We start from the raw sequence: 72089 nt of genomic DNA on the forward strand, positions 1-72089 counted from the left end.
CAGGAACACACCTCCTGCCGTCCGGGAGCTGAAACATAAAACACAAAACGTTACACAGCTCACCTCCCCGGGCGGGACCCTGGACCGACCGGGCCGTTAACAACACAAAACCACGCCCCAGTCGGTCACAGGGCCCTCACGCCCTAACCGGCATTCAGCCGGTAAGCCCCACGGGTGTGAGGACGAGGGTCTACGGCTCCTCTCTCGTCCCTCAAGTGTGTGTGGGTGTGCAGGCTACCTCTCCAAGGCGTAGCTACTTCACCTCCTGAACCTACCTCCTCCCAGAGCTGACCCCTGCCTTCTGCTAGGGGTCACCCCAGCCTCCTGGGGAGCCAACTCCTCCCGGGGCCTCTCATCTCAAGGTGGACTCCTCCACCCAACCCAGGAGCGCCAGAGACCGAGGCCCAGAGCACCCCCGACGCGGGCTAGGGAGCAGCCCCAAGGGCCTCCTGGTCACCCCGGGCAGGAGGGAGGATCTCCATCCCCAGCAGGAGCTTTTCAGACCGGAGCCCCATGGTCCCCAAACATCCGGGGGCCCCAGCCCTCTAGGGAGGGGCTCTTCACGACCGGGCTCCGGTCACCCCACAACACAAGGGGGCTCCTGCCAGGTGGAGACCCCCACAAGGTCCAGGAACACTGCCAAGGAGAAGCACCTGCACAAAGAACACAACCTCACACTCACACACACACACACACACACACACACATATATACAAACACACAACACAAACGCGCCTTACCCTATTCAGGGCCTCCCTCGGGAGAGACGCCCTCCGTGCCACACCCCATGGCACGGGACCACAGCCGGTCCCCCCCCCCAAACACACATTTAAGGGGAGGAGCATGTGTGGAATTACATTTAACAGTTGACATCACGCTAGGACAAAAACACACACGCTAATACTAGACAAGCAAACAAAACGGCGTACACACAAACAGACGGGACCCACAAACGCGCTCTCTACATAAACAGCCACAGTGACGCGCCGCTCACCCTCGCAGTCGCTCCCCACATGAAACACAAAACACGGGAAGCGAGGCGACGGTGAGGAGCGGCACCAGCGTCACACACAGAACATGTAACATATAACACAATGAGCGCGCATACCGATCGACACGTTCGTTCACGCATACACACATTTACAACACGAAGAGTTGTCTCCAGGAAGACAATCCTGGTCTTCGCCGTGCCACGGACATAACATGAAAGCACGGCGGAACTTTTCACACAAACTGACAACAGACACGAAGAGCTTTCCCAGGGCAGACTGCCCTGGTCCTCGCCGTGCTACACACACACAAAACACAAAAGCACGGCGGAGCTCTTCAAACAAAACACCACGCAGACAAACACTTACCACGAGACATGACCACGAACGAAGGAGAAAGTAAAAGAGACTGGCGGCTTCCGAAGGGTGGCTGGTCATTCTGTGACGGGCGGGGGTGAGCAATGAAAAGGAAGCGATCACGCCAAGTCTCAGGGAAAAAGGATGGTTTAATAGAAAGTGTGCAAACCTAAAACCCGTGCAATATCTCCAAATTAAGGATATAATGACCAGCGGTCAACTGGTACAAAGACAAGACATATATAGGCAAACAAACGACCCTCAGGTGAGACGGATCACGGGCTCCGCCCACCTGAGGGACGCACATGACGTCACCAAACAACAACAACAACAGCCGCTGTGGACGGAGGTGGCCGGTAGGGGGCCGCCTCACCGTGACAGTATCCAGTAATTTTATCAACACTTTGCAGACTGACCTAGAGTCCTGTGCTCTGGTGGAAATGCTTCTACCCAACCTGAGAATTTATCCTCAGCCACTAACAAATACTTTAATCCCCGTATTGGTATTTCCATACCCATGTAGTCAATCTGAACTTCATCTCCTATTTTCATTGTATTTTGTACAGAACCTTACATATGTGTATTTCCTTACACAATTCTCTGCTGCTGTAACAATGCAAATTTCCCCACTGAGTGATTAACAAAGAATTATCATATCCTATCTTAGCTCCTTTGGTCCAGGGAGCCTGCTTAGATCTTTCCTTAAAGCATGACAGCTGTTATGCATATTTCAAATGTCACATTACTCTGTCCAGTCTGCTATTACATCAGTATAGGTGCCATCAGTAACCAAAATTTTTCTTCATTTCTTTCTACACACGTGCTACCCTGTGTGCCTCAGTTAACATTGATTTGATCAGTAGATTCTGTAAAATTAGTTTCTCATTTGGTCCTTTCCAGACTTCCTTATCTCTTACCATATTTACTCAGCAATGCTATTTTATTTTAATAATAAAAATTTTATTTAAGTACTCTCTTTAATTTTTTCTCTGGGGTCAATTTTCCTGTACTTTAAGTAGCTCTAGGTCCATCTAATGTGCTCCTATTTGCCTCTGTCTCTCAGCTTACCCCCTTTTGTTATCATGTCACTCTGTACGTACAACCTCTGCTTCATGCTGTGTGCATGGTGCTGTCTAACAGGAAATTACAGGAAGTTGAGTTTTATCAGCAACATTCTCTCCCCCTTTACTGAAACACCAATCAGGAATGTGTTTCAGAAACTTCTAAAAGAATAATAAGTTGTAGTCAGTAACTGCTAAGTCCACTGCCTGTGCCAATGTCTGTTTTAGTTTAATAAATTAAATTAAACTTTCATAAATTAAATTTAAAATAAGTCTTTCTTTGTGATGAAAAATACTAGTCAAATGCAGTTATTTTAATACACTAGTTATTACAAGATTTTAATTAGCTCACACTGAGAATGTTAGATATTACCCAATGCCTTGTTGTACTGGCTTTCCTTGTCATGCTTACCTACTCCTGACCCATGTGACCAGGGTGTGAAGATAATTAGATTTGTGGAGTGGCTGAATCTCCCATTATTTACCAGCACTGCTGCGCATGTCTCAGCTTTGCAGGGTTGCCGCCCCTCAGGCCCCAGTAACCTAGTTTACCTGATCAGGGTACCCGCGGGTCCTTAAAAAGTCTTAAAATGTCTTAAATTTAGTTTTACATATTCAAGGTCTAAAAATGTCTTAAAATGTCTGGAATTTTAGGAGGGGAGGCATTAAAAAGTGTGTTGCTCAGTTTTTCTGTTTTATTTTACCGATGTATATCCCACAATAATTATCATTTCCGCAATGGCCGTATACTCCGCCTAATGGCAGTAGTACGTCACCTAACAGGTGGAAACAGCAGACGATGCTTTAGCTGCCTAACAAGCTGCTTTTATTTGAGGGCTGCGGCGGGAACAACAATACAAGGCTCCGATACAGACATGGGTAAATGTCCATTCAGTGAAGTGGCTGGAGGATGAAAAATATTGTGGCTGGCTGAAACCTTCCAGTGATTCGTATGAGGCGCGATGTGAACTTGCCGAAAAACATTCAAACTTGGTACAATGGGCTATAAAGCGCTGGATTCTCATATGAAATCTGAAAAACACAAGCGATATGATGGCACTCGTAATAGTAATATGCATATCGAGTCATTCGCTGCTAACTGCAGTTTAACTGTAAGTGCCAAAAATGATTTGTCTACTGTGTAGTGCGACCAAACGTCTGTATTTCCCGGGACGTATTTCACGTCCTGTGAGGAAATGTCCTGATTAAATTACCTTCATTGGACCATTCAATGTAAATGTACAGGCACTAGGGCACTGCGCACGGCGCTGCATGTGCCGTAACCCCTCAAGCTTTGTTTATACATGATGCGCCGCGACCGTCGCGACAATGACAATCGCGGTGGCTCCGCCCCTGCGCGAGGTCCCCGCGTGCTGTTGCTTCGCGAGGATGTGCACCCCCCGTCAGCAACTTACGGTCGCCACCCCCCCCCCACAACACAAGGGGGCTCCTGCCAGGTGGAGACCCCCACAAGGTCCAGGAACACTGCCAAGGAGAAGCACCTGCACAAAGAACACAACCTCACACTCACACACACACACACACACACACACATATATACAAACACACAACACAAACGCGCCTTACCCTATTCAGGGCCTCCCTCGGGAGAGACGCCCTCCGTGCCACACCCCATGGCACGGGACCACAGCCGGTCCCCCCCCCCAAACACACATTTAAGGGGAGGAGCATGTGTGGAATTACATTTAACAGTTGACATCACGCTAGGACAAAAACACACACGCTAATACTAGACAAGCAAACAAAACGGCGTACACACAAACAGACGGGACCCACAAACGCGCTCTCTACATAAACAGCCACAGTGACGCGCCGCTCACCCTCGCAGTCGCTCCCCACATGAAACACAAAACACGGGGAGCGAGGCGACGGTGAGGAGCGGCACCAGCGTCACACACAGAACATGTAACATATAACACAATGAGCGCGCATACCGATCGACACGTTCGTTCACGCATACACACATTTACAACACGAAGAGTTGTCTCCAGGAAGACAATCCTGGTCTTCGCCGTGCCATGGACATAACATGAAAGCACGGCGGAACTTTTCACACAAACTGACAACAGACACGAAGAGCTTTCCCAGGGCAGACTGCCCTGGTCCTCGCCGTGCTACACACACACAAAACACAAAAGCACGGCGGAGCTCTTCAAACAAAACACCACGCAGACAAACACTTACCACGAGACATGACCACGAACGAAGGAGAAAGTAAAAGAGACTGGCGGCTTCCGAAGGGTGGCTGGTCATTCTGTGACGGGCGGGGGTGAGCAATGAAAAGGAAGCGATCACGCCAAGTCTCAGGGAAAAAGGATGGTTTAATAGAAAGTGTGCAAACCTAAAACCCGTGCAATATCTCCAAATTAAGGATATAATGACCAGCGGTCAACTGGTACAAAGACAAGACATATATAGGCAAACAAACGACCCTCAGGTGAGACGGATCACGGGCTCCGCCCACCTGAGGGATGCACATGACGTCACCAAACAACAACAACAGCCGCTGTGGACGGAGGTGGCCGGTAGGGGGCCGCCTCACCGTGACAGTATCCAGTAATTTTATCAACACTTTGCAGACTGACCTAGAGTCCTGTGCTCTGGTGGAAATGCTTCTACCCAACCTGAGAATTTATCCTCAGCCACTAACAAATACTTTAATCCCCGTATTGGTATTTCCATACCCATGTAGTCAATCTGAACTTCATCTCCTATTTTCATTGTATTTTGTACAGAACCTTACATATGTGTATTTCCTTACACAATTCTCTGCTGCTGTAACAATGCAAATTTCCCCACTGAGTGATTAACAAAGAATTATCATATCCTATCTTAGCTCCTTTGGTCCAGGGAGCCTGCTTAGATCTTTCCTTAAAGCATGACAGCTGTTATGCATATTTCAAATGTCACATTACTCTGTCCAGTCTGCTATTACATCAGTATAGGTGCCATCAGTAACCAAAATTTTTCTTCATTTCTTTCTACACACGTGCTACCCTGTGTGCCTCAGTTAACATTGATTTGATCAGTAGATTCTGTAAAATTAGTTTCTCATTTGGTCCTTTCCAGACTTCCTTATCTCTTACCATATTTACTCAGCAATGCTATTTTATTTTAATAATAAAAATTTTATTTAAGTACTCTCTTTAATTTTTTCTCTGGGGTCAATTTTCCTGTACTTTAAGTAGCTCTAGGTCCATCTAATGTGCTCCTATTTGCCTCTGTCTCTCAGCTTACCCCCTTTTGTTATCATGTCACTCTGTACGTACAACCTCTGCTTCATGCTGTGTGCATGGTGCTGTCTAACAGGAAATTACAGGAAGTTGAGTTTTATCAGCAACATTCTCTCCCCCTTTACTGAAACACCAATCAGGAATGTGTTTCAGAAACTTCTAAAAAAATAATAAGTTGTAGTCAGTAACTGCTAAGTCCACTGCCTGTGCCAATGTCTGTTTTAGTTTAATAAATTAAATTAAACTTTCATAAATTAAATTTAAAATAAGTCTTTCTTTGTGATGAAAAATACTAGTCAAATGCAGTTATTTTAATACACTAGTTATTACAAGATTTTAATTAGCTCACACTGAGAATGTTAGATATTACCCAATGCCTTGTTGTACTGGCTTTCCTTGTCATGCTTACCTACTCCTGACCCATGTGACCAGGGTGTGAAGATAATTAGATTTGTGGAGTGGCTGAATCTCCCATTATTTACCAGCACTGCTGCGCATGTCTCAGCTTTGCAGGGTTGCCGCCCCTCAGGCCCCAGTAACCTAGTTTACCTGATCAGGGTACCCGCGGGTCCTTAAAAAGTCTTAAAATGTCTTAAATTTAGTTTTACATATTCAAGGTCTAAAAATGTCTTAAAATGTCTGGAATTTTAGGAGGGGAGGCATTAAAAAGTGTGTTGCTCAGTTTTTCTGTTTTATTTTACCGATGTATATCCCACAATAATTATCATTTCCGCAATGGCCGTATACTCCGCCTAATGGCAGTAGTACGTCACCTAACAGGTGGAAACAGCAGACGATGCTTTAGCTGCCTAACAAGCTGCTTTTATTTGAGGGCTGCGGCGGGAACAACAATACAAGGCTCCGATACAGACATGGGTAAATATCCATTCAGTGAAGTGGCTGGAGGATGAAAAATATTGTGGCTGGCTGAAACCTTCCAGTGATTCGTATGAGGCGCGATGTGAACTTGCCGAAAAACATTCAAACTTGGTACAATGGGCTATAAAGCGCTGGATTCTCATATGAAATCTGAAAAACACAAGCGATATGATGGCACTCGTAATAGTAATATGCATATCGAGTCATTCGCTGCTAACTGCAGTTTAACTGTAAGTGCCAAAAATGATTTGTCTACTGTGTAGTGCGACCAAACGTCTGTATTTCCCGGGACGTATTTCACGTCCTGTGAGGAAATGTCCTGATTAAATTACCTTCATTGGACCATTCAATGTAAATGTACAGGCACTAGGGCACTGCGCACGGCGCTGCATGTGCCGTAACCCCTCAAGCTTTGTTTATACATGATGCGCCGCGACCGTCGCGACAATGACAATCGCGGTGGCTCCGCCCCTGCGCGAGGTCCCCGCGTGCTGTTGCTTCGCGAGGATGTGCACCCCCCGTCAGCAACTTACGGTCGCCACCCCCCCCCCCCCCCCCCCCCCGTCAACAATTTACACTCGCCACCTTCTCCAGGTTCAAATCTCACTCCAAGAGATCTTGAAAAGTTGGCAACCCTGGTATTATTTTTTCTTGTGAGAGGTATTAAAAAGGTCTTAAAAGTCATTGAATTTGAGATTTAAAAATGTGCAGATACCCTGCTGATCCAGACCCCAGTACATAACCTAGTTTACCTGATCCAGGCCCCAGTACATAACCTAGTTTACCTGATCCAGGCCCCAGTACATAACCTAGTTTACCTGATCCAGGCCCCAGTACATAACCTAGTTTACCTGATCCAGGCCCCAGTAACCTAGTTTACCTGATCCTGTAGCTGTTCCTCAAATTCCTCCCATGAATTGGATCCCCTCCTATGTCATAAGACAAAATAACATGAAGTGGGTCGGGTGGCGGGACAAAGGTTCAATCAAAGTGATCTGGCTCCCAGGAAATGAACTGGGAGTGGACGCCCCTCGCGGCTCATGAGTGAGGCTTCAGGAAACCCCTGTAGATAGTAACCGTGGAGGCCAGTCTGTGGACATCAGGTGCATCAGGTGTCTGCTGTCTGTGAACAGTGCATTTGTAATGTCTCTTCCACAGGTTAACAGGTGCAGTCTTTGATCTCAGGAACCTGTGTTTAGTGGTCTGCTGGCCACATTGTACAATCATTAGAACAGTTCTGTGCAGACTTTGATATTCTCCAGCCAGAAATGATAGTCTTTGAGTACCGCCAGTGAGGGACAACATATGGTTTGCCGTAGCTTTGCTGTCCAAGTTCTCATCAGGGCCCCGCCATTGCCCTGGTACTGCAGAAGGGTTTGGTGCTGGACCTCTGACCTCTGGCCCTCCTCCATCCTACGGTTTTGTGGGGACACTTTTTCGCCCAATGACTCTCCTGAACACAAAGAGAACATCCACCCCACCTGCCACAACGAAGTTGCCAGGATCACTGTGACTTTTCTTGCCCCTTCCCAAAACCCCTTCTTCTAAAATTTAGGTTAAACCTATACTGTTGATACTACTGTATAAAATAATACACTTAGGGGACATATTGAGGTCTCTGGGTGGACCCCCGTGCTCTGAGGTCTTTTGGAGCGCAACAGCTGCTCAGAGACATTTTATCTCTGCCCAGCTTCAAGAAGAGTTTCAACACCTTCCTGTTTAGATCTGCTTTTTTAAATTTAAGAAACTCCAACTCTGTTCTAATTACCATCTTACTTTCTTTATTGCAATATTATCTTATAATTTGTCACTCTATTATTATGTTTGATTTCTTTTTATCTTTAATTTCTTTTGTCATTTTACTTTTTGTCTATTTTATAAAACACTTTGAGTTGCATGTATGTTTGAAAGGTGCTATACCAATACAAAATATTATTATTCTTATTATTAAACATTTCCTAGTCACTTTAACTGGCATCAGGTTTCTTATATTAAACTGACAACATACAGACCTATTCCAAAATTAGAAAAACATAGAAACATTGATTATTATTCAAAAAGCTACTTTCCTGGATTATATTTTCAAGGCCCACAGTGTAAACGATTTCAAGTATTTATTTTTATTATTATTATTATAATTACCACCACTCCTCTAAGTATCCCAGAGCCAAGCTCTCTAGCTGCTGTCAGCTTGTCCAGTTTTAGCTATCCAAATACTTCACCGATTCACTGACATGTCTACCTCACTCAGTCACTTCGCTGTGTTTGTGTGCTATTTATAACTACTCCATCCAAGTCTCTTTTAAAATGCAGTTCACACTTCACTCCACGGCATGAGTTCCCTTTTTTAACCTTAAGTATTGCTATCCAGTGTCAAGGGTAACTCACGCGTTTTAAACTCCACGTCGTCGATTTTATCTATTTGTACGATTCCTGTTTTTACATGAATTCCTGGATAACTTAGTTAGTGGGCATTACCGAGTTTAACTCATACGGTGGTGGTGTATCTTCCTGAATATCTGCTGTGTAGACCCCGCTCATTCTAGTTGGTTATGAACAACCCCCAGCAAACAGTATTTGTACATGTGTCACAGAGCTAAATCTTCTCAGTGTTTGATAATTTTGCGAGTTAAACGTGTGCACTTTAGCCAGTTGGTCTATTTTGCGGCGATGTAACAATTCTCGGTTAAGAGGCGGAGGCAAATACACGAATGAAATTTAACTTTTTGCTTGCTCGTCTGCTTGTCTAGGCACACTGTCCTCACGCGACAGGTGCACGTGCTGAGGCATTTCTCAAGACGTCCAACCAAGATTGATTACTTAGTTACTAAATACAGAGGAGGGACAAAACCCATACTGTGTACAAACAATCCTGATTTCAATACTAAATGACATAACCTAGCGTTAAGATAAAAGAAATTGTGAGGAAATTAAATACACCCACTTACAATCAAAACTAGAACACCTCAGACAAAGCACATACTACGCTATTTGTTAAACAGCGAAGGAAGAAATTTAACCGATGACTTATAGCCAATATATATATGGGATACAGAGAAACAACTGTCATTAACAGGACAAACCCAGCAACCATTTAAAGTATAAAAAGACCATCAGCATAGCGAACCCAACTTATTCAACACAATAAACGACACACGAACTTATACAACCGGACTTGTTTTATGATCCCTAAAGTGTAGTTTTAGACTATGGGTTGGCCTGAAACATATTCAACACTCAAACAATGACAATATATGAACCTACAAAGTATAGTCTGAGACTAGGGGAGGGTGCGAAATTGAGAAATTTAACTCGGAAATAAAACACAAGTAATCTCGGGACGAGAAAATATCCACGCACGATCACTAAGCTTTACCGACCAGACACAAGGAGAACTTATATACAATATGCAAACAATGCATGGAACAGAAACAGATGCAATAGACTTAATTATACAAAATGACCCACAGCAAGCCTTGCAAATGAACACTCAACGTAATCGCCAAAGACACAAGCTACAGCTGATACTAAATATATGCGGGACCAAACCAAAGGGGAAACCTGAATAAATTAAATACGAATGAGGGAGGAGTCACATATTACATACGAGACTCTAATGTTTTATAATTAATTACATCTGAGGACACACGATTCTGTGTTGGTCACCCATACTGTCACATAACAGCCAGCCCTTCAAATATCACACTGCTTATGATATTCTTCAATAGTATAAATCACTTTACTAGTCACATTCATCTGTTCCACTAAGGTATTCCATACCCTTAAAACTAACATTATATTCTACTTAAAACCATTTATAAAACTTGCATTTTCCTCACCAGTTACATACGTTGATAAAAACAGATACTCACCCGGAAGTTCTAAATATAGAACGAGAGTTCCGTTCTGACACCGTGAGGTTTTACCATCCTCAATCAATTCAGGTGCATTATCCGGCTTTATTATCGAAATAATATTAATTTATGGACTCCTCAAGATCCAAAGGTTAATATCAATACCTAGCTAGCGAGACTCGAACTTGCGTAGGTCTCGTTCCTCTCGTCAAAAGAACGGATCGGCCGCCACACCACGGAATAAACCTTAAATAAAAACTTGTTAGTTTTCATTATTACACAAAAAGCTTTTATTTTGCCGGTAGGGACTTGAACCCTAAAATCACCTTTATGGGACTCAAACCCATTTCCATAGTTACATATACTTTTACCTCTTTAGACAAGACTGGATTTAATTTAGAATCATCCAAGTACTGTCAGTTCACCACAATTTAGTTACAATTCAAATTTTGCAGATTTGTTTTAACAAGTTCTGCTTTACCACTATTGTTGTGCCGGCACGGTCAAACTGTCAGTCATTAGATGAAAAGAAAAAAAAAAGTTCCAAATTTTTTGCAATCACGTCGGGGCTCACCAAAAATGTTGCGCTTTAACCTTTTCTTACCTTAGCGCAGCGTGTTCGTTGATTGCAAAAGAAAACATTACCAGTCTTGTCTTTAGCCTTTTATTAAAAAATACACATAGGCCTATTAATTAATTTAATACAGAGATCTCTGGAGAGCTCACAAACAGTAAGTGGTACAGTAAATTGTATTTGATAACTTGATACTGGCAAGAGTACACAAACCAGTCACAGCACGTGGAATTTGTCACAGACAAAGTCGCTCATTACAACAAATCCCATGAAAGTAATTTTTGATTCTGAATTGTATAGTGAAAACATTTCTCACGTGTGGATTTAATAGATGGTAGAAAATGCCTTGGTTATGAAACCTGGAGGTCAGCATGTCCTTGAAGTATACAAGTCAGAGAAATCACTGAATCATCGGACCCGGAGGCAGCTTGTCAACATATTGGCTAGCCATATGACTGAAATGCATGGGTAAGTTCGTCTTAAACTGTTTTAACCGTTAAACTGTTTTTTGTAAACTGAATGAATGGCATTGAATTAGTGCCCTGTAGTAGGACATGTTTATTTATTTTTTTTAATTGCTTTTTCTTTAAAGGAGGATTCCATCCTGTAAACAGAAGGAGAAGTATGCCCTGGGGATCATTACACTTTTTCCTTCACTGAAGGATCCTTTTTCTCCAAAGGGCTATGTACGTTTAAAGTACTTATTTTCAGAAATTATACCAGTTTTACATAGAGACAGAACTCTTAAGTGTCATTAGGGGAAAACATTGTGCTCAGTTTGAATAGAAGTGAATAGGGAAATTGACTTGTAATGTAACAATAGCTCATTGAGACACCAGGCAGGCTAAGCTAGTTAACATAGCAAGCTCTGTAAAGTTTATCAGATTTTAATCTGTGATAAAAGATCAATGAATGATGGAACTATGTCATTTTTTTTTATTAACAGGAGCATTTCTATGATTGCGAAAAGAGCACAGGATATTTAGCATGGCGCCTGAAGACGATGTCCAGGAATAAATCTCAACAAAAACCACAGTGTCACAAGCACAAGGAACAAATCACAGAAGATCAGTAGCATCAGTGCCTGAGCACCTTGATGGAGATGCCTGCCAGGAAGCTCTATCATTTCTTGTTCATTGTCATGATGAACCAAAAGTGTTGAAGATGAAGATGTCCTTTGAACATCACCAGAACCTAGTGCATGACTCACAGAGAACAACAGATGTCCTAAAAACATTCCCACGTTTTTTAGATGTCAAAGGACTAGTGAGTTGTGCATTGGTTTTTAAAATCCAGGCTTTCATTTGGTTTGGCTGTTTACAGTGCATTGACCACTGATACATTTGTATGTGTATTTGATCAACAGCTGAATCAAGATTTTGTGCTGCTGTTTGGTGAGGAAACGTCCTCCAGGTTGCTTGAGAAGTGGGACACAACCTTCAAGCCGAAGGTTATCGAAGAGTCCAAACACCTGACTAAGTCAACCGAGCTGCACCGACTTCTAAATGCTGCTGAGAAACATGACACCAGTAAGTAAGATAGTCTTGGTATCTAGTCAGTTGGCTAGTGTTATGTATTTTTTATGTCTAACTGATGGCGAGTTATTGTTTGTGTCTCCCGCCTCATGCAGGCTTTAGAAGAGCTGGACTATCTAACGGCTCTGGATAATGATGGGAACCTGTCTGAGATTGCAGTGATTATGTCTGAGTTGCCTCTGGAACCGCAGATGGCTAAGAGTCTGCTGGCCTCCTGCGAGTTTGACTGTGCGAGTGAGGTGCTAACCATTGCTGCCATGTTAACAGGTAATGTCATTCATTCTAACAGGCAAGAATAATGTGTAAGCCATGTATTTTCACCCCACTGTCTATCCATCCATACATGAACCATTTTGACAAACCACCTTATTATTGTTTTGTTTTTCTATACATCTGCATAGTGACTACATCTTTCATTATAGTGAAACTAATTCATCTGTTTAGTTAGGAGAAAAGATCCTGGTACTGTTTAGTTTTCGTGTTTGGTTGTCAGCATCTTTATAAACTAGACTCACACCTCAACAGGTAACACAGGTAGGGCAAGCTAGGACAACACCTAGCAATGTCAGGGGTTTGATTCCTAGAGATATACAGCGTATGTTTGTACTGATATATGTAATTCATGTCAGTTGCTCTGAAAAAAGCATCTGCCAAATACGGAAAACTTAAATCACATTTTGCTATAACATACATTCTATTCTGTGGAGCGGTAGTAGGGCTGCCAGATATGAACATTGAGGTTACCTTCATTAGGACCGGCATTTTGACACCTTATTGAACACGTTGGTTCATGATAAAAAGACACATTTTTCATCCTTCTGTATAAACTGTTTCATTCAGATACTTCTCACTCTATGTAGCTCATGTCAGTGTTGCAGACATGATAAATTAAACTGACTGAATTGACTGAATCCATGGTTTATGAAGTGTCCTATCCTCTTGCAACTCCATCTTGCTTCCTGGCCCCTCCTGTGGAGACTGCCAGCTCTCTTGCAAGAAGTCACAAAGTGAGAAGTCAGAAGTCACAAACATAATATTTGAATTATAGTGACATATAAGTGGCATATCGATTATTCAAAATTGCACTGATTTTTTTAACTTATTTTCAGTATTTAGTATTTTGAAAAACTGCCAATAGGTAAAGATATTTTTACATACATTTATACAAAAAACCCTCAGCTACTTGAAATAGAATAATAATCTTGAGCAATTTTAACTTATCAAGATTGTACTTTTTAGTGTGTCTCTTCCAAAAACACAACAATCTTACCAGAAGAGATTTCAGAGTCACTACTCTTTTTTTTGCCCCCCCCCCCATCTTTGGAGGACAACTTTATTTTTATGTAAGAATCAAAAGAAAACAATTCTGTAAAATACAGTACAATAGTAAAAAAAATAATTGGGGTTAGGTGGGCCATACAGAGAAAAGAGAAGGAGAGAAAAGAGGGTCAGTGTTCAGTGTTCATGGTCAGCCACTTGTCAGTGTTCATCCACAACGTCCCCTCAAAAGCCCTCAATGTCTAAAATACAGTAAAGAGTACAGGAAGAGGTGCCTTACACAATCACCGACTATAACAGCCTAAAATGTGGTGTCCCACCACCCCCACTGCAGAGAGTAGCCTGTTCAGCCAACACCCCCCCCCCAAAAAAAGTCAACATTGCCAGAAATTTTGATTCAAGTTAGATTTATTGATATTTGCACAGTAACGAAACGTGTTACTCTGCACACACCTGGCACTGCCACATCATCTCTTTTCTGCACTTGCCACATGTAAACTAAATACAAGAAATACAACGCTTAGTGGCATGATTATTCTTGCAGCCACACTTGACTCGGCACAATGCCCTTTTTCCTGTGTCAGGTGTGGGTGGTTGCTGCTGAACCTTTTCCTTGGCCACCTCCTTGGCTGCCATATGAGCCTGTCCAAGCTCTCCTGCAAGCTTCACCAAGAAGTCTGCCCGTCTCTCTTTTACACCTGTGCATGTTGTTGCTCATCTATTGTGATATGCCTTCCTGGGTTGTAAGCATTGATGCAGTTGGCAACGAAAGTCCCCCAAACATTAGAGACTGCAGCAAACGGGTCATTTGCTGCTCGTTCACTGCGTGTGTCCATGCTGTACACACATGCTTGTGTCCTGGAACCGGTATCGCTGCATAATCTTCATGATGGAGGGCTGCTGCATTGCTGGATGAGGATAGCAATGAAAGCCATTAGTTCAGGGAGGGCCATGAACCAGTTTTCATGCTGTGTCGTCTGGTGTGCATGCTGAACAGTCCACTCCTGTATGGTCCGAAGCATTTCCAGAAAGATGAAACAGAGGAAACTCTGTAAGCGACTAGACACTTCACTTCTGGCAAAAGCAGTTGGCTCTCCATTCGTGGGATGGCATTCAATTGGGCTGTGATGCCTTCCATGATGTCTACCAATCTGTTCCTCACGCCACATTGTGCCGTCTTTTGCCGTCTCTGTCAGCTGCTCGTGTGACTCCATGTGACCTCTCTTTTCTGGAGGTGATGAAGTCTCGTGATCCACAGGATCCACAGGTAAAGATATAAAAAACCCTTAGCTTCTTGAAATAGAATAATAATCTTGAGCAATTTTAACTTATCGAGATGGTACTTTTTACAGTGTGTCTCTTCCAAAAACACAACAGCCATAATCAGTAAACAAAAAAGGACATTTAGTAAATCTTACCAGAAGAGATCAGCTGCTCGTGTGTCTCCATGTGACCTCTCTTTTCATACATATTCACCCAAACACATATACAGCCTCACACACATACACCCACAAACATTATTTTCAGTAGTTTTTAGCACTTTGAGTTGCATGTATGTATGAAAGGTGCTATACAAATAAAGATTATTATTTATTATAAAAAGGGAAGGGCAGAAAAAAAACACAGCTCAAATGACCACTGCAATGGGGGAGGCCAGGGTTTTTTTCTTCTCTATCTGAGTCAGTGAACACATCCAGCAGAACAATGAACTGACACCCCACCCTAAGTGGTTGCATGTACATAACAAAGGGTGGCCTAATGGAATGCAAATGTCCCCAGAACTGCCCCCTGGTGGAGACCAGGTACAAAATTTTGGAATGAAAATGCTGGGAGTCCTAGTGTTAAGCAGAAGGCTTTAGCATGTCATCACAGCTTCCACCATGCTGACGGAGACCACTTCACCCTTATCAATGTGTACAACGCCTACAAACACAGCCAGCACAGCTCACGTGAGTCACGTTAGAATTAAAACACACCAGACTCATTAACATATCAAACCTAGAATGTGAACTAAATGTGTATTGTTACTAAACATATTCACTTCCATTTACTAAGACCTATTTTATATTTGACTCTTTCAGTGTGTTTATTGAACGTTCTAAGCACCCCAAACATTTATTATATCAATTGTAGTGGTGGGACTTTAACGCGTTAATTTCGATTAATTACTTACAGGAAAACTAACAAACAAAAAAAAATTATGCATTTTAACACATTTAACGCATGAGACAGTTTTGCACCATGGAATGTTTCTCAGTGCACGAGTTCCAGACATACAGATTATATGGACGCACTATAAGATGAGCATGATGGAGATGACTGAAGAGGCTACGCTGGTGGATGGGAAATTTAAGAAGCGCTCCTGTTCTCCACTCATTACCTGTAATAACTGCACCTGTTTTAACTCGTTACCTGTATAAAAGACACCTGTCCACACACTCAATCAGTCAGACTCCAGCATCTCCACAATGCCCAAGACCAGAGAGCTGTGTAAGGACATCAGGGATAAAATTGTAGACCTGCACAAGGCTGGGATGGGCTACAGGACAATAGGCAAGCAGCTTGGTGAGAAGGCAACAACTGTTGGAGCAATTATTAGAAAATGGAAGAAATGCAAAATAACGGAAAATCTCCCTCGGTCTGGGGCGCCATGCAAGATCTCACCTCGTGGAGCATCAATGATCTTGAGGAAGGTGAGGAATGAGCCCAGAACTACACGGCAGGACCTGGTCAATGACCTGAATAGACCTGGGACCACAGTCTCAAAGAAAACAATCAGTAACACTCTATGCCATCAAGGATTAAAATCCTGCAGTGCACGCAAGGTGCCCTTCCTCAAGCCAACGCATGTCAAAGCCCGTCTGAAGTTTGCACATGACCATCTGAATGATCCAAAGGAGGAATGGGAGAAGGTCATGTGGTCTGATGAGACAAAAATAATAACTTTTTGGTTTAAACTCCACTCGTCATGTTTGGAGGAAGAAGAATGATGAGTACAACCCCAAGAACACCATCCCAACCGTGAAGCATGGCGGTGGGAACATCATTCTTTGGGGATGCTTTTCTGCAAAGGGGACAGGACGACTGCACCGTATTGTGGGAAGGATGGATGGGGCCATGTATCGTGAGATTTTGGCCAACAACCTCCTTCCCTCAGTAAGAGCACTGAAGATGGGTCGTGGCTGGGTCTTCCAGCATGATAATGACCCAAAACACACAGCCAGGGCAACTAAAGAGTGGAAACGTAGGAAACATCTTAAGGTCCTGGAGTGGCCTAGCCAGTCTCCAGACCTGAATCCAACAGAAAATCTTAAAAGTCCGTGTGGCCCAGCGACAGCCACGAAACCTGAAGGATCTGGAGGAGATCTGTATGGAGGAGTGGGCCAAAATCCCTGCTGCAGTGTGTGCAAACCTTGTCAAGAACTACAGGAAACGTCTCATCTCTGTAATTGCAAACAAAGGTTTCTGTACCAAATATTAAGTTTCTTTTTCTGGTGTATCAAATACTTATTTCACACAATAAAATGGAAATTAATTATTTAATTTGTCTGCCAAATGCCATAAAATGTAAATGTAAATTATTTAAAAATCATACAATGTATTTTTCTGGATTTTTGTTTTAGATTCCATCACTCACAGTTGAAGAGTACCTGTGATAAAAATTACAGTCTTCTACATGCTTTGCAAGTGGGAAAACCTGAAAAATCAGCAGTGTATCAAATACTTGTTCTCCCCACTGTACATTCATCTCTCTCATACACACTCCACACAGACACACACAAACACACACCTCTCTCATACACACTCCATACATACATCTCTCACACACGCCACACAGACACATACATACCTAAGGAGGTGTTGTCTTACACATGTTATGACCCTGTCTTGTTATGTGTTCGCGTGAAGCATTTTGTTACAGGTTTGTCCAGTCCATGTTCCACTCCAGGAATCCCTGATGTCCCTGGGAACATGGAGTCTCCGCCCTCGGCTTCCTGATATATAAGGAGGAATGAGAGGATCCCCGTTGCGATTCAGCCTTGCCGACCTTGTAGAGATTGTGAACTTTGAGAGATTGATATACTGTGTATGACCTTGTGATTTGGATTTGGATTTGCGTGCTCCTTTAATATAACTGTATAGAGTTGTGTATATAGATATATGTATATTGGTGGTTTGTGTGTGCACACGGTGAGTAGGAAGTGGCTGCCATTTTGTTTGGGTTGTGGGTTTGTATCTGTTTTGGACATAGGGAGTCAGAGTAGTGTTGTCTTTTGTTTCACCCTGTTAGTGTAGTTATGTCTGTTTCTTTCTAGTATGGTTTTTGTTAGTTGTTTTGGCCTGGGTCATTTCTGACGTTTGTACCTGTGTGCACTTTGTCCTGTAAACATATTCTGTTTGTGAATATTTGTAAATACACCAATACTTTACATTTTCTTGAATCACTGTCATCCATATTCCACCCCTTCACACCCCTGTTACGGCCTAGAGCCTAGATAGGTCGTAACACACACAACACACCATATACACTATACACAATACACACATTACACTATAGGGCACACCTTTTCAAGCCCTATAGTAATTCCTTCAGGAAATGCAAGTCTAGTTGTATATGTCACACATAAACAGTGTGGGGGCAGTCATGGCCTGGTAGTTAGGTAGAGTGACCAAATGTTCGTATTTCACATCCTGGACTATCATTTGTTATTGGAGCTTTTGTTGTTGACTTTACTGAAAAGCATTTTTAAATACACCAACTGTAAATATCATGAGATTGTGGGATTAGGTGGGCCTACGTTAAGTGAGTGTATGCCACAGTATAAGTGCCCCCCCCCCTCCCAGATTCCCAGGCCTGAGGCCATGACTAACATGCCATTGAGTAAGGCACTCAACCCCAACTGCTCCCTGGGTTCCGGATTAGGGCTGCCTACTCTGTTAAAAACGTCCTCTGTTCATCTTCCTATTTTTGTTTTACTGTGCATTTTTTCCCTGCTATTGTGAGAGCAAACTTGACACAAATTGTTTATTGAAATGATCTTGTCCTGACTGAGAAGCGGTGTTTTCATCTCATGCACAAGCGTGCACAAGCGTCCACTTCTGGAAGTTCTTCGCCAGTTCTCGATAACGCGGAAAGTTTTCTGGAGTTAATAGTTGAAGGAGCGGCAGCTCTGTGGAGAGTGTGTAGGAGACGCAGGCGGGGGACTCGAGCCGGCGCGGACGTGAAGCTCCGTCAGCGGGGATTCAGAACCGCTCTTCCGGCCATTCATCTAGCGAATCTTCGCTCTCAGGCCAACAAAATGAACGAACTGCTTCTCCTTAACAAGAACTACAAAAGTTTCACCCGCTCAGCTGCTCTCTGCTTCACTGAGACTTGGCTCAGTGAGTCCATCCCGGACAGCGCGCTACATCTGCCCGGCTTTCATCTTCACCGCGCGGACTGCGTAAAGGAGCTGACGGGGAAAGCAAGAGGCGGCGGAATATGTTTCTATATCAACGATAGTTGGTGTTCAGATGTCTTGGTGCTGAACATACACTGCAGCTCCAACTTAGAGACTCTGTGTATTAACTGTAAACCTTTTTATTCACCACGGGAGTTTTCTTCATTCATTCTCGTCTGCGTTTACATTCCTCCCCAAGCAAGCGTGAGTGACGCACTGCAAAACCTGGCAGGACAAACAACTGGATTGGAACAAAATCACCCAGACTCATTGTTCATCATACTTGGAGACTTTAACAGAGCAAAACTCAACCACGAACTCCCAAAATAAAAAACATCATGTTAATTGTCCCACCAGGGATAATAACATACTGGATCACTGCTACACTGTCCTGAAAAATGCCTATCGTTCCGTGCCCCACGCTGCTCTGGGAAACTCGGATCACTGTCTGGATCACCTTATTCCTACCTACAGACAGAAACTAAAATCTGTAAAGGCTAAGCAAGACCTGCAGGATTGTTTTGACTGCACTGACTGGAGTGTTTTTGAAGCTGCTACGGACAATCTGGATGAAATGACTGACACTGTCACATCCTATATTAGTTTTTGTAAAGAACTGTGTGTCCCAACAAAAACCTACTGCACATACCTACTGAACAACAAGCCATGGTTTACAACCAAGCTCAGCCAGCTTCGTCAGGCTAAGGCAGAGGCTTACAGAAGTGGGGATAGAGCTCTGTACAAGAAGACCAGAAACACATTGACCAGGGAGATCAGAGTGGCCAAAAAATGCTATTCTGGAAAGTTGAGAAGACAGCTTTCAGTCAACGACCCAGGATCAGTGTGGAGAGGCCTTCAACACATTACCAACTACAGAAGACCACCCCCCCCCCCCCCCCCGCAAACAAAGGCCTGGCTGACGACCATAACAGCTTCTATTGTAGGTTTGAGCAGGACAAAGTCACACCTCTTCACACCTCTACAGCACCATCTACATTCACCTCACCACCTACAATACCCACTCCATTTCTCCTCTCCACCACCACTCAAGCTGTACTCACAATATGTGAAGCTGACGTGAGATGTTTCAGAAACAAAAGACCAGGAAGGCACTTGGCCTAGACGGTGTCTCACCTTCCTGTTTTAAGATCTGTGCTGAACAATTGGCACCAATCTTCACAAAGATATTCAACAGATCGTTGAAGCTGTGTGAAGTTCCCTCCTGCTTCAAATGCTCCACCATCATCCCAATCCCCAAGAAAACCTCCATCACAGGGCTGAATGACTACAGGCCCGTGGCTCTAACATCTGTGGTCATGAAGTCCTTTGAACGACTGGTGCTGGCCCACCTGAAAGATGTCACAGGACACCTGCTAGACCCCCTGCAGTTTGCCTACCGAGCAAACAGGTCAGTGGATGATGCAATTAACATGGGTCTGCATTTCACCCTGCAACATCTGGACTGCTCAGGGGCGTACGCAAGAATTCTGTCCACCAAACTCTCCCAGCTCAATGTCTATCCTGCCATGTGTCAGTGGATCACCAGTTTCCTAACAAACAGGAAACAGCAGGTGCAGCTGGGAAAAGTCATGTCCTCCACACAGTCTACCAGCACTGGTGCTCCTCAGGGATGTGTGCTCTCCCCACTTCTCTTTTGTCTCTACACTAATGACTGCACATCTAACGACCTGTTTGTTAAACTCCTGAAGTTTGCCGACGACACTACAGTCATCGGACTCATGCAGGACGACGAGGAGTCTGCATACAGACAGGAAGTCGAACGACTGATGTCCTGGTCCAGTCCTGGTCCAGTCAGAACAACCTGGAGCTGAACACGCTCAAGACTGTAGAGGTGAGCGTGGACTTCATGAGACACCCCCAGCACTGCTGCCCCTCACAATCTTCAACAGCCACGTGTCTACTGTAGAGACCTTCAGGTTCCTGGGCACCATCATCTTAGATGACCTGAAGTGGGAGCCCAACATCACCTCCATCCTCAAAAAGGCCCAGCAGAGGATGTACTTCCTACTCTAGCTGAGGAAGTTAGATCTACCTCAGGAGCTGCTGATCCAGTTCTACACTGCAGTCACTGAGTCCATTCTGTGCACGTCCATCACAGTGTGGTTTGGAGCAGCCACAAAGCAGGATAGGAACAGACTGCAGAGAACAGTGCGGACTGCTGAGAAGGTCATCGGTGCTTCTCTGCCCTCCATTCAGGACTTGTACTGCTCAAGAATCAGGAAACGGGCAGAGAAAATCATCACAGACTCCTCACACCCGGGTCACCACGTGTCAGCTTCTCCGACCTGGCAGACGCTACAGAACGCTGTCCACTAAGACCGTCAGACACAAGAACAGTTTCTACCCACAGGCCATCACCTTCATCAACAGCTGATCATAAGACACCCATCACCAAGATCATATACACCATAAATAACTATTATCACTCCTATTCTAAAACCACTGCATTATTGCACCTTATCCATGATCATTCATGTTTACACTGCTTGTTGCACTAGTTATTATGTATACTGTTTTCACATTGTTATGTGACCACTTTAAAGCACACAGTAATGTCCTTAGACTGTCAGGGTCTAAGGCCTAAGCCATTCTCTCTCTCTCTCTCTCTCTCTCTCTCTCTCTCTCCATTTCATTCGCCTGTTTTCATTTTTCTCCCTGAGTGTTCTCAGTCAGTCTCTCTCTCTCAGTTTTGTTTTACCCAGTGTTTTCCCTTCTCCTGTGTTTTTCTATGATCCTGTGATCTATGTTTCTGACAGATCGACAGGTAACCCCGGTAGAAGTTCATGGACGTGTCCCTGAACTTCACATCTCCTCCCTCATCTCTGGTTTGCTTCGTGACACGTTGAGTAGTACTCCGTATGTTTTTCGTTCTCCCCATTTGTGTTCTCTGCTACGACGCGTTGATCCTTATCCACGTATTTTTTGTTTACTTACCTGGTTCTCACTTCACGTTGAGGTTTCTCTGTATCGTTGAGTTATTTTCCCTTTGGGGTTTTTTTCCCGCTATCGCGGAGGTTTCTGTTTGCCGTTTTTTGCTGTTTGCCGTTTTCTGTTTGCCGACTGGCCCATTGACAGTCTTGCTGGGGCCCGGGACAAGAAAGTTTCATGTGCCCCCCCCCCCGTTATTTGAATTTCCTCTGTAGCAGACAATCCTTGAGTAAGGTCATATAGTATATAATATAGCCACACATCAAAGCTGTTTCTGACAGCTGACTGGTTTATACTTGACGCGTCGTGAGCGGCGCGAGGGATCGCGAGGCGAAAATGACGTAATCGCAGTGGCACGCGCTGTCGATTCGCGAGGTCGTGCACCTCTCGACTTTTGTAACTTTGCGCGCACCGCGCTTCAGCGCAATGAACAAAGTCATGTTTGTAGGGTTCATACACCTTTATAAGGCGGAATTAAAACACTTGTACGGCACTTTCAAGGTCCATTTCAATATTTTCCAGCACGTTAAACTTACTAAATACTTACTAAATATTTATACATATCAGTAGCGAACCGTGACCATTAAACTGAGATGACAGTACAGCTTTAGAAACGCAATAAACAATAATATCTGTACTAGATATCTTGTTAAGCAAAATAAGTTTCCAAACAAAATAAGGTTCACAGCTCTGTGGTTCTCGGAAGCGGAATATGTAAATGAGGACGTCAAAGGGATGAATCGAAACTAGCTAGCGGTGATACGCTAACGACAGCTAGCGTCGCCACAGCGGGCGGTATTATCATACAGTTAAGCCCGCCCATTAAGATAGAAGATATGATTGGTCAATTTTACTGTCATTTGAAAGTGGTATTGCGCTGAATTATAACGGCCTGGCCCTCTGTAAAATGAACAGCGGGCATCACAGTCCTGATAGGGGGAGACACAGGCTCACAGGCTTCCACTTAACCCCTCACCTTCCAACACAGATTGAATTGGAAGACACAGGGGCAGACACGGGTGAATAATTTATTTGCTTACATTTTTGTAATTGTTTAGATGTCGATTGTAAAACTGTGAGTAGATAAAATAAAATTGGATAATTATATATATAATGTTTTAAGAATATTTTAGGCCCTCTGAGAGGGCGTAGAGGGCCCTGACGGTTCCCCACTGATACATATAGTCGAAATGATTCAAAATTATTCGCTTTTTATCACATTATTTAATGGTTGTTTATTTTCAAAACGCCCAATCTTAACGTCTTCACGTTCTCTCGTGTTTCGTCCTGGAATTACAAGAGGCTCGTATTTGTTAACGTAATACAAGAGAACTGTTCAGTCAGACAGATATTTGTTGTGAAAATAAGTAGTTACAATTTCAAGCATTTTCAAGTACTTTAGCCTAAATTCCAGCACTTTTCAAACCTGGAACACAATGCAACATTAAAATTCGTCAGGTAAATGTTTTCCTTTCTTTTCTGCACTCCAGATTTGTGTTTACTTTAACTATCCACCACTGTATTTCCCACTGTTGGGCGGGTACCAGCCGGTTACGGTCGCTGGATCAAACCATTTTTCGGTGGGAGGCGGGGGTGTATGCACTTAATGGAAAATATGCAGAAAATATGCAGATAGGTAAAAAACATTGAGCTTATTTTGAGTACAGAATTTTATATTAATAAAAGATTTCAAGATTATTTAAAAATTATAGACTTTAAATAAAAAATTTATTGCTGGGCTCTTTGATGGGCCCCCCTGGCCCTGGGGCCCGGGACATCAGACCCGGTTGTCCCCCCCTGTCGACGGGGCTGATTGTAAGTTATATGTAAAATATCTGTTAGTACGCGGGAGACAGGAACAGCCGGAAACAAATTCCTTGTATGTGCAAACACACTTGGCCAATAAACCTGATTCTGATTCTGATTTGCTGCACCTCATATGTGGTTTATTCCGAAGACTGCGTCTCACCAACGAGACTCAAAGCAGAATCACAATAGCACAGATACTTCATGCCGTTAGTTTCACGTTTTCCACCACACCAGTTTTAGAAGTGTTTTAGCGGCTCACTAGGCTTGTAAACAAACCGTGCACCATGAAGATGTAGCAGTCCGTCGCCCTCAGAGCTGATGAGGCACAGACCGTTTGTGCAGGTGAGAGCGCGGGCCGGCTGGTGAGCCGCATGAATCCAGGCAAAGAGCCGTATTGAAATGCCTTATATAATATATCCTGACAAACCAATTCTTATTTATTCCTAAATGATGTACCTGCAGGAAAAGTATACACTATCCTGTGTCTGTTGATATGGAATTTAACTTTTTCTCTATAGGCCATGCTTCAAAATAATAGCAGCGTGGAGTTCAATTAGTGAGGACAATCATTTTGTGAGGAAACAGTTGTGAATCAGGTGGCCCTTATTTAAGGGTGAAGCCAGCACATGCTGTACATGCATTTCTCCTTGAAAGCCTGAGAAATATGGGTTGTGTGCAGTGGTGGACAGTAACGAAGTAAATGTAATTTGTTACTGTACTTAAGTAACATTTCCATGTATCTGTACTTTACTCAAGTACTTTTATTTGGTAAGACTTTATACTTTTACTTCACTACATTTCAAAGCGAAACTTTTTACATTTCACTTCGTTACATTTTCAAAAACATCTCGTTCCTTTTTTATTTTAAAATCAACGCTTAATAAAATACCGAAAGGTCAAAGTGTACTTCGTCCACCACTGGTAAAGACTAATGACCACAATCACAAGGATTAGCACCACTCCAATATGGGAGATAACAGCTAAACATTCAAACTCTTTTCAATAATGTAGTTTGTCCAAGAGAAAAATCTAACAAAACTCTGGGCACATTGGCAAGCTACTCTACAGACAATATAAACACCGTTACTGAGCCATTACGTCTTAACATTTTAACAAAACAAAAACGAACCATCACCCACCCTTTGAACCCATTAGCAGCTCAATGGCTAGAATTAGCATACATTTCATTTGGTTCATTTGGTAACCATGTATTTTCACCCTAACGATCATATTCAACCATTTTTTAGGCTGTTTATGCATTTTCAGTATTTATCAACCTGTGGAAACAGAAGGAATAAATACACGAGAGAACAGTAGTCAGGGTTGCCAACTTTTGACGTCATATATGTGGATCTGAAGTAAATAAACTGGATATTTTTTTCGGCGTGAGATATCGGAAGTGTGGCGTGAGAGCGTGTGAAAACGGTCAAATGCGTGTGTCTCACGCTCAATGCGTGAGAGTTGGCAACCCTGCAGTAGTTGTGCTTAGCTTGGTCTCTCTTCTCGAATGATCCAGAGACTTCCTGTATAGCTAGCACAGGAAGTCTCTTTAATAAATACCCACATATTACTAACCTGCTAATGGATCCTTCTCTACCCTCGGGTTCACCACCATTACAGTAACATTGTAAACATGATAAAGCAGCTTGTTGTCACATTGACTTGAAAACTCATATTTTGTTAGAAAACAGTTGTTCATTGTTCAAAAGTTGCAGAATAGCACTAAGTTATGCTCAGAAACACTGTTTAGGACGCTTACAAGCCCAGGCAACGCTGTTTTGAGCTTCTAAATGCAAGACTAACTACTTGCTTTGAAATGCATGTGTCACATTGCAAACATGACAAACCAGCTTGTTATCACATTAAACAATTGTATTCTAACGAATTATGAGTTTTCAAGTCACTGTTCAAAAGTTGCACTATATCACTAAGTTATGCTCAGAAACACCGTTTAGGGCGTTTACAAGGCCAGGCAATGCTGTTTTGAATGCCTAAGGGCAAGACTTACTACTTGCTTGGAAATGCATGTGTCATATTGCAAACATGATAAACCAGCTTGTTATCACATTAAACAACTGTATTCTAAATGCAAGACTTACTACTTGCTTGGAAATGCCTGTGTAACATTTCAAACCTGATAAACCAGCGTGTTATCACATTAAACAACTGTATTCTAATGAAATGTGAATTTTCAAGTCATTCTTCAAAAGTTGCCGTATAGGTAAAGATATTTTTACATAAATTTATACAAAAAACCCTCAGCTACTTGAAATAGAATAATATGCTTGAGCAATTTTAACTTATCAAGATGGTACTTTTTGCAGTGTGTCTCTTTCAAAAACACAGCACCCCCCATCTTTGGAGGACAACTTTATTTTTATGTAAGGATCAAAAGAACAAATGACTGTATTGTATGTGTATGTGTGAGTGTGTGTTTATGTTAGTGCAACATAGGATAAATGTATGTGTAACGGAGTTAAAAATACAATAATATACTACTTGAATTCCTGCTCAATGTCTGTGTTTTATTTTATAATTTAATGTGAATTTTATCATTATTTTGGTCTTTTATTTTGAAAGACCAGAAACACTCTGCGCACCCGCGAAAGTTATATTGGGCTGTCTCCCCTCCCCCCTCACAGTGGCGTTTTACACTGATGAGGGTAAGTTCGCCTTCGTAACGTTACATATATTTTATTCAGTTAAAATACTAATTCTGTTTTCATATGAGCATATGTTGTGCAGAAAATATTGTATGTTGTAGTGCTACCATTATAGTGTACTTTGGAGGGTTGATGAGAGTTAAAAAAAAAAAAAAAGGAAAGACGCTTTTAATCAGCCTCAATTTTGTTTTAGCTAGCTAACTGCAAGCTAATAGGGCAGCCATCTTATGACAGTTTTTATTTCATAGGGAGCCAGAGTGTGCGCGACGTGTGAAGACAAAAATTGTGTATTTTCTGTCTGTCACAGGTATGTTCATTTGATTTTGAAGGTGAAAGTTCATTTGTGTATTGTATTTTCTTGTAAAAAATGACACCTTCACACAAGGGAATTTTGTATGGAATTATTTATTGTTACAAGTTCATACATGGTTCATTGATTACGTAGAATGAGTTAGCAAAATTCATACTATGTCTTGTAATATGGCCAGTGTGTATTTATGCAATGTTAAGGCTTCCTCCCCCTGACAGTGGCATTTTACACTGATGAGGGGAGCCAGAGTGTGCGCGACGTGTGAAGACAAAAATTGTTTATTTTCTGTCTGTCACAGTAAACATGGTGAACTCCATCCTGTGTCCTGTTATCTGTACACGGATTGTTGAAGAATTCACATCCGTTACATATGGATAAATGTAAGTTGCGACAACATTCCCCCAGAGGCCAGAGGCAGGCAGAGAAAGACCTGGGAATCCCACCCACCCACGGCCCCTCCAGGAGCAGTGGAGTCCCAGGGCCACACATCCCGGTGACCCCACACTGGTTGACCCGGGGAGACCAGGGAGACACCACACACTGCCACCGCATCCAAGCCCAGACCCCCACCACCCCCACAGAGAGTAGCCTGTTCAGCCATACCATTGACACAACATTGGACATCCATATTCACCCAAACACATATACACCCACACACGCGTATACACCCACACACATTCCTCCCATATATTCACCCTCACACACATACACACCCACACACCTTCATCCCATATGTGCAACACACTCATATATGTACCCACACATACACACCCATCTACACACATATATACACCCACATACAATCTCCCTCAAATACTATCTGAGGGAATACTATACATCTCCACCACCGAGGCACTCCTATCCCAAGGGGAGGCCAGGGTTTTTTCTTCTCCATCTGAGTCAATGGATCTACACAGTTCACACTATCACCCCCCCCCCCCCCCCCCGGTCTACCTGGAGATGGCTGCATCTACATAACAAAGGATGGCCTAATGGGATTCAAATGTGCCCAGCACTGGTTTTTGACAGGCTCTTGGGAGAAAGAGGAGTGGTATGAAAATGCTGGTAGTCCAGCGAATGAATGAATGTTTGATTTATATAGCGCCTTTCAGAATACCCAAGGCGCTTTACAATTTAACACAGGTACAAGTCACAGACAACCAATCACACACATCGGCGAGAAGCGGCAGCCAATTGCGCACAGCGTACTCTACCGGAAGCCACAGCCCCCTGGGGGACTGAATGGGGTACAGGAAGGGGAGAGAGGACAGACCCTAGTGACAGAGCACCATCCACCACTGGGCATACAAGCGCACACACACACACTGAGACACTACTTTTTGTTGAACATAGAGACACAGACACACACTCAGGGAGAATTTGTCAGGGACTGCCAATTTACCTAACCTCCACGTTTTTGGACTGTGGGAGGAAACCGGAGATCCCGGAGGAAACCCACACAAACACAGGGAGAACATGGAAACTTCATTCAGATAGGGACTTGAACCCAAGACCCCAGTGCTGAGAGGCAAAACGTGCTAAACACCATGTTGCCCAAGTATTACAAGGCCAGGCAACACTGTTTTGAACGCCTAAAGGCAAGACTTACTACTTGCTTGGAAATGCCTGTGTAACATTGCAAACCTGATAAACCAGCTTGTTATCACAATAAACAACTGTATTCTAACGAAATATCAATTTTCAAGTCATTCTTCAAAAGTTGCACTATAGCACTAAGTTATGCTCAGAAACACTGTTTAGAACGCTTACAAGGCCAGGCAACGCTGTTTTGAATGCCTAAAGGCAAGACTTACTACTTGTTTGGAAATGCCTGTGTAACATTGCAAACCTGATAAACCAGCTTGTTATCACATTAAACAACTGTATTCTAACGAAATATGAATTATCAAGTCATTCTTCAAAAGTTGCAGTAAAGCACTAAGTTATGCTCAGAAACACTGTTTAGGGCGTTTACCACTAGAACTACCAAGCCCCCTGCTTTTGACAGAAATACCTTTCACTCCCAACTCATGTTAAATTACCACAGAGAGTAGCCTGTTCAGCCATACCATTGATACAACATTGGACATCCATATTCAACCAAACACATTGTTATGTCTTTAAAAGCCATTACGTCATCTTGGGTTAAGGGTCACAGATTAGCGGGAAGCCCGTCTTGTCTGGTGCAGTGTGTGTGAATAAACAAGCGTGGACGAGCCGTACGACTCGGTGTGGTTTTGTATATAACATTTGGCGACGAGGATGGAGCTTTCGCTTCCGCCACCAGCCCCATTTCTCGCGCTACCAGGCGAGCCCCCGGTACCGTGGATTCGGTGGCTGGAATCATTTGAAACATACCTCGCAGCTCTCGGACTTGGCGGAGCTAGCGACGCGCGCCGTAAAGCCATTTTGATTCACTGTTTAGGCACCGAAGGCCAGCGCATATTCAGAACACTGGGACAAGCGGAGAAGTATAAGGACACTACAACATTACTCGAAGCACATTTCGCAGCTCCACAGACGGTAATCCTGCGCAGAATCATATTTCGGCAGCGCAGACAGAATGCGTGTGAGTCCATTCAGCATTATGTAGCCGATCTCCGCGGCTTATCGTCGTTGTGCAAATTCGGAACCATGGAAGAGGAAATGATCAGAGATCAACTCGCGGAACATGCAACGCACTCTAAAATACGGGAAAAGTTAGTAATGTCCCCAGATGACCTAACACTTAGCCAGGCATTGGAAATTGCACTGCAAATTGAAACATCTACTGAGCTATCCAGCAAATTGTCTCATAGCACCACTCCACAGCTCGCATTCGCTCAGCATGTAAACGAACCTGAGCGCACACCTAGCCCTGCATCCGCTGATATCGACATGGGTGTACACTATACGAGCCGCATGCGTGGCCAATCGCGCCGTACTTGTGGTGACTGTGGCTCTTCTTCGCATGCTAGTAAAGCCGCAGTGTGCCCTGCTAGGGGCCAAGTGTGTCAGCGCTGTGGGAAGAGCAACCATTTTGCCAGGGTCTGGCGCTCCGTACCGCCTACGGGTGCATCGCAGGCTGGCTCACGGCCTGCCGAAACTGGCACTACCGATCCTACCCCCATACACTCTGTCAGCTCTGCCCAGGTACCGTTCAAGACGTGCACAGTGGAACTAGATGGGGTCTGTGTGCCATTGCTAGTAGACACTGGTGCCGCCGTATCTCTTCTCAACTGGTCCACTGTTAAGCACTTCCTGCCCCACAAAACGCTGAGGACGCCATCTGCAGTGCTGCATGGCTATGGCAATACACTGATCAACTTAGTTGGCTCCTTGAGCTGTGCAGTGCGCCACGGAAACAAATGCGTCCCAACATTCACTTTCCAGGTGGCACAGCATGGTGCTAATCTTATGGGGATAGATCTAATCGCAAGCCTGGGTTTTAGGTTTCTGGACAACTGTGTGGCAGCAATCCTTCAGGTCAGCTCACCATGGGAGCAGCGGTGGCCCCAGCTGTTTTTGGGCCTAGGCTGTATTTCAGACTTTACACACCAACCACTCCTGCGCTCCGACGTGCACCCAGTCATACAGCCTCTTCGCCGCATTCCCCTAGCTTTACGTGACGACGTCAAAGGGGAGCTTATTAAGTTGTTAGAAGCAGGCGTGATCGAACCAGTCAATGCTTCCCCATGGATCTCAAACCTGGTGATCGCAAAAAAGAAATCGGGAGGTTTGCGTGTGTGTGTGGACCTGAGAGCCGTGAACAAGGCTGTGGTCCCAGACAAATACCCATTGCCTACGGCGGAAGAACTGACATGCCAGTTTTACGGCTCAAAAGTATTCACCAAGCTGGATCTCCGCCAGGGCTACCTGCAGGTTCCTCTGCACACAGATAGTCGCAACCTCACTGCATTCGTCACACACACAGGTGTTTTTTGCTACACGAGGGTACCGTTTGGTCTTTGCTCCGCCCCTAGCTGTTTCCAGAAAATAATGTCAACTATTTTTTCCGGCATTCCTGGAGTAGTTGTTTTCCTGGATGACATTGTGGTACATGGACCAACATCCACCATCCACGATCAACGCCTCGCGCAAGTGCTGGACACTCTGGCCTCCCATAACTTGACGCTGAATGGGGAGAAATGCATTTTTTCAGCATCTGAAGTAGAGTTTGTGGGTTTTCGTCTGACTGCAGGTGGGCTTAGTCCAATACATTCGAATGTGGAAGCCATCCAACGGTTGCCCATGCCGTCCAGCCCCGCTCACCTTGCCTTTTTCCTGGGCATGACAGCATATTACCTACGGTTCCTCCCACAGTACTCAGCCACCACTGCCCCTCTCCGTCAGCTCCTTAAGAAGGATGCCCTGTGGGCCTGGACCCCAGCCTGTGCAGATGCCATCACACAGCTGAAGGCCCAACTCATTGCACCACCTGTTCTGGCTCACTGACCCATCCAGTCCGACATTCCTCACCTGTGATGCCTCGAACTTTGCAGTCGGTGCTGTGGTGTCTCAGCTCCAGGACAACACAGAGCGACCCATTGCTTTTGCTTCACGGGCCCTTAATCCGGCGGAGCAGAAGTATTCAGTGGGAGAACGAGAGGCCCTGGCATGCGTCTGGGCGTGTGAGCGGTGGCATGTGTATCTGTATGGCCGCTCATTTACGCTATGGACGGACCACCAGGCACTCACGGCATTACTGGCAACTTCAGGATCCGGGCATAGACCCCTGCGCATACACCGCTGGTATGAACGGCTCCACCAATATAACTTCAGCCTGCAGTATACAAAGGGGCAAGAAAACGTGGTGGCGGACTTACTGTCACACTCCGCACACCTCTCCACTTCGCATCTCTCAGTCACATACCCACAGGATGACTGTACTGACCACAACCTTATCCAGCTCCTTCACTCTCCCCTGGAGAAGACGGTGTCCTTGCAGGAGCTCCAGCAGGCTTCGGAGCATGACCCAGACCTGACACAGCTCCATTCTTTCATTCACTCTACTTTCTGGCCTGCCAGACAGTCTGACACCTTTTCACTGCTTTTATGATGAGCTTTTCTGCTGGAATACTCACTGTGTGGCTCGTGGCCACCGCACAATTATCCCGACAGCCCTACGGGCTCAGGTACTGGCTATGGCCCACGAAGGCCACCTGGGCATTGTCAAGGTCAAACAGCGGTGCCAGGAAGTAGTCTGGTGGCCGGGCATCGACGAGGACGTCGAGACTATGGTTAAAGACTGTACAGCATGCCTGGCGAGCGGAAAGACTGGCCCTCCAACAGTTCCACCCCTCCAGCCACTGCAGTGGCCAGCTGGACCATGGCAGCATGTTCAAATGGACATTTGTGGCGAGCTTCAAGGTGTCCCACATCACCAGCGCTTCTTAATTACAGTTTATGACCTCTACTCAAAGTGGCCAGAGGCTCACCCGACAGGTACTATTACCACACATGTGGTCATCGAATTTTTGGAGACACTGTTCACCCGCTGGGGCATGCCATTAACGATAACCACTGACAATGGGCCACAATTCATTTCTGCAGAGTTCTCCACGTTTCTCAAGGAGCGGGGGATAAGACACATTCGCACCGCACTCTATAACCCACAGGCAAACGGGGGAGTGGAGCACCTGAACCAGACACTCAAAAATGGCATTAGAGCTCACCTGGCAGAAGGGTTCCAGTTCCCTGTGGCACTACGCCAAACTCTGCTGCACTATCGAGCTACTCAACACTCCACTACAGAGAGCTCACCTGCACACCTCATGTTGGGACGGGAGCTGTCTTTGCCTTTGGATCGACTTCGGGCCCCGTTCAACCTGGCACCAAAAACAAAACACAATGCACGGCGACAGTCCACTAGCCGGCAGAGTCTCTCGACAGAGTCTCTACACGGCAGTGTGAGATGAAACAGCACTTTGACCATTCCAATAGGGCCAAAACCCCAGCCTTTGCGACCCTGGACTGGGTTAGGAGTCGGAGGCCATAAATTAATGTCCTTCTGGTCCGAGCCAAGTGACAAAGCAGCTAGATCCGGCCACTTTCCGCCTGTCGGACGGAACGAGGTGGCATGCACGCCGCCTCCGCAGGGTGCGGCCACCTACTGCAGCAGACGCAGAATTCAACCAGGAGACAAAAACTGATATGGCCAGCACAGGCAATCCTACCAGGCGAGGGACCTGAACACGGGCCCAACCAGGCTACTTAAGGGACTATATGACTGAATTTAAATAATTAATATCATTTAATCTGTCATGTTTCAGGTCAACCTGCCTTAGTTAATGTTCTCATACGGTTATGTCTGTGGACATAGTTTTGAACGCCTGACTATAGTTCATACAGGCGCGGGTGTCTATATGGTAGTTTATGTAGGATGTGTTTTGGGGGTTCCTTTGGGGAGGGGGGGAAAATGTTATGTCTTTAAAAGCCATTACGTCATCTTGGGTTAAGGGTCACAGATTAGCGGGAAGCCGTACGACTCGGTGTGGTTTTGTATATAACACACATATACACCCACACACGCGTATACACTCTCACACAAATATACACCCACACACATTCCTCCCATATATTTACCCTCACACACATACACACCCACACACCTTCATCGCATATGTGCAACACACTCATATATGTACCCACACATACACACCCATCTACACACATATATACACCCACATACAATCTCCCTCAAATACTATCTGAGGGAATACTATACATCTCCACCACCGAGGCACTCCTATCCCAAGGGGAGGCCAGGGTTTTTTCTTCTCCATCTGAGTCAATGGATCTACACAGTTCACACTATCACCCCCCCCCCCCCCCCCCCCCCCGGTCTACCTGGAGATGGCTGCATCTACATAACAAAGGATGGCCTAATGGGATTCAAATGTGCCCAGCACTGGTTTTTGACAGGCTCTTGGGAGAAAGAGGAGTGGTATGAAAATTGTTCAGCTTGTTATCACATTAAACAACTGTATACTAACGAATGATGAGTTTTCAAGTCATTGCTCAAAAGTTGCACTATAGCACTAAGTTATGCTCAGAAACAATGTTCAGGGCATTTACAAGGCTAGGCAATGCTGTTTTGAACTTATAAATTCAAGACTTACTACTTGCTTAGAAATGCATGTGTCACATTGCAAACATGATAAACCAGCTTGTTATCACATTAAACAACTGTATTCCAAATGCAAGACTTACTACTTGCTTGGAAATGCATGTGTAACATTGCAAACATGATAAACCAGCTTGTTATCATATTAACACAGTACACCCTCACGGCATGCTGAAACAACAGTTTAACACTCAACAGGTTTTCACATTACGATACAAACACACATACTATATACACGTAGCTTAACACGTGAAACACAGTAGATTAACGAGACAAGTGAACACACACACACACCCACGGATGTACATATAAAGACATGGACTACATTAACACACGCACAAAGGGAGGGGTTCGGGGCTCGAGTGTGACAGGACTGTATTGAGCTTGAATCTCATATTAAAACATATATTGTTAAATGTATATGTTAAAATAAAATATATTCATTTATAAATATAGAAGTCTCATTTTTATTATATAATATTACCTGATATAGGATAATAACTAAATGATCACCCCAAATTGTGAATTATAAAATTGAAAAAACTTCCGTTGGTAATATTGGTCCAGATTTTAGAAGTTATTAAAAGAAAAAAAAATTCTGCCAAATAAATTGCAAGGACAGAAAGCAACAGATAATCCTTGCTAAGGCTGTTACACGTTACTCTCACACTCATGAAACTGTCTTAGACGAACACACAAAAACAAAACAAAAACAAATGAAACATGATGAAACAAGAGCTGAAATATGAAACTCATTTTCCAGCCAACACGATCTTGCCACCTCAAGATTATTTAAATTAGTCTTTACATGAAAAGATTATAAAAACATCTTAACCCCACATGGACATGTTCTGTTAAAGAAGCTACAGATTAAACCACTTTAGCTGTACAGTTTATGATACTGTAGAGAAATGGCAGGATCTGGCAAAGCTGTTGTTAAATATCTTAAACAAGACTTTAGTGCACTGAAGAGCCAGTATATGGCACAACAAGAATTATTTTCAGATCCGACATTCCCAGCAGTGGTTGAATCTTTGGGCTATGATAAGTTTGGACCAAACTCTTATAAGGTAAATGGTGTGGAATGGAAAAGGCCAAAAGTAAGTACTGTTTTTTAATTTAATTTTGACATTTTTAGTTTTAACTGATAATAGGCACTATTTGTACCATGAAACAATGCAGACTACCTGAAGAACTGTGAAATATGTTTAATAGAAAATATGTATGTAAGTTATAGTTGTCTACTGTGGTATTTTCATTTAAGGAAATCACTTCAAACCCACAGTTCATCGTGGAAGGGGCCACAAGGACTGATATCTGCCAAGGAAAATTGGGTGAGCTTGTTGTATTGAAAGAAGTTTCACACAGTTGATGTCTGGGCTTTGTGCTGAATGCTGTAGTAGTAGTATACAGCATTCAGTGTTAATTTTGACAGCAATTTTTTATTTATCATTAGAATTTAGTCGACTAATTATCAAAAGAATTTAGTTGGCATGGTGTCGGAGGTTGTGTATGGGTGTCGGAGGTTGTGTATGGGTATATATAAAAATATAAATGGTGTAATAGTCATTATATACACTTGCACAAAATGAAACATTTATTAACGAGTTACAGAATATTATTGTTTGTATGTGCAATAAATACAAAAACAGATTTCCAAACAACTTTACTGACCTGAAATTATAGTTATTGAGCATAACAATAACAAAACATTGATGATCAGTTGGCCCGCTCTACCGGAAAAACACTTGGAGTTTGTTACATTTTATGGCATTCGGCAGACACCCTTATCCAGAGAGACGTACATTTTATCTGATTTTTATACAAGTAAGCAATTGAGGGTTAAGGGCCTTGTTCAGGGGCACCTCAGTCATTGCCTCAGGTCTGGGGATCAAACCCATGACCCTCTGGTCACAAGACCAGTTCCCTAACCGCCAGGCCATGACTGCCCTTGTTATGAACAACAGCTACATATTACATTCTATATAAAACTGTGTGCCATAAAAACAACAATGCCATAGCACACAGATGTCGTTTAATTTGTCGTATTATTCCCAACATCATCGTCCAACATGGTTTACACACTGTCTTGTTTTTCTCAAAGTAAAAGGAGAAATGTGTCCATATATCGCCACTCATCTTTCTCCTTGCTGACATTGTCGAGTTAACTTCGAGTTGAATTTCATGAGAGACCACAGTTCACAGGCTGATATGGTCTTACCGGGTTGTGTGCGATGTGAAGACGTTAATACTGATTGGACGGTTTGTCCTGCCTCTCCGTGTACGCTAAAGTAGTTAGGGGAGAGTGGGGTGAGTTGTGCCAGTTTTTACTTAAAGTGACTTTAAAGTGAGACTATGACAGTAATGCTTCCAACTAAAATATGTACATATATTTCAGGATGTGGGGCATCCCTGGAATCGGTCACTTTGGATGTGAAATATAGTATTTACGAAATACAGCTTTTTGAAAAAAAGTGGTCTCGTGGCACAACTTGCCCCCAGTGCGGGGTAAGTTGTGCCATTGGAGAGAATACATTGGGGTAAATTGTGCCATTGATTACTGAAGTAAAATAATATATTTTGATCTCAAGAACTGGAATGCTATATAAAAGCTAGACAAATTCAATACAAAATTACTAATTTAAGGTTTATTTAAAGTTACTTTACAACATCAAAGGCTAATGTTCTACAAGCCTATTGTGCCACATGAGCACACAAAAGATAAATTTTCTTAAACAAGGCCTAACACTTCAGAACAAAGTTCAGTTCAAAATGAAACAAAAACAGTAGCAAATATTATGTTTTTTTAGCATAATTAGCATATATCTTAATTTTTCCCTTATTGATCCATTGCATTTTACATTTACATTTGCATAAGTTGAAGCTATACGCTTTAAATAAGTCCAGTTCTTTTATATCCTATTTCTTTTCCATCTATCTTTTTCTTCTCCATGTTTTACTTTAATGACATCCTGCATATGCTCATCTCCCTCGCCACCTGACCAATAGACTTCCCTTCTCCACCTCTTCACTACTCTGTCCATGTCCTCTAGAGGAGTGGAAGCCCTGCATGTCTTCCTCTTATAACTCTGTGGCATGATGGTCTATTTCTATTTTGGGTCTAAAATTAAGAATGTCACATAGTTTAAGTGATTAAATATAAGAATACAATGTACAACTACAAAAAAAACAATATGTTTAAAATATTCATAAGTGGGTGTGAGTTGTGCCACTGGCACAACTTACCCCAGGCCCTATGGCACAAATCACCCCAACCCCACCATTTGGGAAAAAATGCATCATCCAGTAGTTTTGGGCTAAAATCATGCTAGCTGCATAGACTCATAGTGTAGCTTACCAAAGTACTAAAACATGTGTAAAATGTTTTCATACTTCTCTATAACTGCTTGGACACAACAATCAAAAATCCTTGATCATAGGAATTTTACTTTGAAAGGCAAAAAACAGTTTTTTGAACTTAAAAGTGCTTTCCTCTCATGCAATGAGGATCTCTTCTTTGCAGGATGAGTAAAATGAATGTTTTTTCAAAAATTAATGGTCACATAACCAATTTCTTCTCTGGTTCCCTACAAACAGGGGGTGGCACAACTTCCCCCCTGGCACAAATCACCCCACTCTCCCCTACGGTTGAATCTCTTCATAACTTATACCTACCTCTCACTAAACTAAATCAGGTCTGATTGGATGTCGTCGCTGGCCAATTTTTTCATCTCGTTTTTATTCGTTGACGAAAATGTCCATTAATTTCGTCATCGTTTTTATCCCTTCGTATAGTTTTTATTTAGTTGTCGTCTCGTTTTCGTCATGAAAAAAGGTTTGATGACGAAAACTATGACAAAAATTATTCGTCAACGAAATTAACACTGTGTAGTATCAGTACACACCTCACTGGTAAATTAATTAAAAACCACTTTGTATTGGGTTCAAAGAACAGTTGAAATCTACATATGATTTATCTTTATTTTCTATTGCTGTGTTTGTAAAGACTTCCTGATTCATTTTGACTTACATAAAGTTGAATATAATGGTTTCAGCATTGGTTGTGTACAAGGAAAATCCTAATCTACATCTCAGCTATTTTTCAAAAGGAAAAACAAATTGAAATACAATGTTAGTCTTGTATTAAAATGCACACATCTATGCATTCAATGTTTGCCTAACTGGACATTTTTAAAGTTAAAGATTTCTCACACTCATCTCTGCAGGTGACTGTTGGCTGATGGCTGCTATTGCCTCTTTGACTTTGGACCAAGACATTCTAGCACACGTGATCCACCCAGAGCAGAACTTTACTGACGATTACACCGGCATCTTTCACTTTAAGGTGGACCTTCTCTGTCAAGTCTGGCCCTTAGCCTTTGTCTGTGATTTATTATGTGTTTTTACTCATTGCCCTAAAAATGTGCTGAGTCTATCCTCAAATACATAACTGTAGCACTGGTTTTGAAAGTCAGAAGCCAAACAAGCTCATCTCTGATGTATTTTCAGTCGGAAACTGAGATAGACATCCAGAATATCAGTATGTCCGGAAAACAAAGCATCATGGTTTGACCTGCTACTAATGCAATCTTAGTACATCACATCTTGCAACATGGTGGCTTGGTGGTTAGCATGTTTGCCTCTCAGCACTGGGGTCTTGGGTTCAAGTCTCTATCTGAGTGGATTTTCCATGTTCTCCCTGTGTCTGTGTGGGTTTCCACTGGGGTCTCTGGTTTCCTTCCACAGTCCAAAGACATGGAGATTAGGTAAATTGGCAGTCCCTGATTCCCTGACAAATTCACCCTGAGTGTGTGTCTTTGTCCCTTCATGTCCAATAAAAAGCAGTTGTCTGAGTGTGTGTGCTTGTATGCCCAGTGGTGGATGGTGCTCTGCCACTAGGGTCTGTCCTCTCTCCCCTTCCTGAACCCCATTCAGTCCCCCAGGTGGCTGTGGATCCCGGTAGAGAGTACGCTGTGCGCAATTGGCTGCCGCTTCTCACCGGAGTGTGATTGGTTGTACCTGTAAAAGCGACCTTGGGTATAAAGAAAGGCACTATATGAGTTGAACATTCATTCATTCATCTTGACAAAGAGTCTTTCACAACAGTCATTCTTTATTAATTTAACAATTTAGTCAATAACGTCTGCAAGAACCACTGTCCAGAGGGCACATTGCACAGCTGGAAAACAAACCCAAAATCTCTGATGTAGACAGCTTGTGTTAATATCATCTGTTTCACTGGCACTTCACACAGCCAGTTCGCATGTGTATTAGCGTTGCACCATCCAGAAATGCTGCTTCTGTCTGACCAGCTCTTGTTCTCCACAGTTGTGGCAGTTCGGCCAGTGGATGGACGTGGTGGTTGACGACTTCTTGCCATGCAAAAATGGGGAGCTGCTTTTTGTCCACTCAGAGGAGAAAAATGAGTTCTGGAGTGCCCTGCTGGAGAAAGCCTATGCTAAGTGTGTGTGTGTGTGTGTGTGTGTGTGTGTGTGTGTGTGTGTGTGTGTGTGTGTGTGTGTGTGTGTGTGTGTGTGTGTGTGTGTGAGTGAGTGTATGTCATAGCAGTCTAAGTGAAAAAAAAATTGTGAGTAAATGGGATTGACTACTGTTTTCACAAATCTACTCAGATTCAGTTAAAGTTTTACCCATAACCTATGATTTGAAAATAAAGGAAAACAAATAAAAGTTGTATCTAAGTAAATGCACATAAGATCATGTAACTGGTTACTGCCCTCCTTTTTCTGACTCCAGACAAACTGTGAAACTGGGAAACAACAGGACTGACAGAGCTGACAGACTGGCCCTGATGAAGCTGACAGACTGGCCCTGATGACGTTGACAAACTGGCCCTGATGACGTTGACAAACTGGCCCTGATGGAGCTGACAGACTGGCCCTGATGAAGTGGACAGACTGGCCCTGATGAAGTTGACAGACTGGCCCTGATGGAGCTGACAGACTGGCCGTGATGAAGTTGACCGACTGGCCCTGATGGAGCTGACAGACTGGCCCTGATGACGTTGACAAACTGGCCCTGATGGAGCTGACAGACTGGCCCTGATGAAGTGGACAGACTGGCCCTGATGGAGCTCTCTCCTATCTGCCAGGGTGAATGGCTGCTATGAGGCTCTTGTTGGAGGCTCGGCTACTGAAGGCTTTGAGGACTTCACCGGAGGCATTGCGGAACGCTACGAGTTAAACAAAGCACCCCCGAACCTGTTTGGCACCATTAAGAAAGCTCTGAGTCATGGCTCTCTGCTTAGCAGCGCTATCTCTGTAAGTAGACCAGCATCCATTGCTATGGGGGCTTCATGCAATATTATGCTGCTTTTGTATATTCATAACTGACACACACCTTTTTAACTGGACATACACTTTACATTTAAATTATTTGTCTCATACTGTCCCACATGCCATATTTACTGTGTTGTTATTTATAGAGTGACTTTCTGCACCCAAGGACACTTTACCACCAACACACTACACAACCAACACACTATACAACATTTTTACATGCAGTCAACACACTGGTGAACTAATGACCTATTCTGCAGCATGTGTAATTGCACTGTATTTAGTCATTGTGAACACTGTGTTCTGCACATGGTCTACTGTCAACTGTTTCTGTGTTCCTTCACTTACAGCCCAGAAACACAAATGAAAATGAAGTCAAAACGAAGGAGCGTCTGGTGAAGACTCACGCCTACTCCATCACAGGGGCAGAAGAGGTCAAACACACACACACATAAGTGTTGCGCAACATGACGGTATTTCGGTATTGTGTCCAATCTGTCTTCTGGCTTTTTAAATTTTAACTAAAATTTCTCGAGGACATGCTGTCTTTATTCCACAAATCCATGGCACTGATATCTGTTGGTATTTAAATAGGCATTTCAGATCTTCATGAGATGCAGCATTTAAATGCTCAGAAAAGTCAAGTGCTTAGGGAGGCAATGTTTAATAAGGGCATTAACTGAAATACATTTGGCAAAATACATTAGGAAGGCGAAAATAGAAAAATACAAGGAACACAGACAAGGCAAAAACCAAATGAGAAAACAAACTAAGTACAACATGAAATAAAATTAAGAACTACAATAATTAAATAAAAAGAACCAAAACCAAAAAGCACAGGAATGGAAGCAGGGGAAGTGTAATTTTAATGCCGGGGGCTTCAGGAAAGAAGCAGTGCGTGAGGATGGCAGAGGTATATCTTTACTGTCCAATATAGCAACAGACTCACACACTGAAATAAGCTTTCAAATAAATAATAATAGAGCTCAGCTAAATGCAAGACGTCAGACTTGTGCAGCCTCTATCTCTAGTCCAATAAAGGTGCAGTCGGTCCGAGTGTTTCACTCCGTAATGTCTTCACGGGAGGTCAGTACCTATGGGTTTAAGTGGGAGACTCATGCAGGGGAAAATAATGTGCAGGTGGAGAAGGTGTATCTAGTAGGAGCAAAGGAGTGGTTTGGAGATTGGGCATGGCAGGGGGCGTGCACGAGTGTGTGTCGGGTGTCTCCCCTGAGGGCTGGGAGTGGCTCACTGTGATAGTAAAAGTAGAGGGCATACCCAGGAAAACACATGAATAAGCGAACTTGAACTAGAAAAGGAATTAATAGCAACAGAAAAAAGCTAAAGAGATAACTATAAGCGCTATATAAATATATTTGATTTGATAACTAGACTAGAACGGGAAAACCAAACATAAAGCAAAAGTCGGGAACACATCTGAAACAGAGGGAAATAGACTTAACTAGGAACAAATCACTTGAAACAATGACCAACAACTGTGCATTGTAAGGGTTGGCTCCGGACCACACCCTCAGTCACCACTAGAAGGAGCCAATCTCCTAATCCAGATTAATTAACCTGGATGAGCCACACCTGCCATTGGCTTTTTATAAGCTGGCTTTTCAGCAACTCCTTGCTCGCATGTTCTCGCATCACAGTCCAGCTTGTATTGGTATCTTGTTTAGTGGGATATTTTTCCTCCTGGGATTCCATTTCCAAGTTTCTTCAGTTTCTCTCTGCGTCATTTGTGGCGATTCAAGTTTCAACTTACCTGTTTTAAGACTTTTGTTTATGGAAGTTCTTTTTATTGTTTTTCTCTCAGTCCTTGAGAGAACCAGCTCTTGGCATCTATTTGGTTGCCTCTCCAAAGGTTTTTGTTTATGTCCCTCTCAGACATCTAGCACTTGGTTTCTTACCTCTTAAAAAACCCTGTGGTGGTTGGCCAGCCAGCTTTTGAACATCCTAGGGTTTTAGCCTACTGTGGGCAACCCCATACGTTACATGAACTAAGGACACGAGATATATAAACTGAAAAACCAGGCATCTGAACAGGATGAAGCTAATAAGGAATAACATCACAAACACCCCCTGGTAATATCGTACACCACCGTATAATCTGAAGATGGTATGACGTTATGAAAATGTTAAATACCGCACAACACTAATGCGCACACACATACACACTTACGTACTCCATCAGAGGAGAGGCAGAGTCTGACTTGCCTTGTAGCCTGTGACAGTTGGATTGGTGCCCAGAGAGCAGGGCCACCCTGCCCCAAAGATTTGGAACTCTCACTAATATCACAAAAGATTCATCACTGAATGAACTGCAGGGTGTTGCAGTGCCTGTAGGGGGCAGACTGACAGTTTTGTCTGTGGTAGGTGCATGTCGGTGAGGGGCTAGTGGAGCTGGTGCGTCTCAGGAACCCCTGGGGGCACTTGGAATGGACCGGGGCCTGGAGTGACGAGTAAGCCCTAGACCAATCACGATGCTCCCATGTTGTCATACCGGTGCTCTGTGTCACATGCTGACGGCGATTATGATGCTCTCCTTATCTTCCTCAGCTCTAAAGAGTGGGACCACGTCCTGCCAGAGGAGAAGGCCAAACTCGATCATTCACGCAACGACGGAGAGTTCTGGTGAGACCACATTTCAGTGGATTTAAACACGTGAAGTAGAGGGAGATGAAGTAAAAGCTTGATTTTTGTTTATGTCTTATGTCTCCCTCTCTGTTAGGATGGCATATTCAGACTTTATGCAGCAGTACACAAAGCTGGAGATCTGTAACCTGACCCCGGACTCACTGAGCAGTGCCAAGGAGGGCCACTGGGATCTTCGCCAGTTTGAGGGGAGTTGGACCTTGGGCTCCACCGCCGACGGCTGCCGTGATCACCCTGGTACCTGTCACTCATACTGGACCGTAGGGCAGTCCCACAGTCTCACAGGCCCCTCCTACTATTTACTGCAATAGATGGTGCAAAATAAGTGGACGTATTACAAAACAAACAGAATGACAAAAACATGGTGCCTTCTGAGTTGAAAACAAAAAAACATGTATTTGAACGCACTTTTGAAGTCACAGGACAAAGTGTAGACAATTAAATGCCATTATAGTCAACATACACACATACTTATACATGCACAATGAAGGCGATATAGAGAGACCCCAGGTGAAAGCTCTACCAGAACTGTACCCTCTGACTGGCCCTAATGTTCCCCAGATACATTCAGCTCAAACCCCCAGTATGTGATCACGCTGGGCTCTGACAGTGAGCAGGACTGTTCCGCTGTGGTGGCTCTGATGCAGAAAGGAGGCCGGCAAGAGAGGCAACTGGGACAAGGCTATGACACCATCGGGTTTTACATTTATAAGGTGATCCCTCCTGAGACACACACACACACACACACACACACACACACACATACACAGTGTGAAAAGATGCTCTTGAGAAAGTTTGAAGAGTTTCTTCAAGTTGTTCTCCTTTGATCTTGACCACTGCACTTCCTGTCAAAACATCTGGAGTTTCAATATTCTAATTCAGTCATGGTTGTTGTCCATGGTGTCTTTTTGTGTGTTCAGGTTCCAGATAAGTTGTGTATGGTGTGTCTTAATGCAGGGATCTGCCCACTGTAATGGTCAGTGTCAAGGATAATCAAGTAAAAGCCAATGTCAAAACAGTTACCAGTGTGTGCGTGTGTGTGCGTGTGTGTGCGTGTGTGTGCGTGTGTGTGCGTGTGTGTGCGTGTGTGTGCGTGTGTGTGCGCGTGTGTGCGCGTGTGTGCGCGTGTGTGTGCGCGTGTGTGTGCGTGTGTGTGCGCGTGTGTGCGCGTGTGTGCGCGTGTGTGCGCGTGTGTGTGCGTGCGTGTGCGTGCGTGTGCATGTGTGCAGTGTAAGGGCAAGGCAAATTGTCATCTAGGTACTGATGATCTGGAGCAACTGGATTTGGTGACTAAGTGCGGCTTTACAAACAGCCGTGAGGTGCGTGTGCGTGTCAGCCTGCCTGCAGGACAGTATGTCATCATCCCTTCCACCTACGAACCCAACCATGAGCGCAGCTTCCTGCTGCGCGTCTTCCAGGAGAAACCTCTGCATCCCAGTAATAGCAAAGCGCCCCGAGAAGTAGAATTACGTTAATTAAAGAAGCCAATTTGACAAGTTAGGCCCTACTGTTGAGACAAGTGCTGAATGCTAAAATGTTTACCTTTAATAAAATGCATGCAAACAATACTACCATAACACTTCATAAATGATTGAAGTACTTTGATTCCTCCATTAAAAATGAAAAGGTTATCAGAAGTTGACCAGTTTGATCAGGTCATGTAAAATAACACCTGTGAGAGCTCATAATGTAATTTTATAATGACTTGAACTTGTGACTAATTCATAAATAGACATTTTAAGGACATACAAAGACTTCTAAGCATTGTAACTAACAAGATATATTGCCGGTGATAATCATAAAAAATTTTTTTTATTATTAATGAATTGGTCCCCATATATATTAAATATTTCCCTTTACATGCACTAACTCTACACGTTATTGCATTGCATATCTATCTATCTATCTATTTTTTTTAGTTTTTACTTCCTGCTTTCCTGCTGTACAGACGCTTTTGTCACGTCTGGCCCCTCCCTCCTCCCTGGTCCCGCCTAGCTCCCCGCTCCCATTCATTCCAACCTTTGTCTACCACACCCGCTTCGTTAGTACCCACTCACCTGAGTCTCGTTTCACCGTCTTGTTCTGTGTATATAAACCCCCTGGTGTTTCTCTCCCGTGTCGGTTGTTGCGTTTGTTTGTTGAAAGTTTGCCATGTTTCTCCCCATGTTCAGTAGCCTGTGTTTTCCCTTCGGTTCTCCCGTGTGCTGGTATGGTTGGTTCAGGTTTTGTCTTCTCTGTCTTAGTTCTCGTATCTCTTTGCTCATTAACTTAGTTGGTTCTTGTTAGTTAGGTTTTCCCTTGTATATTGTTCCCCTCCCTGTCTCTCTGTTTTAGTTTCTTCGTTCGTATATTTGTCCCCGTCTATCTGTTTCCCCCTTTGTAGTTGAACCTTGTTGTAGCCTTCGTCTTCTGCTCCTAAGTTTATATAGTTATTTCCTGTGCTGTCTAGTCTAGTGTCTCCAGCTTATTTAGTCCTGTTTATTTTGTTGTTGTTATGCCTTAGTGTTTGTAAGTTTGTCTGTTGTCATATGTAAAAGAGTCCTTCCTTAGTGTGTCCATGTTCTATCTAGTATACATTCTTCTACCCTTGGTTATTCTCGCTTGTTCCCTTTGGTCTCTGTTTTGTTTAATAAATTATTCCTTTTCTTGCATTTGCGTCATACCCGCCCCCCTTGATTTGTTACAGTGAGTGAGTGGTTTTTGTGCACCGAAACCTTTATCAGCGGCTGATATTGTTCCCAGCTGTGGAATACCTGCCAGAATGTCTTGGGTATCAATTTTGCATTTTGGAATTTTAATTTGGATATTTGAAACATTGAGCCCAGTGCTTTTGATATTGTTTCGATTATGGCTCATGCTTCCACATCATCTATTTGCTCTGAGTGTATCAAACTGTCTCAGGGGGTTGCAGAACTTCAGGAAAGAATCCATACCTTATAGGATGAAGAATATCTGGACTCGATTCTTGCCACGCAAACTGCTGATAAAACTGTTCCGGTGACTGGCAAAGAAAGAGACGTGTCTCTGCATTGTCGCTGGGATGTACTGGGGGCAAAGCCTAAGTTCATCTTGGCCTCAACTCCTAATCCTGTTAACAACAACAATGATAAGGGCTGGACTCTTGTTCGGGGGAAGGAACGTTGCAGAAACCAGCACAGCAGCGGTGGCAAGCAGCCATCTCCAGAACAGAACATTCTTTTAGAAAACAGATATGAAGCTCTCGCCTCAACTGAAGTAGCAGAAATTGAGCAATCTCACCACAACATGCTGCCTCCCTCTCCAGGACATCAAGGACATCAAACACACCCCAATCAGCATCAGAGATCTGACTTCAGTCTGGCTGCTAAGCAACAGCAACAGCATGCAAATAACTCTGGCCATTCGCGGACCAACCACCAGGCTGCCAACCATGCTAATAGGGTTAGCCATCAGAGTGCTAACCATGTTAGCCATCGGGGTGCTAACCATGTTAGCCATCGGGTTGAGCTAAATTAATTGAAGATTATTGTCTGGACTTTCTTTTTCTAACAGAGACGGCTTGATAGCAATGGAGCAATAGTGCTGAATGAAGCTTCGCCTCCCGACTTTAAATATTTTAATGTCTCCCGATTAAAGAAGAGAGGTGGTGGTGGTTTTATGGTTTTTACCATAAAGCATTCCGCTGTAAGCAGATCTCATTAGGGGAACATCCTACCTTTGAATATCTGACAGTACAACTCAATAGTACTTATTCAGTTCTTTTGATTGTTATCTATCATCCTCCCAGACTACATACAGATTTTGTTGAAGATTTTGCAGAAATGCTTTCTAGGAGTTTAATTGATTTTGATAATGTTTTAATTGCTGGGGATTTTAATATTCATGTGGATATATCCACAAATCCAATCACTTCACAATTCATGAGGATGCTTACCTCTTTTAATCTCATACAGCATATATCAAGCCCAACTCATAAGCACGGCCACATTGTAGATTTGATCATTTAATAATGAGTTAATAATACTGAAATGACTGATCTTGCTGTCTCTGATCATTTTGGTGTATTTTTCAATATGTCATTATCTATTATAACACCTAGTGAAAAGCGCACAATAACCAAGCGTTATCTCAGTGCTGGCAGTGCCGTGGCCTTCACAGACATGATACACACTTCACACTCACTGCACTGGTTACCTGTCAGCTTTAGAATAGATTTTAAGGTTCTAGTGATGGTTTTTAAATGTGTTCATGGTCTTGCTCCTCTTTACCTCAGTGAAATGATGGTTAGATATGTTCCAGTCAGGTCTCTCAGGTCTTCAAACAGTAATCTACTGGTGATTCCTAAAAGCGGATTAGAGATTGGCGAGGGTGCTTTTAGCCACTATGGCCCAAAGCTCTGGAACTGTCTTCCTGAAGAGCTCAGAGGCATTTCATCACTGCATAGCTTCAAGAAGAGTCTCAAAACTTTCCTGTTTAGATCTGCTTTTAGTTAAGTACTTTACTTTTTTACATTATTTTATTTAGTATTATTTTATTTTAATGTTTATTTTATTACATTATTATTATTATTTTATAATTTGTCATTATTTTATTATGTTTGTTTCTTTTTTATCTTTAATTTCTTATAAAAAATTTTTGTCTTATTTTTGCTTCCTTTTAATGTTTTTTTATTTATTCTGTAAAGCACTTTGAGTTGCATGTATGTATGAAAGGTGCTATACAAATAAAGATTATTATTATTATTACACCTGGACTAGGCCCACAGTGTGGCCCAGACGTCTGCCTTACTGGATATAAATGTCACATACATAATTTGTCTTTTTTCTACATAGTATTTTTTATGTTATAAAATATATAAAAATATATATTTTAATTTTATATTTATGATACCAGGCAACTCGTGTTCAAAGATTAGTTTGTGAGGTTAAAAAGGCTTAATTAATAAACAAATATTCACCAGAATATAAGTAAAAGTGCTTCATGTAATGATTGCCCACTTTACAGTAATCATTTGTGTGACGTCTGTGACGTGGGGACAGAGGCAGCGGAAGGCGAGGGTTGCAAAACAGGATGTCTATTCTCCATAAGAGAAAGTAATGATGCAAACAGAGATGGCAACTCCAAAACAGGCAGACACTATGCACAACAGGCAGCAGCAGCAGAGAGAGGTCCAGTGTGGAACTTCCAGCAGGGCAATGTGCAGCACCGGACCGAACGACCTGCGGGAATAAAAAGGGTGCACAACGTAATGGGGAACAGGTGCTAGTATTCAGGTGAACGGGACGGTAGGAGTGGTTTAGTGGTGGTGGTGCAATAGTGTGCAAATATTTTCCTGGCACACTTTGGGCACATTAGTACCAATTGAGTATTGTTGCTGACCATGTCCATCCTGGTGACCACAGTGTACCCATCTGATGGCTACTTCCAGCAGGATAACCCACCATGTCATAAAGCGTGAATCATCTCAGACTGGTTTTTTGAAAACACTCACTCTACTCGAATGGCCTCCATAGTCACCAGATCTCAATCTAATAGAACACCTTTTGGATGTGGTGGAACAGGAGATTCACATCATGGATGTGCATCTGACAAATCTGCAACTGCGTGATGCTACCATGTCAATATGGACCAGACTCTGAGGAATGTTTCCAGTACTTTGTTGAATCTATGCCACAAAGGATTAAGGCAGTTCTGAAGGCAAAAGGGGGTCCAACCTGGTACTAGCAAGGTGTACCTAATAAAGTGGCGAGTGTATGTGTCTTTGGGCAACACGGTGGCTTGGTGGTTAGCACGTTTGCCTCTCAGCACTGGGGTCTTGGGTTCAAGTCCCTATCTGAGTGGAGTTTCCATGTTCTCCCTGTGTTTGCGTGGGTTTCCTCCGGGATCTGCGGTTTCCTCCCACAATCCAAAAACATGGAGGTTAGGTAAATTGGCAGTCCCTGACAAATTCTCCCTGAGTGTGTGTTTGTATCTTTGTGTGTGTGTGTGCGCGCTTGTATGCCCAGTGGTGGATGGTGCTCTGCCACTAGGGTCTATCCTCTCTCCTCTTCCTGCACCCCATTCAGTCCCCCAGGGGGCTGTGGCCCCCCTTAGAGAGTACGCTGTGCGCAATTGTGTGATTGGTTGTCTGTGACTTGTACCTGTGTTAAAATTGTAAAGGTGCTATATAAATTGAACATTCATTCATTCTTTACTTAGGACAACCAAACAAAATCCACCAGTAATTAATCAAGTGACATTCTTCTGCTCATCCAGCAGAGGGAGCACTCCCCTTCAGTAAGATCAGACGCAGGCTGCTGGTTGTCCATGATTAGTGTTGAGGAGATAACGTAAACTGAGCAACAACTGAAAATACCAAGGCAACTACGATTAAACATGAAACTAGAAAAGACCAGAACTAAGCAAAGCTTGAGACAAAACAGGCTACACATGCAATACAAACACCACAGGAGTTCAGGTAAAAAACAAACAGCACAATACTATACAATACCAGACAGAGCAGAACTGAACTTGTTTTAACCAGACACTAGCATGACACAACAGCACACAAAGCTTAAATACTTGAACTAAATGAACTGGGCAGTCTCTAGAGGTCCCAAATGGATTCTTGGGAAAGTCTGGGAGGTTTCAGGAGTAGGCCAGGCAGCCTTTGAAGACATCCGGACATCTGACATGGAGGGGCAGCAGCCAAAGAGATGGCATCGCAGAAACCGCTGACATGGCACCCTGCTCTCAGACCTGGTGGGTTTATCCCCCCCCCCCCCCCCAAAAAAAAAAAAAAAAAAACATTTCTTAGGTGGATCCAGGGGTGGTGCTGCTTGGGGAATCAGTGGAGGGAGTTTCAGAGATGCGGTGGTGATGTCCAGGTGCGGTTTATGCTCAGGTGATGACCCCTTCCAGGTCACAGGAGTGGGCGCTGACCTATCTCTGGTCAAAGGAAGTACAGAAGCTGGGGGCGTGATCTTTTCCATGTTGGAGACTGGATCTCCGTCTCCCCAGGAGTGTGGGGAAACCCTGATGGAGCACACAGACACAGTCCCCTCTCAGCTGCTCTCACTACACCAGCTCCCCTTCATGTGGGGTATGGGGAGCTCACAATGGCTCTTGACAGCACACCAAAAGTTCTGCCTTGGGTTAACTATGTGTTCCAACCATCTTACCTCGCCTTTTGCTGCAGGTTGCTCCTCCCTGCATCGCTGGGTAAGGCAGGTAAACTCTTGGTGCTCATCAGGATTTTCATGCCTATTTTCAATAGGCAGCCAAGCGAAAAAATTCTGTGATGACCTGCCTATCTCATAGAGAGTGACATATACCCATGGCGCAGGGGTTTTGCTGTCTGATTTATTATGAGTAAATCCTTTATCCGAGTCCATAAGACAGCCCATGGTTGTACCAGAACAGCAGACATACCCAAAACAAAAACCAATGCAGATGGACATAAACTGAGCAAACACTGAAGATACAAAGGCAACTACAATTAAACATAAAACTAGAAAGACCAGAACTAAACAAAGCTTGAGACAAAACAGGCTACACATGCAAAACACTGGACTTAAATACATGAACTAAATTAATTGTGTAATGTCCCTGCAATCAGAATCAAACGATTACTGTAAAGTGGGCAATTGTTAGATGAAGCACTTTTACTTATATTCTGGTGAATATTTGTTTACTAAATTAAGCCTTTTTAACCTCACAAACTAATCTTTATTTGAACACGAGTAGCCTCGTATCATAAATAATAAAAATAAAAATGTTATAAAATAAAAAATACTACGTCCAGGTGTATGATGATGCATTAATGCATCAGTATATAGGGGATGTGTGACGTTGGGTGAGGCGGCAAGGACGAGACACGAATCCTGTTTGCAGCATACGTCACTGACTGTTTATTTCACACAAATAGCGCTTTCTAGCGCACGGGCAACACTGACTGATGTACACACAACGTGTAGACTTAGACAACGACGAGCACAGGACACTGCGCGAGCGCACATTAAATAGACAAACCACATTAGCCCCACGTGATTACGAGACGAGTCACAGGTGAGACAGATTATCACACGACATAGCCATAACCACGGATATCCACAGATGTAGACGATGCACGTGGACTACGTAAACACACGCCCAAAAGGGAGGGGCCGGGGTCCTCAGGAGCTGAGAGATCAGGAGCTGCAGGTGCTGTAGCGAACGGTCCTCCTCCGGCCTTTGCTGTAAAGCCTCCGCCGGGTGCCGTATGGTACGCCCAACTCGCTCCGCGACCTTCCTCTGGAGTCGACCGTGGGCACTTCCACCTCCATCTCGGTCGCCTCGCTGCCCTGGCTCCAGCTCATGGGCTGCTCCGGGCTGCCACCCCGGGAGCAGTCCATTCTCTCTCCTCCGGAGCGATTGGAGGACGGGGTCCACTTCCCTTTAACCGTCTCGGCCGACAGTTCCGAGGGGGGAGGGCTCTCCTCCTCCTCCTCGGTATACAAGCCCTCGGACAGAGGGTAATACCCGTACTCCTCCTCCCCATCATCGTCATTGGGGTATTCTTCCCCGCCCTTCCCTACGGTGGTAGAGGGACCTACGGGCGGAGGGAGGTAGTCCTCTTCCTCCGACTCCTCCTCCTCTTCTTCACCGTAGTCGTCAGTGAACGCGTCGCTCACCGATGGGGGGTAGACCTCCCCCTCCTCGCCACCGTAGTCAACGGTGGAGGTGTCGCAATCCGAGGGGGGGTAGGCTTCCTCCTCCTTGCCACCATAGTCGACGGTAGAGGCTTTGCCTACCAAAGGAGGGTAGTCCTCCTCCTCTTCTTCCTGCTCCTCCCCCACAGAATCCGTCTCCCCGAATTCTTCCTCCAGGGTGGACGCGGTTGCGCCAACCCTCAGAGGCGAGGTGGCGCGGGAAGGAGCAAGGCGTCGCTCCCTCCATAGACGCACCACCCTCTCGCGGAGTATCTCCGCCAGCTCGGGGTCCCTGCACACAACAGATATGAGCACTCGGGGTCCCGCTTCATCTGTGCCAGAGTCGGCGTGGAGTTTTTTATCAACTTGCTGTAAAAGCCGCAAGGGAAAACTATCTATCTGCTATTATTAGTAAACATTCCCATACCCCAAAAGTCTTATTTAATACAATAAATGCAGTAATGAATCCCTCTAAGGAAATCCCTATTGAACCATCTTCTGAGTGGTGTGAGGAGTATGTAATCTTCCGTAAATCCACAGTTGAAAATATAAGATCTCATATTTTATCTGTGCACAGTACTTCTATTGACCTGCCTGTATGTCCCGCTATCTTTAGCCAGTTTGAGCCAGTGTCTATGTCTTACTTATCCGAGTTAGCCCTAAGTATGAGATCTACTACATGTGCCTTGGATGTGATACCCACACCTTTGTTAAAAAAGGTGCTGCAGACTGTGGGCCCTAGCATTTTAGCCATTGTAAACAGCTCCCTTATTAGTGGCGTCGTCCCTGACATTTTTAAACATGCAATAGTTCAGCCTCTATTAAAGAAGCCTAGTTTGGATCCTGCTTCCTTCAACAGCTACAGACCCATTTCCAAACTCCCTTATCTATCTAAGGTCTTAGAGAAGATTGTTTTTCTGCAGCTTTCATCATTCTTAACTGAGAATAATATTTTGGATAAATTCCAATCTGGTTTCAGAGCTCACCACAGCACAGAGTCCGCCCTACTTAAAGTAACGAATGACATTTTATTAACTGTAGATTCTGGGAAGTGCGCTGTCTTAATTTGATTAGATCTCAGCTCTGCCTTTGATACGGTCGATCATGCTATCCTTCTGGAATGGCTAAAGTGTGAGGTAGGCATTAGGGGAACAGTATTTGAATGGTTTATCTCGTATCTTTGAAAAAGATCCTTCTCTGTGACACTTGGTAATTTTTCGTCTTCTCCGGCAGAACTTACTTGTGGAGTTCCACAGGGCTCTGTCCTGGGTCCAGTATTATTCTCTCTGTATACGCTTCCTCTTCAGACCATTTTCCGCAAGCACGGAGTCTCGTACCATTGTTATGCGGATGATACGCAGTTGTACTTTCCAGTTAAGCAAGCTGACAACTGCTCTATAGACGTGATACGTGATTGCCTGCAGGACATAAGAATTTGGCTGTCTAAAAATTTTTTAAAACTGAATGATGGCAAAACAGAGGCTATTATCTTTGGTCATCCAGACAACGTTACATCAATTACTAAACATCTGGAGCCTTTATTAATGAATACTCAGAGCTGCGTCAGGAATCTCGGCGTCTTCTTTGATTCCTCACTTACATTTGATAAGCAGATCAACTCTGTGGTTAGTGCCAGTTTTTATCAGCTAAGGAAAATTTCTAAGCTCAAATCTATTTTAACTTTTAAAGATATGGAAACAGTTGTTCATGCTTTTATCACGTCACGGCTTGACTACTGTAACTCTCTTTATTTTGGTATTAACCAATCAGCTCTGTCAAGTCTTCAGCTTGTTCAAAACTCAGCGGCTAGGCTCCTGACAGGAACAAAGAAAAGGGAGCACATTTCTCCTGTGTTGGCCTCCTTACATTGGCTTCCTGTTAAGTTCAGGATTGAATTTAAGATTCTTCTGGTTGTTTTTAAAGCTTTATATGGAATCTCTCCCACCTACATTTCTGACCTGGTCTGCCCGTACTCACCACAGAGAACTCTACGATCAATTAATCAACTACACTTGGTCGTACCATATTCTAGACTTAAGACGAAAAGTGACAGAGCCTTCTCTGTTGTGGCACCCAAACTGTGGAATAATTTGCCTGTCTCTATCAGGACGTCATCCCAGAGGTGGGACCAAGTCAGTGTTTTGCAAGTCTCAAGTAAGTCCAAGTCTTTATCCTCAAGTCCCGAGTCAAGTCTCAAGCAAAGAGTCAACTCAAGTCAAGTCTCGAGTCAAGACAAGCAGCCGTCAAGTCAAGTCCCAAGTCTGAAACTTGGAATTTCAAGTCCTTTCGAGTCTTTTTTTTTTTTTTTTTACAGGCACCAACGCTTTACGAATGCTACGCTGATGCATTTCTTTACTCGTTTTGTTGGTGTCCGCCAGCCAAAAGATGACAGATCATTTACATTTTATCTTCTCTTAATTACATAAATGTACTTAAACAAGAATGTTTCGTTACATCATTTTACACGAAAAAGCTTCATCATAAGCAAGATGCTGTCATTACGAATGGTTATTCTAAACATTTGGATAAAATGTTTAAATATAGACTAATAAAAGGTTAGGGTTATTTTTCATTGTTTTCTGTTATTGTGGGGTCACGGTGTAGGCTACTATTGTTACCTGGAGATTCAGTGGGGTCACATATTCTGATGGCTGCCGTTAGAATTGGTGACCCCAGTTAAAAAGGCTCACCTGTACATCCCATTCATGATTTCTTTGTTGGCTGCAATGGTGAGGGGATGGTAAATCTTGTTTAAGTACATTTATGTAATTAAGAGACGATAAATGTAAATATAAACATCTGTCATATTTTGGCTCGTGGACACCAACAAAACGAGTATAGAAAGTGCATCAGCGTAGTTTACGTAGCATTCGTAAAGCGTTTGTGCCTCTGAACAGAAACTGTGAAATAGCGCCCCCTGTGGTCACAAAACTCGACGGTCACAGAATCTGGTGTAATGTCGGTCTGCGTCAGAAGGACGGAAATGAAATTAATGGGGCACACTTTATAAATATTAATATGCGTTTTAAAATTTAGATTTGGGGTAAAAAAAATCAAGTCTTTGCAAGTAACAGGTTCAAGTCCAATTCAAGTCCCAAGTTATTGGTGTAAAAGTCCAAGTCAAGTCTAAGTCTGAATATTTTTTCAAGTCAAGTCAAAAGTATTAATATTAATGACTCGAGTCTGACTCGAGTCCAAGTCATGTGACTCGAGTCCCCACCTCTGCGTCATCCTCAGTAGATGTTTTTAAGTCCAAGTTAAAAACATATATGTATTCTCAAGCGTTTTAGTGCTCGTAAGGTAAACCAACAGAAATGAAATGCTCAGGTTAATTTTATATAATCTTAATTTGTATTTAATATATTTATTTGAGACTTCGATACAAATAATTGTGTGTGTTTTGTATTTGTATTTTTGATATTCTTATTTTTATTCTTATTCATGTATGTATGAGTGCATTGTACAGCACTTTGGCTGGTCCTTGTGGCTTTTAAATGTGCTTTATAAATAAATGTTGACTTGACTTGACTTGACACGGCCAAAAGGGAGGGGCCGGGGTCCTCAACGTGACAGGATGAAGTACAAAAACAACAAGATCCACAATGCTTTGGTGCAACTCTAGCTAGGAAACAGGAAGAAGATGTACTTAGCAGACTTTCTTATTTTGCTATTTGACACACATTTCCTGTACTGCAGGGTACAGGCTACACGGTGAAATGTCCCTGAATAAGAAAACTGCATTGTACAGGCAGCACACACTGGGTGGGTTACTGACCCAGGGGGAGATGTGGGCAGATACAAATTCAGCATCACTGTATTTTTATGTAATACTGAGAGACTAAAATGATGGCCACAAAGGTCCAAAGAATGTTTCATACCATGTGTGTTTTAAGCAACTATGTAATCTTTTGAGAAATATTAATTTCATAGTTAATGAAAACTAAGGAATTTCTCTGTCATTATGAATTGAACATAAACTCTGTTACCATGAGAGGCTCTGTCTTCACTTACTCTGATTTGTGCTGTGTTGCTTTTTTGTGTTCAGCTCATTTTGTTTGCTCATTGTCGCCTCCTGTGGCATTTTAGTGACCAAGATCACAACAACGTCCAAGTGTAGGATGGGTGGTGGAGAGCAGACGGAGGTCATGGCCATTATACTCAGTAACAGAGCAAAGCACAGGCCTTCATTTAAGGATTCATCTATGATCATTTAGCAGAAACATTTACTCTAAAGTCACGACTTACAGGCTATGTAAACATTGCAAAAAAGTGCAGAAAAAGTAAAAGATGAATCTGATCTGCACATGAAAAAGTTCACACACATTTGATGGAAAGGGAAGGAGAGAGTTAGAAGATATGGACTTGGGGGGGGGGGGGGGTGTTGATTCCCTTGAACTGAACAGACATAAAAGGGGAAGTAAACCAATTCTGCTTGTGTGCAGTCAGACTCCAATAATCTGATACACACAGACTGCACTGCTCACTGCACTCCACACATCAGATATGAGGTTTACACCACAAAATGTAAGTATATAACCAAAAGACTCTAGTGATGACCTGTGCTATCAAAACTATGACATATACCATCAGAATGTAGCAACCAAAATAATCAGCACAGAAAGATAAACATATATGTTATCTGATGTTTTCTAAACTACTATATTTATTCAAGGCTTGGTACTGATCTTGGTACTGATCTTATCTAACTTTGGAAAATGTTGATTTATAGTTTTACTGATGAAGTCATGGACTGTGGATCCAGAATCCTGTTTCTGATCATCCTGTTGCATAACGCAGGTTTGATTTTTATGTCTTAATGCACTGGATTCTATGATTTTGATTTTTGATTTTCACAAGTTATAAACCCATATCAGATTTAATCAAAGATTAGATTAGCTTTACGTGTCAAAGAGCATATCTTTAATGATGAAAACAGTCATAAAAAAGTACAGATAAAGCCTAAATGTCCATATATTGATGTTGTTTATCATGCTGCTTTAAGGTTTATTACTAATTGTAAGATGTCCATTCATCATTTTGAATTATATTCTCGAACTGGTTGGTCTGCATTGGCGATTCAAAGGGCGTGTCATTGGTATACTTCTATTTATAAGGCAATATTGGGAATTTTGCCTGCGTATCTCTCCACTATTTACTCTGAGAAATGTTCATTCCTATTCTGTCTATTATCTGTTGCTCTGTGTCCTTTTTGCCCAAATGGACTTGGGTAAAAAGACTTTTGTCTACTCTGCACATCATACATGGAATTTGTTACAGAAAGACTGGAAATTAACTGAGCTAATCTCTTTGAACATTTTAAAATCCAATCTGCGAGTTTTTGAGGCCGATTCCATGACATGCACTTGTTTTTCATAAGGTGTTTGAATAATTTTGTCTTATGTGTGTAACCAGGTTGATCTGTCACTTGTATAATTACACAAAATGTACTGTATTTGTTTATCTGTTTATCTAGTTGTGAATATGTGGGATCCAGACTCCTCCCCTTTCTGTTTTCTTCTTTTGTGGTGTTTCCCCCCAAGTATAAATAGCGACCACCCATCTTAACTCCCCCCTTTTCATTTTAATATCGTGGGAGAGAGTGCTGGAGTGAGTTTGTCAGCATTGTTCTATGCACTTGTTGTGTATTAACAGGAGTGGCTGATCGAATAAAAAGAAGATCGCCTACAAAGATTGCATGTGGCGGATAATTTTTACACAACGCAGAAACACACCGGTCACATGTGTAAAATGATGTCAATGTAAATGTCTTCCTTGAAAAAGAGATTTTCAAACTCAATGGGATATTTCCTGGTAAAATAGAGTTGAAATGTCAAAAATAAATACAAATATGAGTGTTTACTTAAACAAATGTTATCATAGTGCCAGTTTAATTGTTCATAAAGTGTTTTGTCTATTTTGAAAAATAAACTAAATTTCCTCTGGGAAAGATTCATATTTTATCAAATTAAAAGTCAGAAACATACTTACGCAATCTCTTACCCAATCCCTCCTTTTTCCTGTTTCAGCGTCTCATTGTCAGATGGTCACTGTGACGTGTTATCCACAGGCTGTTTGTGCACTGCAGGGTTCACAGCAGTCAGTGAAGTGCTATTACCCATGGGACGTCACAAAGTTCTTCTGGTTCAGCCCCAAACAGAAAGATAAATGGAGGAATGAGGACCATCCAGAGGATGTAGTGTTAGACTCAGACTACGCAGGGCGTGTGAGCTACACTGAGACCACAAGTACCAGCTCAACTCTTACAATAATAGACTTGAGAGAGAGAGACTCAGGAGAATATCACCTCATGCTCTTTGCAGGAACAGGAGAGAAATATCACAGCTCAACAGCAGTCAGGCTAACAGTTTCAGGTAACAGAGAAGCTAACTGCAGTCTATTTCACATATTTTAGCATTTATGGATCAAATATATTTGTTGTAACATCACACCACCAAAACTAATTCTTAAGTAAGAACAGCAGGTCTGCTGCAGCTGTGCTAGTAAATTCACAGCCAGAGCACTCAGACTCCTTGACAGCTCTACTGTAGGCCCCCGTTTATCCTGTCAAACACTGACATTATACTGACAGTACCATAATCAGCTCTTATTGTTAAGAATGGGTTTCCTCTTTCGTGTGTTTGTTCACCTGTTGATTGGTAATGTAATGAAAGGTGCTGTTTTTGGACTTGAAAATTAATTCTGGTCTGCCAAGTCCTTCATACATTCTGAACTGAATTAGGGAAACCTGTTTTGGTTCTTAACGGATAGAAAAGGAAAACATTCTGTTACGTGGAAACACAGACACTTCTCCTCAAGTGTGTTACTGAACATGACATACACTTCCAAGACACATTCACAGACACACCCACCGTCTAACTGTCCTCCTTTGAAGATCACCTATTGTACAGGGGTATTGTATAGGGCTATTGTATAGGAATATTGTACAGGACTATTTCGCACATTGTAGACCTACACAGCTTGTCAGTCACCCTCTACCCCTTTCAAATGTCTGTATAGCACAGTGTTTCAGTAAACTGGCCAGTGCATAAAAAGTGTCCATTAAACATCACAAAGGTGCAGAAGGCTTTGAGATGCATGTCCGCTGTTCCAGATACCAGCCACCAGGCCGTCACCTGCATCTTCTTTCAGCCCTGCAGGTGAAGATGGCCCCTGACCTCCTGAAGTGGAATGGAGAGAGAGTATCTCTCACCTGCAGCCCATCCTGCAAACTGGCCTCTAACACATATATCTACTGGTACAAAAATGAACAATATCACAAAACATCATACTATACAAATGATCCTCTTGTCCTCTCTGGTGCTAATGGAGGCAGATACTCCTGCTCTGTTGCTGATCATGACGACATCCGCTCAACTGTAGCATGTGTGTGATTTCACCACATCCTGAAATTCTTCAATAATTTCAGTGTGTATAATTATTTCTGTAGGATTCAGTACACATCTAACAGTAACACACCTTGGCTTTCACAGGTGTGTCTAGGGAGGTCTGTTGGAGTGTGAGCTACACAGACAGAAGAGTGTGTGTTGTGGAGGGATCATCAGTGGAGTTTCCCTGCACTTACTCACATCCCAGTGATGAGAAAGTTAATCACACATTCTGGTTTTATGTTCGTCCTAAAGAGGATCCACAGGACCTGAGTCTGGAAGAACAGTTTGCTGGTCGAGTGGAGTTTGTTGGAGATAAAGAGAGAAGCTGCACTCTGAGAATCAGAGATCTGAGGAAGAGTGATTCTGGAGAATATCGCTTTAGATTCAGCACTAAAGGGGGAGAGAAATTCAGTGGTAAACCAGGAGTCATTCTGATTGTTACAGGTACCTGCACATAGCAGTTTAGATTTTTCTTTTTGAGATACATTTACTGCTATGCTTATCAGTTTAAAATAATAAAAATATGAATAACAATACATTTTTGTTACAAGCCCACTAACGCAGCACGTGCTGCGGAGCGATGAGGCGGACACCAACGCTGAGCAAAGCGAGATTTAATAAGGGGAATTCCATAACCGTAGTCGCAACAGGCAGGGGTCATAACAGGCGAGCCATCCAGGTTTGACAGATACAAAAGCATAATGAAACAGAACGATAACAAAACAAGGCAGGGCAACACAGAACAGAGAATAAAACAACAGAGACAAGAAATACCGGGAGCAGATGTCACAAGGCACATGAATCCACAATAGAACGAATAACCGACAAAGGTCTAGGGAAACACAGGGACTATAAGTACACGGAACTACAAGACACAGGTGAAGACAATGACAACACGGGCATGGCAGACGAGGGGAAACCATGGCAACAGACAAGCAGGGCGGGATAAACTAGCAAGGAACAACACAGACACGAGGAACAAGGAACCAGAGTTCAGCTAAGAGAGGGGGGCGTAGCCCTACGTGACACCCACTAGGCACAATGTGAGCATGTAAACAAGTGGTCCCTGATCACAAGTTAGAAACTACCACACCACAGATTTGTGCTATGCACAAGGTGTTTAATGTAGCCTAGTGAATTTAATTTCAAGGGTGCCTCCCACCCACTTATCTGGTGTTACTAAAAAGAAGTCAAACTACGTGATGCATTATACAAGTGAGCGCATGTCTAACCTGCCCTCTAACCAAGTAGACAGCAGACTGATAAATACCTAACACCAATTGTATATACCATATTTTCCGGACTATAAGCCGCTACTTTTTTCCCCACGATTTGAACCATGCGGCTTATATTGAGGTGTGGCTTTTCTGTAAATTTTTCTTCACCCGTCAGGGGGCGGAGCAGAAAGTGAATCAGGTGGTAGGTTAAAGTTGTAAATCAAAGAAGAAAGTGCTCAATTTCATTTAGCACACGCAAGCAGCAGGCACAACGGAGAAATGTTTTCAAACCAACATGTGTTGTGCCAAATTCCGAGTCCCCTCGTTTGCACACGCATAAATACGCTACAGATTATATTCAGAAGTTACAGTGACTACAATTTAGTTCATTGAGCACTCTAGTTTTGTCCTAACTAGATATTTAGACATAATACTGCTGTAATACTGCAAAGTCATGGTCAGAGGTGAACTTCGGTATAGCCAGTATGTATTTTATTTAAAATAATTAATGCTCTTGAGCCAGTGTGGCTTTGGGTATAGATAATGCCATGCCATTTGCTGTGATGGATAATGAAAGTCTAGTTCTTATTTATGCATAGAAACATGATCCACAATATAATCGGTAGCGTCGTAATGCGCGGATAAACGAGGGGAGTCAGAATTCGACACCGTCTGAAAGCCAAAACTGTCGCACATGAAATGCTACAGGCACAGTTCAGAAACTGATCAGTTCAGTTAAATGTACGGTGAGTCCCCGCTTAACGATGGGGTTAGAGACTGAAAAGTCCGTCATAAAGCAGTTTTTGTCATTAAGCGTGACCCTAGATTTAGATACGCTTTGATCGTAAATACTGTATAGAAAAAACGAACAATGTTCTTGTGCGTGTGTACAGCGTGAGAAAGAGCGATCGCATTGCTGAGATGGGCTGCGGTGGAGTCTGCGCTGCCTCAGCTTACAGCAACACTCCACTGTGCTGCCACTGCACGGTGCAAAATTTTAAAAAGATGGTCGTAACTCCGGTCCATCGTTAACCAGACCCGTCCTTAAGCGGGGACTCACTGTATTCAGTTCAGTAGATATATGCGGCTTATAGCCCAGTGCGGCTTATACAACATTTTCCTTTTTTTTTTTTACTTGGTAGGTGCGGCTTATATTGAGGTGCGCTCTATAGTCCAGAAAATACGGTACACAGTTACCAGACCTAAGACACAATACAGAATCAATAGTTAATATTAACAAAAACATACAATGTGAAACAATACCAAAGGGGGGGGGACTTCTGAGCAAAGCACTAACACAAAAAGGGGGAGAGAGACGACTAAGATGGTAGCAAACAAAAACAATTTAGGACAAAGAGCAACAAACCTGTGAGCGAAGAGAGCTTGTGTGAAAACGTGTGACGATGTTGTTTTTGTTGTTATTATACAGATCTGCAGGTGAGAGTGAGCTCCACTCCAGTATCAGAGGGACAGACAGTAACACTGGGCTGCAGCTCCACCTGCACTCTGTCCTACAACCCCACCTACATCTGGTACAAGAACGAACAGCCTGTAACCCACAACCCCATCAAACACAACAAACTCTACCTGGAGTCAGCAGACAGTGGGGATGGACTCCAGTATTCATGTGCTTTAGGAGGTAACAGTTCTCTTGAGGCCTGCACGCTGAAAAAGTGTATACGTGTTCATTAACCTTCAAATGTATGTTACACATTTTTAATTTCTGTAGAACAATAAGAAAATATTAGTTTTTTCCAAAACCACATAACAAATCTACTGCATGTGATCAGAGGTGGGTAGAGTATTCAATAATTTTACTCAAGTAAAAGTACTGTTACTTGAACCAAATTTTACTCAAGTAAAAGTAAAAGTATGCATCCAAAAATTTACTTGAGTAAAAGTAAAAAAGTACTTTGATTATAAGCTACTCAAGTAGTGAGTAGTAGAAAACATGATGTAATTTAGAAAACAATGACTTTGAATGATAACGAAAATAATTTATTATAAATAAATATAATATATAAAATATTATTTATTATAAATAATGTTTTTTTGTTTGTTCTTAATTATTAGGCCAGTGTAACTTCCAGTGGCGAACCATACTTACTGGCCATGGTCCTTCACTAGACAGAGTCAAATGAAAACATGACCATAGTATTAAAACACGTCCATAACACTGTTGTCATCATTGCGTCTACTATGTGCAACGAATTACCTACACAACTTCTGCATCATTTAACCACCAAATGCCAGTCAGTTAGAAGTCCAAACATCACAATTCGTTCCCAAATGTCAGCAAATTATTAATAGCTGAACACTTATTTATTATAGATAGATAGATAGATAGATAGATAGATAGATGGATGGATGGATGGATGGATGGATGGATGGATGGATGGATGGATGGATGGATGGATGGATGGGTGGATGGATGGATGGATGGATGGATGGATGGATGGATGGATGGATGGATGGATGTTTATTTAATCCCGGTGGGAAATTCACATATTGCAGCAACTCCAGTACAATCAAAAACAATCAAAAACAAAATACACTATACAAACTTAAGATTAAAGAGAATGATAATAATAATAAAATACAAAATAAAATAAAGTAAAGTAATAAAATAATAACCGTATCATAAATTAGAAAATTTCCAAGTTTAAGTGTTTAAAGTGTCCAACCCATGCTCAGTCCTTCAAAAGTGTCAAAAGTGTAAAGTGTCCAAGTTTAAAGTGTCCAGCTTGTGCTCAGTTATTCAGAGAGTTATTGGTGTCTGTTGGTGTCCTGGCACTGTGTGTGTTATGCAGTGTGATCGCTGTTGGTACAAACGATCTCCTGTACCTCTCCTTTCTACACCTGAGCTGTCGGAGTCTGTTGCTGAAGGTGCTCTGCTGTCCGACCAGCAGCCCATGGAGGGGGTGTGTATTATTGTCCAGTATATCTGTGAGCTTGCTCTGTGACCGGTTGTTAACCACCACCTCGAAACCATCCAATTGGTAGCCAAGAACAGAACCCGCCTTCTTGATCAGCCTGTTTAGTCTTTTCTCCTCCGCTTTCCTGATGCTGCCTCCCCAACAAACTGCTGCATAGAAAAGTGCACTCGCAACAACAGACTGATAAAAGATTTCCAGCATCTTGTTACACACATTGAATGATCTGAGCCTTCTGAGAAAGTATAGCCTGGTCATCCCTTTCTTATACACGGCCTCTGTGTTAGCCTTCCAGTCCAGTTTATTGTCGAGCAGGACACCCAGGTATTTGTAGGTATCCACCCACTCGACATTCCGACCCATGATGTTGATGGGACTGATTTGTGACCCCCTTTTGCTGAAATCCACCACCATCTCCTTGGTCTTATCTACATTGAGGAGTAGATGGTTCTTTGCAGTCCACTCTACAAAGCTGTTAACAACATCCCTGTACTCTCCGTCCTGTCCGTCCATGATGCACCCGACTACTACAGTGTCGTCCGAGTACTTCTGTAGGTGGCAGAGGTCTGACCTGTACTGGAAGTCTGTGGTGTATAGTGTAAATAGAAAGGGGGAGAGCACAGTTCCTTGCGGTGCTCCCGTGCTACATACCAGGCTATCGGACTGGTAGGTTCCTAACCTCACATGCTGGGATCTTTCAGACAGGTAGTCCAATACCCACGTAATCATGGGCTTGTCCACGTGCATTTTATCCATCTTCTCCCCGAGCAAGAGGGGCTGTATAGTATTGAATGCACATGAAAAGTCAAAAAAGGTGATTCTCACTGAGGTGTTGTTTAGGTCCAGGTGAGAGTGCACCCTCTGCAGTAGGTGGATTATTGCGTCATCCACACTCATCTTTGGATGGTATGCAAACTGCAGGGGGTCCAAGAAAGAGCTAACCTGGGGTCTCAGGTGTGAGAGGACCAGCCTTTCCAGCACCTTCATTATGTGTGAGGTTAGGGCCACTGGTCTATAGTCATTGAGAGAGGATGCAGATGACTTCTTTGGGACAGGGACCAGACATGATGTTTTCCACAACACAGGCACCCGCTCTAGTTTGAGACTCAGATTAAAGAGCTGTTGAAGAATTCCACATAACTGCTTAGCACAGACCTTTAACACTCTTGGGCTGATTTTGTCTGGCCCAGCAGCTTTGTTCATTTTTAGCTTCATCAGCTGTCTCTTCACCTGGGTCGTTGTCACCTCCAGATGTGGGTGGGGGTCGTCAGATGCTGGCTGTGGGGTGGTGTGGTGTGTACAGAATGTTTGTGTGTGTGTGGAGAGGGTGGGGGAGGTGCTACTGTTGCTTGCAGCTGTCTGTTGGGTGATGGGGTTCAATGAGGAGTGTGAACTAGGACACAGTAGGGATGTGGGTGTAGGTGTGGAGGAAGTGGAGGAGGTGCCGCTGCTGACCGAAGAGGGTGTTGTTGTGCTGAACCTGTTGAAAAAGTGGTTCATCTCATTGGCTGTGTCTAGACTACCCCCGGCAGCCTGTGACCTTGACTTGAATCCCGTTATCTTTTTCATACCAGTCCAAACATCCTTAGCATTGTTCTGCTGAAGTCTTCCCTCCAGTTTCTTTCTGTAGGTCTCCTTGTTCTCCCTCAACTTTACCTTTAGCTCCTTCTGAACTTCCTTCTGCATCTCTCTGTCCTTCTGTCTAAAAGCCTGCTTTTTCTTTTTTAACAGTTCCCTCAGGTCTTTGGTGATCCAGGGTTTGTTGTTGGGAAAACAACGTACCCGCCTGACAGGAACGGCTGCGTCTGTGCAAAAGTTTATGTAATCTGTGACGCAGTCTGTCATCCCGTTAATGTCCTCACCAACTGGGTCACACAAAACCCCCCAGTCTGTGGTTTCAAAGCAGACCTGTAATGCCTCTTCCGCCTCTGGTGACCACCTCCTGATTGTCTTTTTTATCACCGGTTGCCTTAACACCACGGGCCGGTATATGGGAGTCAGTAGTACCAGGTTGTGATCCGATCTTCCGAGTGGAGGAAGAGCAGATGAGGTGTAGGCGTCCTTCACATTTACATACAGCAGATCTAGCACTTTGTTCTCCCTTGTTGCACTTCTGACAGATTGGTGGAATTTTGGTAGGATTGTGGATAGTGAAACATGGTTAAAGTCACCTGAGATGGCCATGAAAGAGTTTGGATGTTTTGTTTGTTGTCTCGCGACAGCCGCGACTATGACGTCACACGCTACCTCCACGCACGCAGCCGGCGGAATGTAAACAACAAGCATAATGGCGACCGTGAATTCCCTGGGCAAATAGTATGGACGTAAACCGACAGCTAGCAGCTCAATGTTCGGGCAGCAGTGACTCTCTTTCACAGTAATATGTCCCGGGTTACACCACCTGTTATTCACGTACAGTGCAACCCCTCCACCTTTCTTCTTGCCGCTCCGTTTCGGGTCTCTGTCCGCCCTCACGATCTGGAAGCCTGGTATGGAAACGCCGGAGTCCGGAACATTTCCGCAGAGCCAAGTCTCAGTAAAACACAGTACACTGCACTCTCGAAACTCCCTCTGCGTCGCAATCAATGCGTTCAACTCGTCCGCTTTATTTCGGAGAGACCTCACGTTCCCCATTACGATGGATGGGATAAACGGCTTGCAGCGTCTTCTCTTCGCCTTTGTTTTAGCCCCAGCTCTGCATCCCCTGAATGGTCTCCGCAGTTCTTTGGGAAGGAAAGAGCTAACGGAGTGTGGGGCAGATTTCCGTAGCTCCAGTAGCTGCTTGCGTGAGTAGACAAAGGAAGTTTCACTCACTCTATTGTTCTCCATACTGGGTTTCGAATGTGACAGGTAGAAGTCTGGGGCAAAAGGTAAGACCGTTGGGTTAAAAATGGTCGCTTACCTGTAGCGACTCTTATAGCCTCCTTGTGCGACGGGGGCTCTGTACCGGCAGGAGGGTGCTTTTATTTTGACACTGGCATTTTTATTGATTTCGCTTTCACCCGCTATATAGTCTCGCGTAGGGGGGACGAAGTATCGTTTGATCTCGTGGAGGCAAATCTGAGCGTCGGGAAGATCGGGTGAAGTTATTTGGCATTTTAAACCTTTGGGGAAGACCCTAGGAACGGGACTGAGCTTGCTGGCGCCGCGGGTGTGTGAGAAGCCCACATTTATACAGGTATGGCTAGTTTTGTTTAGACACTCTGTAAATGCCGGCAGCTATGGTATGGTATGTGGCTACACGCACAGGTAGTTAATTGTTTGTATGCTTTATAGAGTCCCGGGGAATATCTGGAAGTACTACAAAGCGAAGTTGTGCGGTCCATTCCATCTGCTACAGTTAACCGGTATGCATAGTTAGAGGCATTTTGGCCTCAGTGGGTCAGCTTTCATACTAATATGTGGATAACCATTCCTTGTGTTTTGTTAGGTCTGTACAGCCAGCAACAATAGCCACTGTTTTTTTTCTTCCCCTTTTTTTTGGGTATCTCTGCATTATATTTTAAATAGTTAATAACGGGACGTCTTAGTGTTATTTGGAGGCTTTGGAGGGTGGTTTTTAATACCCTCCCCTGGTTATTCTGGTGCCCTGTTTATTTGGGAACGACGATTGGGAATAGCACGCTGAAAGGTAGAGGATATTTAGCCCCTTTACGCTGGGTTTCTGTCCCCCCCCCCGGATGGACGGTTGCAGTGTCACGTTTGGTTTATTTTGATTTGATTAGTGTGGGTGACTGGAAGTATATTTATGTAAGTTTTTCTCATTTTATTGTTTGCTTACTGAATTAATGGAACGATAGTGGGTAATTTCTTACCGGGAGGTGGAACCCAGGCGGGCATTGTTGGTCCGTTTCTGCGTGGTTATTCTACTAGGCGGCCTCTATAATCTATCGGGGCCCAGGTTGTGCTAGGGGGAGGTGATTTTAGACGTGGGTCCGATATCGCTTTGATGTGTGTATCTGTCAAATTTCTTGTCCATAATAAAACTGTTAATGTACCAGCCTCTTAATGTTTCTGGGTGCCTTGTTTAGTTAATTCTTTGAGTTGGCTATTGAATAGCGGTGGAATACGGTACTGTGGGGTCACACGAAGTACTTACAAACGGCAGAAATAGTACTGCAAAAACAACTTGAGAAGTAGCGAAAAAGTGAAAACTAAGAAGCAAAAGGCTTATAATAAGCAAATATAACTAAAAAAGTAAGTAAAAACCTAATATAGGTTAGAGATAACGTCTTCCTAGACGGAGCTGCTGCAATTTGCTGCCGCTAGTACGGCGCAGGAAGCGAGGTCAGCGCCGGCCGCTCGGAGCTATAAACATACCTAGCATTTTGCAATCCTGCGATTCCATCCTTTCCACTTGTAAAACCTCACAGTAGCTCTGCTAGGAGCTGCTAACTTGCTAGCACATGAGCTAAAAACTCACAAGGCACCAACCACGCAGAACCGACGCACGAGGACCAGCGAGAATACCAGCGAAACCATTGGAGCACGCCCCCGCCATTCTAATTCGAAATATGATTGTTGATTACACTGCCAATCCATATTTAAAATGAAATATTCTAATTGGTTGATTTTTTATTTCAGCACTGATATTTTTTTCCATCACAAGTACGAAAAGTGGATTTGAAAGCCGATTTAGAAGAAAAATACAAATTATTGGTGAAGCGTTAATAACATTTTACATAAACATCTTTTTCAAGATCAATCTACCTTCAGAGAAGGCCTTGAAGGCACTGACACTTCCCCACTGGTAACTTCAATGTGTGCCACAAAGGCACTAACTGAGGAGACTGTGAATCAATACATGTAGCTACAACTTGATGCCAACTGAATCAATTTGTAGCAAACGTTGGTTCAACTTAATCATATATTGCTAGTGTGTACACTCAGTTTGAACAGATTTTTAGTATTGCACTGTGTTATATTTAAATTATGCCTCCAGTAATTAAAATTATGCCTCCATAATTAAAATTATGCCTCCAGTTGTAATAGAGACTGTATTTGAGGCCAGGGATGCTCGGTAGGTTTTTCGGTCATAATACATTCTTGCTACCAGTGGAGAAAGTTTGCGTATGCGATCACATGACTGACCGGCTTCATTTCATTGGTCAGACATGCTCAGATGATGAGACATTGGTCAGTCTTCTCACTGAAAAGACAAATTATTTACAAAACTAAAGTAACGGTAGCGTGTGGCACAAATCCCATTGTAACTGAGTAAAAGTCTCACTACATATTTACTCAAGTAAAAGTAGAAGTCTTTCATATTAAAACTACTCTCACAAATACATTTTTGTCTAAAAAGCTACTTGAGTAAATGTAACGGAGTAAATGTAACGGAGTAAATGTAACGCGTTCCTACCCACCTCTGCATGTGATACATGTCGCTGGTTGTGTGTGATCTTTTACTCCCCTTTCGTCTTATCCACACACTCCCTTCACTTCTCCTGAAGGTGTTCTACGTGTCTCTCACTGTCCCTGTTGTGTAGTGGGCAGAGCGGTGAGCTCTGGTTCCTCCACTCCTCCAGTCAAACTCCCAACTCAGCTCTTTGGTTTTTCTTTTGCATCCTTTTTCACACCCCTCTCTCTCCACTTCGGACTTTGGGCCTTGTGAAACTCTGACTACTCTGGCAGATTGCAGCCCCAAGTATAATTAAAATGTTACATTTTATTAATTTTTTTTCAACAAATTATATATTTTTTGTGTTTATATACTGTATGAGCTGGTATGATTTCATTTGTAGTGTTATATAGTTTGTTATATTTTGCCTTGTTTTATGGCTCCTATCTATCTCTATAGACCCAGTGGAGAGAACAGAGTTAAAGCACATAACAGTGGGCATGGCAATCTGTCTGGCTATACCACTGATCACAGGAGCGCTGTGTTTATGGTGGGTCAAATGTGAACATATTAGCATTGCTCAGAAATTGGTTGTCAATTTTTTGGCTGATTTTACCCAGTTTAAAGTCTTTTAGTTGTTTCTGTCTCAGGAAGAGAAACTGCAGCTCATTTAAGGAGCATAGGAGCTCTGTGGAGACTGAAGAACAGGTAGGCCTGTTTGAAACGGGGGACTGGGAGATCACGTGAGATCATCAATGCAATTCTCATCCTGATGTCCTCTCTCTCTCTCATTCTCTCTCTATCTCTCTCTGCCTCTTTCTCATTCTGTCCTCCCCACTCAGTGTTTTTCCGGTCCTGTATATGATGACGTCTCAGCCCTGACCACGACCTCTGACACAACAAAGGAAGCAACTTTAGATGATCCGTGCAATGTTCAATACTCCACTGTTTATTTTCCAAGGTCCCACACACAAGAAGCATCTCTACGTACCACCACCAGACTTCCTCTTCACACTTTACAAGAAAGCAGTGTTGAGTATGCTGCTGTAAACATTCGCAGACACATTGCTGCCACCCAGTGAGTCATTCATTCCACTGCACAGATTTTTTATGCTTTGTGTAGATCAGGGGTGCCCACAAGTTTTCAGCTTGCAAGCTACTTATAAGATGACCAAGTCAAAATGATCTACCTATAAATTTTTTAGCAGCGTGATGGGGGGCTTTGGGGGTTGGCGGCATTCTGTGTTGATCGTTGACCGGGGGTGGGTCTAGACGTCAGATTGGCTACCATGTATGTCAATCAAAATACAACCGTTAGTGCAGATGGACGATAGTTATTCATCCACTACTTTTTAATGTCATGCGATCTACCCACACTTTCTTCGCGATCGACCGGTAGATTGCGATCGACGTAATGGGCACCCCTGGTGTAGATCACTACATTTGACTGATTGAAAATATAAAGCATTAAGCCATTTTACAGGTTAGAGACTGATTCATCTCCTCATGTTCCACAGGCCTTTGGTAGTAGGGCTGAACGATTTTGGAAAATAATCTAATTGCAATTGCAATCTAATTTATCTATAAATTGCGATTGTGATTTAAAATCGCGATTTTTTTTCCATTGTTCCACTTCAGGAAACTCTGTTTCGGCATTTTTTATACAGCTCAGATACAGGGTTGCGGGGGGGGTGTAAAATGGACTAAATTTAAGTATTATTATTATATCGTGATCGATCGATCGCCTGTGGTTGGCGCCAGAGCGAACTACTAACTTTTTAGTCTAAAGCCTGGTTCACACTACACGATTTTAGGCTGGTTTTTCAGTCGCCGACTGATCGCCGACAAAAACTGTGGTCGGAGGCAAATCGGCGATCACTCGTCGCTCGCTCAGTCGTGTAGTGTGAACTGCTGAAAGACGCTGAAAGACGCTCGCGGAGCCGTCGCCGAATGGTCGCAGACGACTGGCAGATATCTAGCACGTTTAATATCTAGCAGTCGGCGACTGAGAGTCGGCAGCAGCATCTAGCTACAGCCAATGGGAACGCGGAGAGAAAACTTTCAAGAATGCTTTCAAAACAGTAACCACACAAAATCCTCACCTTTCTTACAACTTTACTACAACACTGTTTAAGTTATTGTAACAGCACTGGAGAAATAGTGCGATTGATTATATCTATCACTGCAACGGAGAGATGAAATAATTCTGGCAACTTGGGACTATGGAGTGGTTAAACGGTAAAAAATAATAATAACGAAAATGTGGAGTACATGTACATTGTTTTTTTTTCTTCTACGTGGTGTTGCTGGTTCTGGGAGAGTTTAGTTTTCGTGTTCTCGTGTTTTTGGACGGCAGCCAGATGAGTCGGCGATTCCCCAGTCGTGTAATTCGTGAGCCCGCGTCGCCGATCAGTCATGTAGTGTGAAATCCACAACAACTGAAAGACTCGCGATTACAGCACGACCAGTCATGTAGTGCGGACGGCACAAAAACCTGACGACTGAAAAGTCGTGTAGTGTGAACCAGGCTTAAGACGCTCAATGCGTGAGAGTTGGCAACCCTGCAGGTATAGCAACTTGGCTAAAATATGTGCGTGAGGGCATTTGGTAGCGCATATCCAGTGTGTTTAACAAAGCCATGAAGCCGGGCTTGTTCACTAATATTAACGGACATCATGTCTTTTACTATGAACTCCGTTACTGCCCGAGTTATTTCAGCGTGCCGCTTCCAATTATATCCATAAGGAGTTACACTTTCAAACGGTTCGGTCAGTGAACCCTGTCTGCTGGATCGCGGTCAAGCTATCCGCGCTTTTGCGATTCATCCGTGCTTTAAATCTTATTGCGCCTATATGCGTGATTTTACGGTATTTCGCTGCTCACCGCATACTGTATAAGCGCAGAGAAACACTTTTGCGTATTTGAAGATGCAGCACTGGTCGTTGGCATTTAGCCTTACAAATATCATACGAGGCTTTGTGGTGTTTTTTTATGCTGAAGAAGGTTTGTAGTGTTACCTCGCGTCGTAGCAACAGTAGCAAGGCACGTTTTGCAGGGTACCTGACGTTGAGCAGCATCTTTTTAAAAGCCAACGTAATTTCACACAACTGATGTGCTGCCCCTCTTTGGTATTAGACTTTCAGTTGTGTCAGCTTCTGTCGAGTCTGAAGCCATTGTGCAAAAAGTTAAAGTGCGCTGTGTTAACTTCACTTCTCCACCTCCCTGCCTCCTGCTCAAGTTTGCTCCGTTCGTCCTCGGCTTGGCTCGCTCCCAAGTCACGTGACCAGTTTAAATCGCAGCCTGTGCGATTAGACAATCACGTTTTTAAAAATCGCGAAATTATCGCAAATGCAATTAATCGTTCAGCCCTATTTGGTAGCAGACACAGCTGATGATGCATCTGAGACCTACAGCCAGATCCATAAACCCAAACCCTCCAACAGCCTCACTGTGAGCTCAGAGCACTGGGCTGAAGATGCAGGAGCTCTTGATCCTGGAGAACTGCTGAGAGACACAGAACTCCAGTGATTTAGGAATGCAACAGCCA

The 72089-nt window shown here is 43.3% G+C and overlaps 2 protein-coding genes and 1 pseudogene across 3 annotated transcripts; all 3 read left to right on the forward strand.

The window, feature by feature from the left end:
* The first annotated feature begins 11299 nt into the window (after positions 1-11299).
* Positions 11300-15032, forward strand: LOC143527844 (uncharacterized; annotated as a pseudogene).
* A 19908-nt stretch (positions 15033-34940) lies between these two features.
* LOC143525334 (calpain-2 catalytic subunit-like) lies at positions 34941-47444 on the forward strand. The gene is made up of 12 exons (XM_077019183.1): positions 34941-35158; positions 35323-35392; positions 38285-38403; positions 39387-39520; positions 40168-40336; positions 40705-40788; positions 42737-42822; positions 42920-42994; positions 43092-43252; positions 43577-43728; positions 43936-43956; positions 44245-47444. The coding sequence occupies exons 1-12, from the start codon at positions 34970-34972 to the stop codon at positions 44488-44490; spliced, it is 1506 nt and encodes a 501-aa protein (XP_076875298.1). The 5' UTR covers positions 34941-34969; the 3' UTR covers positions 44491-47444.
* An 8647-nt stretch (positions 47445-56091) lies between these two features.
* LOC143524594 (uncharacterized) lies at positions 56092-69741 on the forward strand. 2 transcript variants are annotated; one of them, XM_077018279.1, is made up of 9 exons: positions 56092-56187; positions 56393-56460; positions 57690-58034; positions 58813-59046; positions 59154-59495; positions 61698-61907; positions 69002-69092; positions 69193-69250; positions 69385-69741. In XM_077018279.1, the coding sequence occupies exons 2-9, from the start codon at positions 56409-56411 to the stop codon at positions 69622-69624; spliced, it is 1572 nt and encodes a 523-aa protein (XP_076874394.1). In that variant the 5' UTR covers positions 56092-56187; positions 56393-56408; the 3' UTR covers positions 69625-69741. The 2 variants fall into 2 exon arrangements, 1 of the variants encoding a protein (XP_076874394.1); XR_013133497.1 differs by lacking the exons at positions 57690-58034; positions 58813-59046; positions 59154-59495; ... (2 more) ...; positions 69193-69250; positions 69385-69741 and adding an exon at positions 57316-57537 and having other exon boundaries at positions 56129-56187.
* The last annotated feature ends 2348 nt before the right edge of the window (positions 69742-72089 follow it).

The sequence above is a fragment of the Brachyhypopomus gauderio genome, chromosome 1 (genome assembly GCF_052324685.1).
Source record: "Brachyhypopomus gauderio isolate BG-103 chromosome 1, BGAUD_0.2, whole genome shotgun sequence".
Taxonomy (NCBI): domain Eukaryota; kingdom Metazoa; phylum Chordata; class Actinopteri; order Gymnotiformes; family Hypopomidae; genus Brachyhypopomus; species Brachyhypopomus gauderio.

Excerpts from the sequence above, each read along its gene's own strand:
- LOC143525334 (XM_077019183.1), top strand. The coding sequence starts at position 34,970 with ATGGCAGGATCTGGCAAAGCTGTTGTTAAATATCTTAAACAAGACTTT. Across the intron at positions 40,337-40,704 it reads TGCTTAGCAGCGCTATCTCT|CCCAGAAACACAAATGAAAA; the intron begins GTAAGTAGACCA and ends CTTCACTTACAG. Across the intron at positions 43,729-43,935 it reads TCGGGTTTTACATTTATAAG|GTTCCAGATAAGTTGTGTAT; the intron begins GTGATCCCTCCT and ends TTGTGTGTTCAG.
- LOC143524594 (XM_077018279.1), top strand. The coding sequence starts at position 56,409 with ATGGACTGTGGATCCAGAATCCTGTTTCTGATCATCCTGTTGCATAAC. Across the intron at positions 59,496-61,697 it reads AGTCATTCTGATTGTTACAG|ATCTGCAGGTGAGAGTGAGC; the intron begins GTACCTGCACAT and ends GTTATTATACAG. Across the intron at positions 69,251-69,384 it reads CTGTGGAGACTGAAGAACAG|TGTTTTTCCGGTCCTGTATA; the intron begins GTAGGCCTGTTT and ends CTCCCCACTCAG.